This window comes from Scyliorhinus canicula, chromosome 20 (assembly GCF_902713615.1).
Source record: "Scyliorhinus canicula chromosome 20, sScyCan1.1, whole genome shotgun sequence".
Classification (NCBI taxonomy): domain Eukaryota; kingdom Metazoa; phylum Chordata; class Chondrichthyes; order Carcharhiniformes; family Scyliorhinidae; genus Scyliorhinus; species Scyliorhinus canicula.
This window is the reverse complement of record NC_052165.1, coordinates 64,618,497-64,690,585: the sequence shown is the minus strand read 5'-3', so window position 1 is coordinate 64,690,585 and position 72,089 is coordinate 64,618,497. Positions and strand designations below refer to the sequence as shown.

The window sequence follows — 72,089 nt, the reverse complement described above, 5'->3', positions numbered from 1 at the left end:
TGGGAGTACCTGTGGGAGACGTTGGAACGGTTTGGGTTTGGGGAAGGGTTTATTAAGTGGGTGAAGTTGCTCTACTCGGCCCCGACGGCGAGTGTAGTGACAAACGGGAGGAGGTCGGAGTATTTCGGGCTCCACCGAGGGACCAGGCAGGGATGTCCCCTATCCCCCTTACTTTTCGCACTGGCGATTGAACCGTTGGCGATGGCACTGAGGGGTTCAGGGGGGTGGAGAGGACTGACTAGGGGAGGGGAGGAACATCGGGTATCGCTGTATGCGGATGATCTACTGCTGTACGTGGCAGACCCAGAAGGGGGAATGCCGGAGATAATGGAACTATTAGCAGAGTTTGGGGACTTTTCGGGGTACAAACTAAATTTGGGCAAAAGTGAGGTTTTTGTGATACACCCAGGGGACCAGGGAGAGGGAATTGGGGGACTCCCCTTCAAGTGAGCAGGAAAGAGCTTTAGGTACTTAGGGGTGCAGGTGGCAAGGAACTGGGGGACCCTCCACAAGTTGAACTTTTCCAGGCTGGTGGAACAGATGGAGGAGGAATTTAAGAGGTGGGACATGGTACCACTGTCGCTGGCGGGGAGGGTGCAGTCAATCAAAATGACGGTCCTCCCAAGGTTCTTGTTTTTATTTCAGTGCTTGCCCATCTTCCTCCCTAGGGCCTTCTTCAAAAAGGTGACGAGTAGCATCATGAGCTACGTGTGGGCGCGCGGCACCCCAAGGGTGAGGAGGGTCTTTTTGGAGCGGAGTAGGGGCAGTGGAGGGCTGGCACTACCCAATCTCTCGGGGTATTACTGGGCGGCAAATGTGTCAATGGTGCGCAAGTGGATGATGGAAGGGGAGGGGGCAGCTTGGAAACGAATGGAGAGGGCGTCCTGTGGCAACACAAGCCTGGGGGCCCTAGTAACGGCACCATGGCCGCTCCCTCCCCACGAGGTACACCACGAGCCCGGTGGTGGCGGCCACCCTCAAGATATGGGGGTAGTGGAGGCGACACAGGGGGGAAAAGGGAGGTCTGTTGGCGGCGCCAATAAGAGGGAACCATAGATTCATCCCGGGGAACATCGACGGGGGATTTCAGAGCTGGTACAGGGTGGGCATACGGCAGCTGAAGGACCTGTTTATAGAGGGGAGGTTTGCGAGCCTGGGAGGGCTGGAGGAGAAGTTTGAGCTCCCCCCGGGAAACATGTTCAGATATTTGCTAGGCGGCAGGTGGAGGGGTTCCCCCTGCTCCCCAGTAAGGGGGCGAGTGATAGGGTGCTCTCGGGGGTCTGGGTCGGAGGGGGGAGGATATCGGACATCTACAAGATAATGCAGGAGGCGGAGGAAGCATCGGGGGAGGAGCTGAAAGCCAAGTGGGAAGGGGAGCTGGGAGAGCAGATAGAAGACGGGACGTGGGCGGATGCACTGGAGAAGGTCAATTCTTCCTCCTCGTGTGCGAGGCTGAGCCTCATTCAATTTAAGGTGCTGCATAGAGCTCACATGACGGGGACAAGGATGAGCCGGTTCTTTGGGGGTGAGGACAGGTGTGTCAGATGTCGGGGAAGCCCAGCGAACCATGTGCTGGGCATGTCCGGTGCTGGAAGGGTTCTGGAAGGGGGTGGCAAGGACGGTGTCGAAGGTGGTGGGGTCCAGGGTCAAACCAGGATGGGGGCTTGCGATCTTTGGGGTCGGGGTAGAACCGGGGGTACAGGAGGCTAGGGAGGCCGGAATACTGGCCTTTGCGTCCCTAGTGGCTCGACGAAGGATATTAATTCAATGGAAGGACGCGAGGCCTCCAAGCGTTGAAACTTGGATTAACGATATGGCTAGCTATATTCAGCTAGAAAGGATCAAATTTGCCCTGAGAGGGTCGGTACAGGGATTCTCCAGGCGGTGGCAACCTTTCCTTGACTTTTTAGATCAGAGATAGGCATTCGGGGTCGTGGCAGCAGCAACCCGGGGGGGGGGGGGGGGGGGGGGGGGCAGCAATGGTCGTGGGGGGACATGCACGACTGTAACGCGGGCAAGTCTGCTCGCTGCTCATGTCTGAAACTGTAGGCTGCCTTGTTTGTTAAGTTGTTGCTTGGGGGGGGGGGGGGGGGAGGACTGGCGCGCGCGTGAGGGCGGGCGAGGGAGGGATATTTGCCTAGAGGGATTGTGTTGTAAATAATTTAAAAATTAGTAGGGGTAAATGTCTGTATGGAAAAACTCGTTCAATAAAAATTATTTAAAAAAAAAAATAGAAACGATGTTCCCCAATATGCTATACACTACCGACCCAGCCGGTTAGGGGCTGGTTTAGCTCACTCAGCTAAATCGCTGGCTTTTAAAGCAGACCAAGCTGGCCAGCAGCACGGTTCGATTCCCGTACCAGCCTCCCCGGACAGGCGCCGGAATGTGGCGACTAGGGGCTTTTCACAGTAACTTCATTGAAGCCTACTCGTGACAATAAGCGATTTTCATTTTCATATGAATCTTTTAAGTAGCAGCAACTCTCTTGCTGCTCACTCTCCTCTAGCCGGTTTCAAACTGGCCAGCTTTATTTATGCAGGGAAACTGCTAATGATTTCTCCGCCCCCCCCCCCTCATTGGGGAAGCTCATACTCTCAAAGGATTGTGGGATTCCCATTAGTCTCCAGCCAGTGGTAAGCAGGCAGATTATAACACCAACAAAAAAAGATTTATTTCCAAAAAGGAACATATTTACAAGGAACAGTTCCAGCCCGAGTCGGGACTACTCTGCAGTTCAGCTCCTATCTGGGTTGACTTTTACTGAAATTATACTGAATTAACTAGCCTGCTGATGAGCCTCCACCCTTCAGCCGGGGAACTTGTAGTCCACGAGGCTCACAAGGAGTTACACCGAATTCTCCCTGTGGGCATCATGGGGGTTATCACATCCATCCCCTCTGAATCCCATAAGTCCCTCTGGACAGTAGGAGGACATCTGCTCCTCTTTGGCCATGTCTGTACTTCCACTGGTACAGAGTGGCACCCTGGCACTATTGGTGTCACTGGGTACCTTGGCACTGCCAACCTGGCACTGGCCAGCGTAGGTGTGCCGAGCACTGAGAAAGTGCCCAGGTGGCACTGTGAGCTGTCAGGGGTACTGCCAGGGTGTCAGGCTGGCAATGCCAAGGTGCCAGGCTGGCATTGTGCCCATGTCGGGTGACATATCCATGTGAGGTGGGGGGGGGGGGGTCCGGAGGACTCCTTATTGGTGAGTTGGTGCTTTTGGGGGATCCAGGGGTCATGTCGGGAATTCGTGAGATCGGGGTGCCATTTAGAAATGGCGTCCCAATCTCCTCCTGCTCTGAGGAGATGTGGCAAGCGGAGCTCCTCAGTGCGGGAAATGGGACTAAGGGCGGCCTCAGTGCGGTGTTCCCCAAATTGCAACAGAGTCCCGATCAACAATGTGGTCTTTCTTGGTGCTGCAAGCATCAGGAAACACCCAGCTAAACGCACTCGGCTTTGGACGCTGTTCCAACTTGTTTAGATCGCTCCAATATTTATGATTTTTAAAATGAGCCAGATGTGAAGTCCATTTAAATAGCTGGAACCATTTCTTATCCCGACATCCCCCATATATGATTCAATCAGACAGTTCCCATGGTCTTGTGCTGAGCTGGCTGATTGCAGTAGAAATGCTACAATTATTTTCAATGGCTCTGGGTCAGGGAGCAGAAAATTAGTCGGTGTCCCATTCCTTTCTTTTTTTTAATTCAGAGTACCCAATTCATTTTTTTTTCCAATTAAGGGGCAATTTAGTGTGGCCAATCCACCTACCCTGCACATCTTTAGATTGTGGGGGCGAAACCCATGCAAACACGGGGAGAATGTGCAAACTCCACACGGGCAGTGACCCAGAGCCGGGATCGAACCTGGGACCTCGGTGCTGTGAGGTATCAGGGCTAACCCACTGCACTACCATGCTGCCCCCGGAGTCCCACTCCTAATCATCAACTAACAACCTGTGTTGAAAATATACATCTCTGTGTGTTAAGAGAAAACAGGATTGTGAAGTCCTCCATAGCTGGATAACCTAACATCAATCCTCACACTGGAAGAGTGAGTACGTTGGTTATTAATTTACAGGAAGTGTGCATTGCTGGTTAGGCCAGCATTTATTGCCCATCCCTAGTTGCCCTTCAGAAGGTGGTGGTGAGTTGCCTTCTTGAACCGTTGCAGTACCTGAGCTGTAGTTACACCCACTGTGCTGTTGGACAGGGAGTTCCAGGATTTTGACCCAGCGACAGTGAAGGAACGGCTATATATTTCCAAGTTGGGGTGTTGAGTGACTTGGAGGGGAACCTCCAGGTAGTGAGGTTCCCAGGTATCTGCTGCTCTTGTCCTTCTAGATCAGTGGTTCTCAACCGGGGTCCACATGGACCCTGGGGGTCCATGGAACATTACTGGGGGTCCACACAAAAAAATACGGAATTGGGGGTCCACGGTGATATTTTAGTGGTCCATAGAGCAATTCTACTTCAGAACAATTGTTATTACTGAGAATTAAAATTTTACAGTAATCTACGCCATATTAAAATACTAAAAGTAGAAATATTCATGTAGCTATGAATTGTTTATGGCAATCAAGTAGAAGAAAAAAACTTTACATTTGACAGTGTCGTAAATTTAAAGTTACCTAGAACAAACGGATGTGAAAATCACCCATCGTTTCTCCTTGACAAGTTTAATGAATGATTTAACACAGTAATCACTATAAACTGTGTATATTTGATATGAATTGGTTATTTTTAGAGTAATTTAATTCAATTTAGTCAGTAAAAAGTTTTTTTCATTACTTTTCATATTAGAATAAGTTTGGCAACGTACGAAAATACCGCTAATCCGTTTCCAACCCTCACGGTAAGGTAGATGGACTTTAGTCATCGGACAAAATATAAGGATTAGGAATGGCTATGGGGGTCCACAAAAAAAAATAAGAGGAAAAGGGGTCCATGGGTTAAAAAAGGTTGAGAACTCCTGTTCTAGATGGTCGTGATCTTGGGTTTGGAAGGTGCTGCCTTAGCGAGATGCTAAAAGATGCTCGTGCTTAATGAACTGCATTTCAGTCGGGAACAGTAGTAGACCAGCTCCCTGGAAATGTCGCGGGAATGTTCAGGATTTTTGTAAACAAAAAGGGCATTCAGGAGCATTGTGAGGCCATTCATGGGTACACATAGGAAATCTCTTGATTTCCCATATAGCCACTGCACCCCAAGAGTGAATGAACACCTTCAGGAGATAAACAAGCAAAACTGAGAATATCCACGAATAAGGCAAGACAGAACAACACATCAAATAGGTTTTATTTCTTTTTTTTCCAATTAGGGGGCATTTTAGCATGGTCAATCCACCTACCCTGCACACACACACAGTGAGACCCACACAGACACAGGAAGAATGTGCAAACTCCACACGGACAGCGACCTGGGGCCGGGATCGAACCAGGGTCCTCAGCGTCGTCAAGGTTTTATTTCTTAAGAATCAAAACAATTTTATTTTATGTCTCTGTGAAGTGAAGAAGAATTTTAATTTCAGAGTGCCATTAAAAGCATGATTTTTTTAAAAAAGGAAACTAATTGTGTTATTTTCATATTGCAGCAAAATGGACCAAACATGCGCTGAGGTCCCAGGTTCGATCCCGGCTCTGGGTCACTGACCGTGTGGAGTTTGCACATTCTCCCCGTGTTTGCGTGGGTTTTGCCCCCACAACCCAAAGATGTGCAGGGTAGGTGAATTGGCCACGCTAAATTGCCCCTTAATTGGAAAAAATGAATTGAGTACATTAAATTTTTTTTTTAATGGACCAAACGTCAATACATTTCTTGGCATTTCTTCAACCCATAATGTGGTGATAGGATGTTTTTTCTTTCCCCTTTTCATTAAATATTTATACTAATAAACTTGTTTGCATAAATGTTTGGATGATTTTATTCAATTTTCCTTATTCAATACCTCTGAAAATGAGATTCCCATTGATATGTTTTTTTAAAATATAAATTTAGAGTACCCAATTCACCTACATCTTTGGGTTGTGGGGGCTGACACCCAGGCCGACACGGGAAGAATGTGGAAACTCCTCACAGACGGTGACCCAGAATTGAACCCAGGTCCTCAGCGCCATGAGGCAGCAGTGGTAAGCACTGTGCCACCGTGTCACCCACCATTCATCTCAATGATACAGAGTGCTATAAATGTGCCAGCTGATGTGACATGAAGCTTACAGATCAGGGAGATCCTGAGGTTTTTTCATCTGGCCTAAAAACTACAGCATGCATGGCCTCTTGGGCTGGGAATGAGATAAACTTGCAAGAGACCCAGCACCATGTCATTATCCTGCGACTACAGTTGGGAGACATGTGCATGCATGTCAAATCAGGATAGGGTTTCACTTGTCTGTGTTGCTGGATAGCCCTGATCTGTAGAACTCCTATAACCTTTGAAGAGAATCAACATTAACGTCTTCCTGCGGACAACATCATACATCTACACATGTCACAACATATGAGTTCCAATGTCCCAACTGTTTCTGGCTCTAGGTGCCCAGACAGGGACTGCATAACCATCTCCGCATTAATTGTTGATGAGTCTCCACATTCATCGTCTTCTTCAAACTGAAAGGACAATGATCATCACTGTCCCTTATCATTGTCGATGCAAACACTGCATTTAGGAAGTGAATAGTTGGCAGCACGGTGGTGCAGTGGTAGCACTGCAGTCTCATGGCGACGAGGTCCTAGGTTCGATCCCGGCTCTGGGTCACTGTCCGTGTGGAGTTTGCACATTCTCCCCGTGTTTGCGTGGGTTTCTCCCCCACAACCCAAAGATGTGCAAGGTAGGTGGATTGAACACGCTAAATTGCCATTTAATTGGAAAAAAATGAATTGGGTCGTCTAAATTTAAAAATCAAAAAAAGGAAGTGAATAGTTGAAATCAGTTGAAGAGCTCCTCGATTAGGTTAGTGAGTAAATACTACTTGCTCACTGCTGCACAGTAGAGATCATGCCTGCTGTGAATTAGTTATTTCATCTGGTCAATATCCCTAACTGTGGGTGTACCTGCACCATGTCAACTGCAGTGGTTCAAGAAGGCAGCTCACCACCATCTTCTCAAAGGCAATTAGAGATGGGCAATAAATACTGACCTTGCTAGTCATGCCTACTGCTGTGAGTGAATCAGAAAATGAATGGCTTGCCGATCACCACGGAAACAAATACCACACCCGAGAGAAATAAATGACAACAGAAACCAGGCTGTATATTCAAATGCCATTTCAGCATTTACAGAAACACAGAATTGTTACTGTGGAGAAGGAGGCCACTTGGCCCATCATATCTGTACTGGCTCACCAAACGAGCATCACGACTTAGTTCCCCGGCACCCTTCCTTTACCCCTGGACATTATTTCTATTCAAGCAATCATCTCATGACCTCTTAAATTCTTTGATTGAACCTGCCTCCACCTCACTTCCAGGCAGTCCGTTCCATCCCAAACTACTCGTTGTGCAACAATAACAACGGAAACCTACATAGCACCTTTAATAAAGTAAAAACATCCCAAAATGCTCTTCAATGAAGTAAGAAACGAAATATGACATCAAGCAATAAAAGAGGATAGTAAGACAGATGATCAAAGTTTGGTTGAAGAGCTAGGATTTATGAGGCGTCTAAGGAGGAAAGAGAGGTGGACAAATGGAGTGAGGGAATTCCAGAGCTAGTGTCGGGACAACTAAAAGCACGGACACTATTAGTGGAACGATTAGTGGAAAATTGAGAATACTCAATAAGCTAGAACTGGAGTACATACATTGTGGGGCTGAAGGAGATTACAGGGATTGGCAGGAGCAAGGCCCTGCATGGATTTGAAAACCAGGACATTCCTTAACCAGAAATTAACGTAGGTCAGATACCACAGAGGTGATGGGTAAACAAAACCTGGCGCATGTTAGTTTGGATGTCCTCAAGTTTGCAGATGGTAAAACAGAGGAGGCAGGCCAGGAGCGTATTAAATTAGTAGATTAACAAAGGCATGGGCAATGGTTTCAGCAGCAAATTAATTACGGACATGGAAATACGTGTGGTTAGTGATGGCACGAATGGAATTGGACTATCATCGCATGGTCAAATATGACATCAGTATTGTGAATGGTCCGATTTAACCTCAGACAGTTGCCAGGGAGACTGCCGGAGTTGAGGGCTAAGGAAAGAGGTTTGTTGCAGGGACTGAAGATAATGGCCTCAGTCTTCCCAATATTTAAATGCAGGAAATTTCTGCTCATCCCACAATGCATCCATTATGGGTCCTGACCAGAAACCAATCTTTTGTTAAGATCCCAGACTAGAACCCGATTGTTATGGGTCAAAGAACAAAAACCCCAATTTGTTATGGGATTCCGGACAAAATTCCAACTTTTTACTTTGGAAAATGGTGAGGAAATGTTACTGTGCCACAGGAGTGTTTATGCATTTCTCATCTGCCTGAGTGTGTAAAGGTTTCCACTTTCTCATCAATATGTTATTTCTAATTTAATAACACTCTGGTATACGCTCAGATTCTATTTCTGTATAGCCTTTCTGATACAACTGATTTATCTCTGAATCCTTCTGTTGTAACTCTACCAACTTTCCTGAACTAAAGATTTCAGCTTCATCCTCCACCTCCAACAAGTGTGAGGAGCCTATGGAGATTCGTTGTCACTAACATCGAGACAATCCGATTAGCTGCCTATGCTGCTTCCCTCTCTTCCACTAGTGCACCAGACCAAACTGTTCCCCCTTGACCTTCATCAACAATCTGGTCACAGATTGTTCCTGATAACTAAACCTAAGCCTCCTTATCTTTACTCCTTGATTTCTTCTCCTCCTGTCTCAACCTGTAGCTTTGTGATTTTGTTACCACACAATCTGGAAATATGCCGGGAATTGCTTCTTTCTTCACCTCAGTTGTTTGACTTTCCACTGGCTTTTTAACAACAGTAGACATCACTCATTACCTAGGATAAACTGTACCCCTGAAAAAGACAGTTTCTCTGTTACTCCTATCACCATTTCACCACTTTTCACTGGACTCTCTAACCTTACCTTACATACTGGAATGCTACTCGTTCCACCATTAATTCATAGAATCCGCACAGTACAGAAGAATGCCTTTCGGCCCATCGAGTCTGCACTGACCCTTCAAAAGGCCACTCTAGCTAGATCCAATCCCTCGGCCTATCTCTGTAACCCCACTTAACCTTTGGGCACTTAGGTGCAATTTAGCGCGACCAATCCACCTAACCTGCACAACTTTGGACTGTGGGAGGAACCGGGGGCACCCGGAGGAAACCCACGCAGACACGGGGAGATTGTGCAGACTCCGCACAGTCACCCGAAGCCGGAATTGAACCCAGGTCCCTGGAGTTGTGAGGCAGCAGTGCTAATCACTGTGCCACCGTGCCGCCAATATTACCACTTTAATAAAGCCCATGGCTTATCCTGTTTTAAAGAGTCTATCTTCCCAATACATTGTTTAAACTACCAACACTGCAACTTTGTGTGCCCAACTTTATTGCAATGAAAACATCTGAGTTTTCTTCCCTCTCTTAAACTCTCATAAGTTTCCTTTTTAACCTGAGGCAAAATCTCTGTCATATCTCCAGCTATATCTCATTTGCCTTGACCACCTGTAGATTTTTCATTTCCCCAGTTTATATCTTTCGCAGAACAGTGATGCCAAAAAGAAAACCTTGATATGTGAATTAATTCAAAAACGTTTGCTATTTTTGCTGAAAATCTCATCGTCTTAGCCCTTTGCTCTTCCACAGGAGTTCCCACAACTGCAGGTAGTGAATCTTTAAATTCTTCCAGAACAATCATTTCCCTCAGAGTTTCATTTGTTTGCTCCATTGCTCTTATCTACCTATCAAAATTATTTTGTTTGATTCTTTCAAATTCTATACACGTCTGAACTGATTCTTTCCTTAGATTTCTAAACTTCTGTCTGTCGGCTTCTGGCGCTGGTTCATTTTTCTTATGAATTTAGAGTAACCAATTATTTTTTTTCCAATTAAGGGGCAATTTAGTGTGACCAATCCACCTAGCCTGCACATCTTTGGGTTGTGGGAGCGCGACCCACGCAGACACGGGGAGAATGTGCAAACTCCACACGGACAGTGACCTAGGGCCAAGATCAAACCCGGGTCCTCAGCACCATGAGGCAGCAGTGCTACCCACTGCACACCGTGTCACCCCTGGCACTGGTTTATATGCATTTAAAATGGCTGTTCTCACCTCATCATAATCTGATATGATGCAAACACTTCACCAGCTCTATCTACTAATTGTGATTGAACCAACAATACCCACATGTTTTTTGGCCAATTCAATTGTTTAGTTACTTCCTCAAAAGAGATGAAAAATGCTTCTTCGTCTTTCTCATCAAACCTTGGCAGTCTCGACTATATTTAAACATGACCCCACTAAGATTAGGACTGGGAAGGGTTACTCCTCTCTCTTGACTTTCCTCAACTTCTGCCTTTAACGCCAACCTTTAAGTTGAATTTCTCTCTCCTTTTTCCCTTTTTTCCCTTGCTAATCTTTCCATTAGAACATAGAACATAGAACGATACAGCGCAGTACAGGCCCTTCGGCCCACGATGTTGCACTGACATGGGAAGTCAAAAACTAAAGGCCATCTAACCTACACTATGCCCTTATCATCCATATGCTTATCCAATAAACTTTTAAATGCCCTCAATGTTGGCGAGTTCACTACTGTTGCAGGTAGGGCATTCCACGGCCTCACCACTCTTTGCGTAAAAAACCTACCTCTTACGTCTGTCCTATATCTATTACCACTCAATTTAAGGCTATGTCCCCTCGTGCTAGCCACCTCCATCCGCGGGAGAAGGTTCTCACTGTCCACCCTATCTAACCCTCTGATCATTACTACATGAAGTTTCCACATTTCCTTTTGTAAAGCTCTTTCTCTTTGTTTTGCTGTATTTCTAATGGTTTCATTTGTAATTGAATTTCAGCTAATTCCACTGATTCTTGCCATCACCACATTTAAATGCTGAGCAATTGCTTCAATTATTTCTATCTCCCTCATCCCTTCAGATAAATTCAACTGCAACACACCTAGAAATCCCAACGGTTTTGTTTTTAACCACCTTTTGCAACCCATCGGGTTATTTCTTCCACACCCAGGGGACTCTTAGCCTCTGAAAGAACCAGTTACGAGTCACTCCCTATTAAACTGGTAGAGTAGCAGCACCTGAATGCAACAGTTCCCCACACTCACATTCTTTGTACTCAATAATCCCAAGCCAAACCAGGAATTATAAATCCCACAAAAAGAGCCCCCAATTGTTATGGGTCCAGACCAGAACTCCAATCTGTTGTTAAGAGCCTGGCCTGGAACAGGAACAGGATATAAGAGCCAATGAGGGAAGAAGACAGACAACTAGAAGGGGAGGGAGGTCAGGAAGAAAAGGGGAGGAGGAAAGCAGGGGAACCAATTAGAAATAAACGCCTACTGGAGAACATAAAACACAAAGCTGTAACCATTGTAAATAACGAAAGAGAGAGACGTCATGTAGATGAGAAAGAGAAGGAACACAAGGACAAATCATTGAGTGGACATCAGAGGTAGCTGCCCAGGAGCGAGAAGAGAGCCATTGCCAGTGATTTTCTGCCATCAATTTGATAAGGATGGAACAGTCCCACCAGCTGGATGGCGGTGGAGAGGTCTTGGAGGATGATGGTGTGTCAGGACATAAGCAGGGCAATTCAAAAATGAATTCTTGGACTGGATTCTTCCACCCAGCCCGCCGCAAGAATGCCATGGGTGAGACATGGACAATGGACGGACACGACCGGAAAATCCCGCCCCTTATTTCTTTGAGACATTACCTACCTAGTTCACTAATGTCCTTTAGGGAAGGAAATCTATTGTCCTTACCTAGTCTGGCCTACATGTGGCTCCAGACCCACAGTAATGTGGTTGACTCTTAAATGCCCTCTGGAATGGCTGGGCTTGAAGGCATGGTGGCTCAGTGGTTAGCACTGCTGCCTCACGGTGCTGAGGACCCAGGTTCGATCCCTTCCCCGGGTCACTGTCCATGTGGAGTTTGCACATTCTCCTTGTGTTTGCGTGGGTCTCACCCCCACAACCCAAAACTGTGAAGGGCAATTTAGCATGGATTGGCCATGTTAAATTGCCCCTTAATTGGAAAAAAATAATTGTGTACTCTAAATTTATTTAAAAATAAGGAATGGCCGAGCGAACTAGTTGAAGGGCATGGGCAATAAATGATGGCCTAGCCAGCAATGCCCATATCTCATAAATGAATTTTTAAAAACACTTCATGGAATATATTAGGGAGAGATCCATTGTCCCAAACATGGACTCATTTGTTTCACAAAATAATTTGCATAAAAATCTGGGAAGCAGTTTTGAAGTTGGACCCTCGAATAATTCATAACATGCTTGTCACTGAAACCAACATCTGTAAAACAAATGATCAGGTCATTGATGTTTCTCACTCAGAGTTGTGTGCGAATTGGTGGCTGTAATTCATGACTCCTACAGCTGGAGAAACTTCAAAATTCGTCTCCAGGTAGTCCAGTTGCTGCATCTGAGTGAACGCTGTGGCGACGTTTACACGGCAAGATCCCAGAAAAGGCATATGAACTTGAACTCTGCAATACTTAGGGTCAGGGTGCTTTTAACTTATAAACAAGATGCACTCATTTGTTTTGATGTGATGAAATCACACAGGCTAAACAAAAACTCAAAAAATAAACCTACAAAACTATCAAGTTCTTTAGAATAAAGTAACGTTGCAATGCTTGATTTACAACTGGGACTGGTAAAGAACTAATGAACATCATGTTTAAAATGCAGCGAGCACTTGAGCTTCCATTTTGAGCAAATGGTTATCATCTTGTCATTGCCAGGTAATCCTCCCTTCTTTTATGGGATGGCAAAGCCATTATTTGTTGTCCATCCCTAATTGCCCCTGAACTCATTGGCTTGCGAGGCCAATTAAGAGACAACCACATTACTGTGGTTCTGGAGTCACATGTGGGCCAGACCAAGTAAGGGCGGCAGATTTCCTTCCCTAAAGTAGGTTTTTCTGACAATCGATGGTACGTTTCTTCTTCACCATCATTGGGACTAGCTTTAAATTCCAGATTTATCAATTGAATATAAATTCAGTTGCCATGCTGGGATTTGAACCTTTGACCCCATAGCATAGCAGCAGCAATAACCATTGGGCAATTAGGAAGAAGCATATTAAGCCAGCTTGTAAAAAGACCCCACTCTACTAAGATCATCATCAAGAAAGATTGTGATTTACAGAGCTGTTAGTCTGACAATTGGTTCATTTGTTTATTGGTATACTCAAAAGAATATAGGGCGGGATTTACCCGTGCAACTCGCTGTGTGTTTTCCGACGGTGGAGGCAGCCCACCAACCGAGATTTTCTGTTCCCACCATTGTTAAAAGGGATATCCCGTTGACTGCATCCCTCACAGCCGGGAAACCCGTGCGCCGTCGGTGGGGCAGGAATATCCCGTCAGCGTGAACAGCCAGTAAATCCCGTCCATACAGAGAGCCAGCAGTTAATTTGTTCATTTGTTCCTTATTTACGCAAAACAGTATAAAGTGAGACTTGTAAAGCAAAGTTCCGATTCTTTTTTATTTCCAATTAAGGCACAATTTAGCGTGGCCAATTCACCTACCCTGCACATCTTTGGATTGTGAGAGTGAGACCCACACAAATACGGGCAGATTGTGCAAACTCCACACGGATAGTGACCCGGAGCTGGGATTGAAACTGGGTCCTCAGCACTGTGAGGCAGCAGTGCTAACCATGGCGCCACCTTGCCGCCCGAGACTTGTACACTTGAGGCCTTCTGCAACCACTGGGCACCTCAGGGGCTGGAGAGCATTTTCTCCACCCAAAATGGTATTTTAATTTAATTGAAGTTTCCTTTGACCCTTTTTCAGTTTCAGCGCCCCTTTAAGGGGTTGTTCATTTTTTAAAAATAAATGTAAACAACCCAGTTCTTTACTTTTCCAATTAAGGGGCAATTTAGCGTGGCCAATCCACCTACCTTGCACATCTTTTTATATTGTGGGGGGGATGAGATCCACACAGACATGGGGAGAATGTGCAAACTCCACATGGACAGTGGCCCGGAGCCGGGATCGAACCCGGGCCCTCGCCGCCATGCGGTAGCAGTGCTAGCCACTGCACCACCGTGCCGCCCCATGGGGTGGTTGTTCATTAGTTATTTGGTTTATTTGATTATTCGTTTTGCTCAAAATGTTATGTTTGGGATAACTGGATATTGGTTAGGGAGGAGGCAGGTATTTGTACCCAGTTCATTTTTTTTCAATTAAGGACCAATTTAGCATGCCCAATCCACCTATCCTGTACATCTTTGGGTTGTGGTGAGACCCACACAAGCATGGGGAGAATGTGTAAAATGCACACAGACAGTGACCCATGGCCGGGATCGAATCTGGGACCTCAGCGCCATGAAGCAGCAGTGCTAACCACTGCGCCACCGTGCTGCCCTGGAGGCAAATATTTGTAATGTTGCATTAGACGAATAAATTTAGTATGAATTTAAAAAACGGTGTCTTTGGTTTCCTACTTCACCATCTGCCCATCAGAAAAGTAATACATGTTTCCTTCCCTCTTGGTCTCCAATTACCTCTGGGTTCTCCAGTTCTCCAAATTATCAATTGCAAAAAGCACAAAACAAACAAAAAAATGGCATATAGATTCCAAACGTATATACTTGACTTAAAACCCTCTGTATTGATCTTATTATCACTAATGTCAGTTTAAAAATTTCTTCTGAGTTTGATTTTGTCTACACCCACTCCTTTTCATGGAGCCCCTGATCCACGGGTGAACCTTTTAGAGACTAACAACCCACTGGGATACCTGCTATATTGCGGTCATTTGGATTATTTCTAATAGATTAGGTCATTGGCTTTCACGATCTGTCATTTAAATTCACACGTTATCTGCAGACTATTTTTGCCAGTTATCAGTTGGGCCACAAGATGGAGCTATTAATATACCTCATACAGAAGTTAAAACAGCTAGGACCAGTTGATCATTACAAGAAGAACAGCTTGCATTTACATACCGCCTTTGTACATATTAAAATATCCCAAGGTGCTCCATGGGGCGTCTTCAGAAAGGATTTACCATAGGGGCAGCACGGCGACGTAGTGGTTGGCACTGCTGCCTCACAGCATCAAAGACCCGGGTTCGATCCCGACCCCGGTCACTGTCCGTGTGGAGTTTGCTCAATCTCCCCATGTCTGCATTGGTCACACCCCCATAACCGACAAAGATGTGCAGGGTAAGTGCATTGGCCATGCTAAATTGCTCTTAATTGGGAAAAAGTAATTGGATACTCTAAATTTATAAAAAATAAAAGATTTACCATCAAGCTATGTAAATGAGATTTGGGGGACATCATTGATTCCTCACCCTTTACTATTTGCAGTTAAACCAAACTATCCCAAGACACAATTGTTTTGATAGGTTATAACATCACGTTAGAATGGCATATTGCTCTAATACATTCTGCTCACTGGTTCACGCTGTTTCACATTCTCCCTCAGCAAAGAAGCCAATTAGCTCACGGCTACAGTTGTCAATGCCATTCGTTGATTGGAATCACTGGGAATTTGCTAAATTTCATTTATTTCTTTACACATCCACTCCTTTATATTTATGTAACCATTTTGTGTTCCACTATACGTTAAAAAAAATTTGCTGGATTCATTTCATTGGCTTTCATTTATGTTCCTGTAGGTGGAATATTATTTTCTTTCTGGAATAGTCAGGTCATTTAACTTACTTTTCTCTTGAGGGTCTGAGTAATATTCACGTCAAAGACATCTTTCCTGGAGTCAGCTGTAAAAGCCAATTACTTCCTCTGTTCACAAGTTTCACTGTTATCCTTTTCCAGTGTGCATTTTGAATGGTAGACCACTATAAATAATGTAATACAAAATGGTGTTGTACTTAAAACAATGTGGGTTTTCCCATTTCATGCATTCATCTCTGTCAAGCCAGCAGCACGGTTCGATTCCCGTACCAGCATCCCCGGACAGGCGCCGGAATGTGGCGACTAGGGGCTTTTCACAGTAACTTCATTGAAGCCTACTCGTGACAATAAGCGATTTTCATTTTTTCAAACTGTATCCCTCTGGAGTGGAAACAAGTTACTGACATTTCATGTAAAATTATATTATTATGATTGATATTATAGTAGGGATGTAATTTGAAACTGGTTTTAAGTGATGTTAGGCAAACTCCCTCTTCCCCATGCAACGGGCTGGAGAGGTTCAGCCAGGGAAGGGGTTAAAAATTTTAAATTATGGAACATGATCCTCACCTCACCATTTATAAGCGGGTCACCATTCTTAATGTGTTGTGTTGTGTGGTACGCCTGTGTCTTGGAGAGGCGGAAGACGTCATTATTATAATGAATTCAACTTTGCTCGGGAGACTGACCTGGAAGTCGGTGGATCACTGACTCCTGCCCCTGTCTTTGAAAGATGCCCGATAATGCAACTTTCATCCAATTAGCGGACGTCCAGCGGGATGCCAGCCAACAGCAGTGAGGAAGAGTGGGTAGCGCGGCCAATTGACAATGCAAGATAGGATGTCGGGGGGGGCGGGGGTGAGGGCAGGAAGGAAGCCACTGAAAGGTAGTCTATCACAGCTTCCCACTCAAAAGCACCCCTGGCATCGGACTGCGGCGTCAGCAGCACTAATCATACTTTGGAGGCTGAGGCGTTTTGCAGGAAGTCTTCTAAATTCTTTGAAGATTTGCAGCAGATTACAGCTTGATTTTATATATTGGCTTTCGTGCTAATATTGAACCATTCAGGATCCTTGCCAGGGAGGAAGGAATATTTGAATGCAGCTGACCCATACCCCTTATAAATAGCAAGTATTTAGGAAAAGATTCAAATTCAAGCTTTTAACACTCTCCCGACACAGATGGAGGACAACGGAGCCGCCTACCATCAGATGATCCAGACCCAGGATGTTGCTGACTCCACATGAGTCCTCCTCCGGCTTGCTTGTGATAGGTGGGTGGTCCTCACGTTGGAAGCTGAGAAGAGGCGATCTCCCAGCCAGACTAAACCAGCTAGGAAGGAGGTCGCAGCCGAGGTCAGCAGCTGTCCAGAAAACCTGGCTGCTATGCCGGAAAAAGCTCCATGGTCTTTTGAGATCTGTCAGGGTTAGCCTCTAACCATTTCAGAGGTCGACCTAGATAGAGGCATATGAAGGTGTGGTGCTTTGAATGTGGGGTTGCCTGTAGTGTTTTCCAAGTGTAGAAGATGTCATGGCACATACATCCCATTCTGCAAGGCATGGGGTGAGGGGTGGGGATGGAACTGTGGCACCTATTAGCTGGCAATGAGCATTGCGAAATGTTGGCCAAGTACATTTGGCTACACATTTGAAGGTATGATTGCAGCATGAAAGCCCATCAATGGAAGCAATCCACTGGACAAGGTGAGGTGAGATGGGAGCAAAGTTCAAGGGCAGTGAGATTCCAAATGTTCATAGCTCTCTCCTCAAGCTGTGCCTTGTGTGGTGAATTGTGAGGGAAGGAAGCTTGTACAATTCAGGAAGGACAGTCTGTCTGAACATGGAAGGGTCTACGTGTTCAAACATTGCCTACCATCTCCTAATGGTGCCAGTGTGTGCTGTGAGGAAGCTAATCTCTCTGAACTCAAATAATGATGATGGCCCCCAAACGCCAAAACTCCCACCAATTATCTTTGTTTTTGTTTCTCCCACAGGGCAAACATTGGCAGCAGCTTCCACAAACCCTGAGAGATCCCAACTAACCTCTGAGAAGGAGGAAGGAGGTGGATAATGCACCTATTGCTGCATCTCAAGTGCAGAGACAAGAGATCAGATTCTGATATGGGAAAGATCATGGACATGATCTTGAAAGGTAAACCACTGGATAAACAGAAGAGGAATCTGGAATTCAAGCCGTACTGAACAAGGGAACTTGAATTAATGGTATAAAATAGAGGACTTATATGGAGGATCTGAATCATCATTCCGCCATGCTTGCTTATAGTGGATCAACTCCACGAAAGACACCCAGGGATTATACGTATGAAAGAGCTCTTAAGACGTTATTTATGGAGGCCAGGACTAGACGCTCAGATTAAAGAAAGAATAGATCAATGTCAGTCTTGTGCTCGGAAATATTCTATCTTTCCACCACTTCACCCTTGGGATTGGCCAAAGCAACCATGTCAAAGAGTACATATCGATTTTGTGGGACCAATTGAAGGATATATGTTTCTTGCCCTCGTGGATGCACATTCTGAATGGCCCAAAATAATGACAATAAAGTTGATGTCTACGGAAAAGACAATTGAACATCTGGATGAAGTATTTGCACGGTTTGGACAACTAGGCAGCGATAACGAGACTCAGTTCACGCCAATAGAATTTGTAGATTACCTTCGAAACAATAGCATATAACATATAAGAACTGTGCCTTATCATCCATCCATAAACTAATTGGCGGAGAGGCTAGCACAGTCATTGAAGAATGCCATCAAAGGATGAAGGACCATTAGCTAAGAGAGTAAACAAGTTTCTCATTTCCTATAGAAACATTGCTCATGTGACAACCCAAAACTCACCGGCAATATTATTCTTAAAATGGAAGTTGAGGACTAAGTTGGATTTGCACTTACCACCTGACACTTCTACCATTGTAGAACAACAACAATCCCAAGTTACTCACTGCGAACAGACATCGAAACCCAGAGGTTTTGAGCAAGGAGAAAGAGTTTTAACAAGAAACTACTCTTCAGGTGAGAAGTGGCTACCTGCCACAATACCCGTAAAGATGGGGCCTACTGCTTATCCGATGCAAACCAATGACAAGAGGAGTTTGGAGGAGGCACACCGATCAAATCCTGGCTTTGAAAAGAGAATTTGCAGAGTCGGTATCTGAAAGGCCAACATCAGATACTCACGGTTTGGAAATCCCTGGATGTGCGATCACGACTGAGTCAAATTCAGATTCTACACCAGTTGAACCAACAGCATCTGTAGAAGCTGAAGATGAACCAACTTTATTAGATGAGCCAAGTGTGGAACAGACTACCCACAGTGTGAAAACAAAGATTCCTGAATGATGTAGTCTGCCTGAGCAGAACCAATGTCCACCTAAAAGACTCTCGTACTGATGTGTGTGTATGTAATCGTATAACAATACTTGGTTAAATCATCACTGTTCACCATGAGTAAAAATTTTAGTTTATATCTGTTAATATTTGTTGTCACACTACAACAGTAAAGGAGGGGGAGAAATGTTATTGTTATTGTAACCATTATCCTCTCTACCGTATGTCACATGATTATATGGTGACATCATTGACACTTCCATCCTGGACAGTGAGAAATCACACCTCTACAATAAACTCTGACAACTGGTTCAGTAACCTACAGTGTAGGGGTGGCACGGTGGCACAGCGTTTAACACTGCTGCCTACGGCGCTGAAGTCCCGGGTTTGATCCCGGCCCTGGGCCACTGTCCGTGTGGAGTTTGCACATTCTCCCAGTGTCTGCGTGGGTCTCACCCCCACAACCCAAAGATGTACAGGTTCGGTGGATTGGCCACGCTAAATTGCCCCTTAATTGAAAAAAAAAGTAATTTACGGTGAAAACGTGGTTTTTCTTTGTTTATACTGTGAGTAAAGTCAAAACCTGCAAAAGCATAACAGCAACCTTTTTACAACCATGTTTTTAATAGGCCCGCCTCCAACCGTTTTTGGAGACCCACATCTGCTACCCAGTGGTTGACATGATCGGTTATGGGATCGTTGATCATCCCTTTGCCCTGACTAGTCCAAATCATGTACCCAAGACGGTCGGCTGTGAGCCCGCAGATTTATCAGTCAGAAAGTTGCCTTTTGCTTTCTTGCTGTCGCTTTTCCCTGTGATGTCCTCGGCAAATCCTTCCACCTGCCCGTTAACCGAGAGAAGATCCAATGTTCCAATTCAAAGTCAGCAGATCCCACACAGCAATGGGGGTGCCGTTTCACCATCTTTCCCTGCTCACTCGTGCTTTCCAACCAGCTACTCCGGCAAACAATCTGGCTTGAAATTCCAGAGACAAACATATCCACTGTCATCTCAATGGGGCAAATGTACAATGGGGATTTTATTAACCAGGGTAATTCCAGGCCCCACCCTTAGAGGGCAGACTACATTTTAGGAAAGCACTTGGCAACAAATTCCTACTCGGGCTCGGAGCCTAATTCTGGTCTAAATCCTGTGGTGGGAGTGGGAAGCCACAGAGTCCAGTGGGAAATTGCACTGAATTGGGCAATGCTGCAGCCAGGGGTTTCCCAACATTGTACACAGTGGGACCAGCAGGAAGTCCTATCATCATATCTGGCGCCAAAACTGACACTGCTTTACCACGCTCTTGACTATGGATCAGGAAATGGAACGCAGAACCCAAGCAGTACAGGCACTCGGATTCCACGATGCTTCGTTGGAAGTACTGCTGAAGGCAGCGGAGGAGACGAAGGATGTCCTCTACCCGAGGGATGGAAGGATGAACTCGATGCTCAGCTCGCCAACCCTGCATGGGAGCCTATCGCCAAGATAGTGAGTGCCAACTGCATTCACCAGAGGACAGTCCAGAAAGTGCAACAAAAGGCTGAATGACCTCAGCCACGCCACTGGGGTAAATGGACTCGCTATTCCACATACTCATCTCATTGAATGGGAACTAGGACATGGGCTTCACTGGAAAGCTGCACATGCATAAAAATGTGTCCCGATCGTATGTTGCGATGGTTCATAGCTCCACTGCAGTCCTTGCAGTTGGCAGGTAGAGAGGCGAAAGTATGTCTTTGACTGTGATCCAGTGAGTTCTTACAGCGTAGGGGGTTTAGCATAGCAGGCAGCAACATTCACTGCTGATATCATGCCTCTGTCAACCTTATCCTTCCATCTGCATGGGCTCCCCATTCTAGAGGACTCCTCAACTGATACCACAAACCTGTGCCTCTGCACCCCCACCAATAAAACCCCCCTCTCCAACTGCACCACCATGCTCACTGTCGCATTCTTGCCCCCACTACACTCCCTTTGCTCCTGCTACATTTCCCACCACGCCTATTCAGGCCCCTGCAAGATTTCCATCGTTTCTCCCCCCCCCCGGGTCCCTCCCCCCCCGCACTTTGGCATCCAAACCCGCCTCCTCCTACCCCCCTGTGTTTCCCACCCCCATCAGCCACAAACACTTTCGCTGGTGGGAGGGGACGATTCCGCCCTTAGTTTCTGACAATTTGGATTTGCTCTCTGCAAGTACGATTGCCCTTCCAGTTAGTGATTCCCCACCACCTAATCATTTTTTGCAGCTTTTGGTTAGCTGTGTTCCTGCATTCTGATTCACCATTTTCCCTTGATCATTGTTTTTGACTTTTCCCACTCTTCCCTACTTTTTGGTGAACATCTTTGCAGGTCGAAAGAATTGTTGATCAGGGCCAGTAATAAATTTCACGTTAAGTAAAACAAAATTACTAATAGGTATATATTATGAATGTAGATATATATGTTCAGTTGCATTACTAATCTTTATGCAGAAAACATATATATGCTGTGTTACAGGGGCAGTGGAATTCATAAGTCAGGAGGGTGAATCTCGGAAAGAAAATATTTGAAAATCTCCGACATGGAAAACTTTGCCCGAAGAAAATTTTGCAACTTGGCATTGACAGCCAGCGACTTGTGGGGAAGTTGGTTATTTGAACGGATAGCCTCGCCAGCTTGAGAACAGCAAAACCAGGGCTGACTGCTTAAAAAATAGAGCTGGTTGGATCAAAGGGCACATGAGAAAATCAGAGAGAAGGGAGTGGGAAAAAATAAAAAATATGTGCTGAGCAGTGACACCCAGCGTACCAGTAATACCCAAGGTTCAAAGAAAAGAATAACACAAAGTCTATTATCATTGACTCAAATTCACAAGTAATATCCCACAAACAAGTCCTAAGAGCTGACATTTTCAAGGTTTCTGGTGGAAAATACTGCCACTACTTTCATATAATGGGAGAAGCTAATAACGGGAACTCGAGTTTATTGGACTCACTATTGGAGGTCAATCATCTCAGTTCCAGGACATCATTGCAGGAGTTCCTCAGGATGGTGTCCCGGGCCTGACCTTCTTCAGCTGTTTCATCAATGACCTTCCTTCTAACCCAAGGTCAGAAGGATGTTCGCTGATGACTGCACAATTTCCACATCATTTACAATTCCTCAGATACTGAAGCAGTCCACATCCAAATGCAACAAGACCCGGCAATGTCCAGGCTTGGGCTGACAAATGGCAAGTGACATTCACACCATACAAGTGCTAGGCAATGATTATCTCCAATAAGAGAGAATCAAACCATCGCCCCTTGACATTCAATGGCATTACCATCACTGAATCCACCATTATCAACACTCTGAGGATTACCATTGACTAAAAACTGAACTGGACTAGCCATATGAATATCGTGGCTACAAGAGCAATTCAGAGGTTAGGAATCCTACAGCAAGCAACTCACCTCCTGACTCCCCAAATGCTGTCCACCATTTGGAATACACAATCCAGGACTATAATGGAATACTCTCCACTTGCATGGGCGTGTGCAACTTCAACAGCACTCAAATACTGGACACCATCCAGGATAAAGCAGTCCACTTGGTTGGCAACCAATCCATAAACATTCACTTTGTCCATCACCAACGCAGTGTGTACCAGCTACAAGATGCACTGCAGGAACTCACCAAGGCTCCTTAGACAACACCTTCCAAACCCATGACCACTACCATCTAGAACAGGGGTGGGCAAACTTTTCCGTGCAAGGGCCACATTCAGAAATTCACAATTCACAAAGGGCCGCATAGTATATTAAGTAAAATAATTACTTCACCTGGTTATGATTCTGGGCGCCTCATATAGAACATAGAACAGTACAGCACAGAACAGGCCCTTCGGCCCTCGACGTTGTGCCGAGCAATGATCACCCTACTCAAGTCAACGTATCCACCCTATACCAGTAAGTAACCCAACAGCCCCCCCCCCCTATTAACATTTAAAAAAAATTTTTAAAAAAAAATTTAAAAAAAATTTTTTTTTTTTTTTTTTTTTAATGACTTGGTGGGCCGCAGAAATACCTTTGGCGGGCCGCATGCGGCCCGCGGGCCGTAGTTTGCCCACCCCTGATCTAGAAGAACAAGGGCAGCAGATACAAGAGAACACGACCACCTGGAAGTTCCCCTCCAAGTCACTCACCATCCTGACGTGAAAATAAATCGCTATTCCTCCGCTGTTGCTGGGTCAAAATCCTGGAACTCCCTCCCTAATAGCACAGTGGGTGTACCTGCACCTCAAGGACTGCAGTGGTAAGGAGGCAGCTCACCACCTTCTTCTCAAGGCAATTAGGGATGGGCAATGAATGCTGGACTAACCAGCGAAGCCGGCATCCCTTGATAGAATTTTTAGAACCAATGGCTTCCTCAGAGGCTAAGTTGAGAAATGAGAGGCCTCGTGCAACAGGCAGGTTAATGTGATATCTTCCATTGTCTCACACTCCTGGTCACAATCACGCTTGGGGCCATATTTCATTTTCCACATTTAAGGAGCAGAAGGATGCATTGCCCATTCCTTTTGTGGATTCAGTTGAGTGTTGTCCATTGTTTATTGGGAGTTGATAACAACCTGCTTATCACCTTGTGCATGCTATTTCATCAATGCCTTGCATGCCATCAAGAAGGTGGCCGAACATAGGGCAGCACGGTGGCCTAGTGGTTAGCACAACCGCCTCACGGCGCTGAGGTCCCAGGTTCGATTCCGGCTCTGGGTCACTGTCCGTGTGGAGTTTGCACATTCTCCCCGTGTCTGCGTAGGTTTCGCCCCCACAACCCAAAAATGTGCAGAGTAGGTGGATTGGCCACGCTAAATTGCCCCTTAATAGAAAAAATAATTGGGTAATCTAAATTTATAAAAAAGAAAAAAAAAAAGAAGGTGGCCGAACATGACCCCCCAATCTGAAAAGCAGGCAAACATATCAACTAAAGGTGTGGAATTCCTTTTTTTCACATTAGTTCTTGTCAGTGGATTGGACAAATATACTACTAGAGGCATGAAGTGCCTGTGCATCAGTATTTCAAATGTAATCTGAGAAAGAATCCACAAGATGGAGCTAGTGAGGCTATATTTTTAAAGTTATGCCTTACTTATTTTTATGATCATTATTTATTTATAAATTTAGAGTACTCAATTCATTATTTTTTCCAATTAAGGGGAAATTTAGCATGGCCAATCCACCTAGCCTGCCCATCTTTGGGTTGTGGGGGCAAAACCCACGCAAACACGGGGTGAATGTGCAAACTCCACACAGACAGTGACCCAGAGCCGGGATCGAACCTGGGACCTCGGTGCCCTGATGCAACAGGGCTAACCCACTGCGCCACCGTGCTGCCCCATGATTATTATTTTCTTGCCAATTTCCTTCCCTTCACCTCCTCCTTGCTAATTCCTATTGTCAAGGACCATTCCACAGACATCAGGTGGCCAATGGCTAGGTGAGCCTTGACATCAGGCATTAGCAGGCTATTTGACTGCACCGACATCACAGCTGAGCCCACTGCTTGACATTTATTGAAACAAGCGCAGCAGAGGAGTAAGTAGAGGATGAGTCTAGCTGTACCATTCCAAAGAACAAATAAGCATTTTTAGAGATATATATATCACTTGATTGTGCCCGTTCTTGATTTTCAAATAGTGGACAGTTTAGGGAGAGAAAATAATTAAAACAAAACAAAAGTACTAACCAAACTTAAAATTAATTTTCTCTGCATTTGTTTCCCCATAATCTCTCCTTTCCTTCCTCTTTTCCTCATATTGTATGTCTCCCTCATCCTGTCCGACACCACGCAGGTAAAAGTGAAAAACCAAGATCCCACTGTGCTACTCTGAAAGTAGGCTAAGATGCCCTTTCGTAACCAACACCACCAAACCGGCTTTGAGAGATTTCTAAGTGATATAATAACGCAGTAAAAATAGAAATGTCCTTCTCTTGTCTGATGCCAACGTTTTGATCATTCATGATGTGATAGCGGGAGCAGCTGAATGAGTATGACAATTGTGCTCTGTGAACTGTAAAGAATGTAAACTTTTAAATTGTAGGTGTTCAGAAACAATGTTCATGTACCTCTGATCTCTGGCATCATGAAGATCTGACCCAGCGACATCACAACTGCGATTTGCTGGCCCGGCTCACGATCCAAAGTACAGCTTTAAGATTCCACAGAAGGTGGAACTTTGCACAGGGTATCTTTTCCATTCTGTCTGTAGCAACAGCAATGTAGGGGCATATGGATATTATAACTCATAAGAAAGCAGTTGTGAACGAAGGTGAACTTATTTACTTATTTACAATTAGATTTAGATTTTATGGTCACGTGCACCGAGGTACAATCCAGGCAGATGGCTCCATGAAGACATAGAACATGTGATAAATACATGAGGCTACATAATGAAAATACATAAACGTAGACAGCGGGTGAAGTATACGGTATATGGAACATAGAACAGTACAGCACAGTACAGGCCCTTCGTCCCACGATGTTGTGCCAACTGCTTATCCTAATCTAAGATCAAACCAACCGAAAGAACAGACCTCTGACATCTACCCTGTACCTTCCTCCAATCACCTTAAAATTATGTCCCCACGTGACAGCCATTTCCGCCCTGGGGAAAAGTCTCTGGCTATCCATGCCTCTCATCACCTTGTACACCTCAGTCAAGTCACCTCTCTTCCTTATTCGGTCCAGTGAGAAAAATCCTAGCTCCCTCAACCTTTCTTCATAAGACATGCCCTCCAGTCCAGGCAGTATCCCGGTAAATCTCCTCTGCACCCTCTCCAAAGCATCCTCATCCTTCCTATAGTCAGGCGACCAGAACTGGACACAATATTCCAATGTGGCTTTTCATAGTAACTTCATTGAAGCCTACTTGTGCCAATAAGCGATTATTATTATTAACCATGGTTTCATAAAACTGCAGCAAAACCGTGCGTTCTTAAACTCAATTCCCCTGTTAATGAAAGCCAACACAACATATGTATTCTTAAAAACCCTATCAACCTTGGTGGAAACTTTGAGGAATCTTTGTACATGGACCCCCAACTACAACTGCAGAAAAGATGCATAGGAAGATCAGTTCAGTCCATAGGAGGGCCATTCAGGAGTCTGGTAACAGCGGGGAAGAAGCTGTTTTTGAATCTGTTAGTGTGTGTTCTCAGACTTTTGTATCTCCTGCCCGATGGAAGAAGTTAGAAAGAGAATAACCTGGGACCCTGGAGCTGTGAAGTAACAATGCTAACCACCATACTACCGTGCTGCCCTTTTGCAGCTGGGTGATCCCTGGAGAGAAAGCATGCGGTGTCCACGGGCACCATCGAGGCTTCCTTGCTTGGTGGGCCCCAAAGTGTCTGGGGTGCTTTACCGACCCTTTAAATCATTTTTTAGTTTCATGATTTAAGCTTCATTTGTGATTTGTTTATGTTTTAGGCAGTACCATTTTAAGTGGCTGCCCATTTTAATTTGTCCTTGAGTTTTTTAATTTGGATTAATCGATTCAATGAAAACAGTTGGAGCTCTTTTCTAGACCATATAGAAACATTGGCCAAGCTTTTTTTTTAAACTTAGAGTACCCAATTAATTTTTTCCAATTATCTGGAAATTTAGCGTGGCCAATCCACCTAGCCTGCACATCTTTGGGTCGTGGGGGTAAAACCCACGAAACACGGGGAGACTCCACACAGACAGTGACCCAGAGCCGGGATCGAACCTGGGACCTCGGCGCCATGACGCCACAGTGCTAACCCACTGCGCCACCGCGCTGCCCTCCATTGGCCAAGCTTAAGCTCCAGTACCCAAGCTACTGTCTATATTAAACAGATTACACTGTCTTCAAGACAGAGATAGAAAGGTTCTTGATTAATAAGGGGATCAGGGGTTATGGGGAGAAGGTAAGAGAATGGGAATGAGAAAATATCAGCCATGATTGAATGGTGGAGCACTCAATGGGCCAAGTGGCCTAATTCTGCTTCTATGTCTTATGGTCTTACACTAATGTGAAACTGTATTCAAGGCATGATGGCTGGAGGCTGTTTAGCACAGGGCTAATTCGCTGGCTTTGAAAGCAGACTAAGGCAGGCCAGCAGTATGGTTCGATTCCCGTTCCAGCCTCCCCGGACAGGCTCCGGAATGTGGCGACTAGGCACTTTTCACGGTAACTTCATTGAAGCCTACTCATGACAATAAGCGATTTTCATTTCATGATGAAAGTTCTCATCATCCACCATTTCATAGTTATGATGGGGGTCATCATTGATGTCCCTCATGAGGAGTAATTACTAGCTCAATACATGCATTCAACTGAGCTATTGCCTAACTGATCAGTTGGGGAGAGGAGAATGGTCAGGAGTGAGGTGCCACTGAGTGTCTCTAGGGCCATGCAGGTGGAGTAGAGAGGGACAACTGTGGGAAAGTGGCTTTTAAATAAAAGGGAAGAGAGTGAGGCGTAGTGGACAGGTGCTCACGGAGGTGGAAGCATTTGGGTGGGTGTCCTAGAAGCATTGAGAGTCAGGGCACTGTGAGGAATCCTCATCGCTCAGTATGATGTTCTCATCTTTCTGGAGAATCATGGAGCCAGACGAGTTGACTATTCTACTCATTGATATCAACCAACAGCAGCGACATTGATGTGCCGCTGCGTGCGGCCAGGACAAGCGTCCTGCAGATGTAGTGGGAGGGTGAGGAAGAGTAATAAACTATAGGCACCTAGTGGGCGCGGGTGAACCTAGGTACTAGCAGATAAAGGTCACCTTTGTTACAGAGCTCTTGTGTTAAATATCACTTTGCGCACCTACAGAACCTCCACCCTGTCATTTCATGGCATCATGCTCGGCAAACCCCACCCCCCCGTACACTCCAAGCTCATCCCAGTAGAATGGCGGCAGTATGCCTCACCGACTCCCCACACTGCTGACTCAGTAAGGAAGCGCAGTTGTTGGCACAGGCCCATCCCCGCTCTCCCAAACCGCTATCTATGAAAGGTGACCCCCCCTCCCCCACCCCCTTCCCCGCATCAACGCTCAGGGCTCTCATGTCTGCCCCCCCCCCCCCCCCCACCCCCCCAGTGATGAGGAAGCCGATGCTGACAAAGTATTGAGGGGCTGCCCACCCTGTATGTAAGTTGGAGGAAAACACCAGCACCCCTGAACTCAGGAGGGGGCTGCAGCAGATCAGGTAAGTTATCCACCGTTGCTGAACCCCATGATATGCCTGTTCCTTGGCAGGACACTTTCAGTTCTCAGTCAGGCAGGAATGAGACATATCGCTGAGGATGAGAGGAGCATTGCTCTGTCCTCGCCGCAAATCATCTTCATTCTCCTGCAGAGTCCAACCAATGACTTTAACACCCTGTCCATGCAATTGGGCACCATCATGCGGACCTACCCCGGCACAACGTTAGTGATTTGATGTTACACACCATGGTGAGGGAGCCATTCACTCCCTAGTCCTGAGTCATCTCGAAACAAAGAAGCTAGGAGGGTGTCTCTAGCCCTTCGGTCCATGTAGACCCTGGTCATCACCCAAGATTCTATCTTCCTTGTGAGTTTCCCATCACCACCCCCTTCGATCTTCACCTCATCCAAGATGATGTGGCGCTTCTCCATCTCCTCCTGGTGAAACTGATCTCCCCGCTGCAATGCCAGCTTATGGAGAGCATAGCTGACCACTATGATGTGGGACGCCCTCTGGGGGCTGTATTGGAGGGCACTCCCTGACTAGTCCAGGCACTGGAACCGCATCTTGGGCTGTCCAATTGCCTGCTCGCCCTGCACGTGCATTGACCTAGGAGCCTCTTTATAGCAAGTCTCAGCAGGTGTTTGTGGCCTCCGCACGGATGGCATCAACCACCTCCTGAGTGGGTACCCCCTGTTCCTGAGGAGCCATCCCTGCAGCCCCTACTCTCCCTCAAAATGGCTGTGTTCTGCGAGTGCCAAAGATGTAACTGGCATGAACGCTCGCCGGGAATCGGATACACATCTACATTATGTGCATTGTGTGGTCACAATCAGTTGGACATTGAGGGAGTGGTATGTCTTGCGGTTCATGAATGGGGTTTCATGGAGACCGCAAGGCCGCATGAGTACAGTCAATTACACCCTGCACCTGGGGCATGCCTGCTAAGAGGGCGAAGCCTATGGCCCTGGCTCACCTGGTCCCAGTCCAAGTTGATGTACATGTGGACCCTCCTGAATAGCACATCTCTGACCTACCTTATGCACTTGTGTGTGGCTGACTGGGATGTGTTGCACATTTTACCCTGAAACGAGCCAACGAGCCAATGGCATAGATGTTCAGAGTGACAGTAACTTTAAGGACCACAGGCAATGGTTGACCTACCAGACCATGAGGTGGCAGCTCTTGCATCACCTGGCAAAGGTGGTCCCCCTTCTCCCGGGACAAATACAGTCTTCTCCGGCACTGCAGCTCTCATATCTGGAGGTAGGATTTTCGACATTGGAAGACCGTTTGCCGGTAGTGTCTCCTACGAGGCTCCACCATCTGTGGTTCTGCTCTGGAATAGCCATGGGTCCTGCCTCCCAATCCCCAGGATCCACAACTAAGGTTGAGGTGGCCTGCTGCCTTCCACGCCCTGTTGACTGTGATGACTTTGGCAGCAAACCCTGGTGGGCCTGCACCTGGAGGGTCCCAGCCTGCTTCCAGGCTGCAAGGGTGAAGCAGTGCTCCCCGCCTCGGTGTGCGGAATTGGAGGTGTGTTGCTCACCAGGCGAAGGGTTTTCAGATGATCTGGACACCCCCAGGATCTCATGGGTGGAATACCCGGGGTTGTGCTCCTGCCGATTCTCTTCCCTTCAGCTGACCGGGGGCCCGTGCTCCTCCATAGGATAAAGGGGCAGGTGGAGTGAGATCCAGATGCTGACACTCGTGGATTCCCATTAGTGCCTGCAACTTGTTGTTGAAGCCCTGCACCAATGAGCTCATGTCCTCAGCTATGGAGGTCATAAACTGAACGTGCGGACGTCCCCCACCATGGAGTTCAGGGCCTGCACCAAAATCTCCACCGCAGACACCACCCACGCAGAGTTGGCCTCATTGTGTTGGAGTAACGGCACCATCTCCTCGGACAGAAGGCGATGGGACTCCTCCAGTTAGCCTTGCAGTCAGAGGATGGATGCTGTCATCCCCTCCTAATGCTTGTGATTCTGTCTTTGCAGCTCTAACAGCTCAGGGATGACTGAACCCAGGGCCACATTATTGGCCAAGGGCTCAACAGAGTCCTGGCTTCAGGCATCCCTCCGAATGCCGGATACCTGCACCTTTGCTTGCTGAGGAAATTCAATTTTAAAGTGCTCATCAGTGAGAGGCCCAGAAGCCTGCCTACTGTGTAATCCCACCCGGGTGTGCATATCTGCACTGGTGAAGAGTGCTGGTGACAGATGTGATGCCTCTTCTATGCTGGTCTCCAAAATATCTCCCTCGGAGCTGCTTGAGCCTGTGGTATCCGGGGGGAGTGTGAGGATGGTCGACTAGTTGCCTTGCATTAATATATTACGGGGAAACTGATAGGAGAATGGTTCCTAACATGAGGCTTGAACTATGACTGTGTCTTGAGTCAGCTAACCATCGGGTAAGCGTTCTCCAAGGCGGCCTTCAGGACGTGCGACAAAATCGCCAAGCAGAAACTTATAGCCAAGTGCCGCACACATGGGTACAGCCTCAACCAGGACCTTGGATTCATGTCACATTACATTCATCCCCCACCATCTGGCCTGGGCTTGCGAAATCCTACCAATTGTCCTGGCTTGAGACAATTCACACCTCTTTAACCTGGGGTTACCCCTATCTCTTGATCTGTAAAGACTTAATTACCTGCAAATGCTCGCATTCAAAGCATTGTCTTGCATCTTTAACTTTGTCTATATATATATGTTTCTGGAACATACCTCTTCATTCACCTGAGGAAGGAGCAGTGCTCCGAAAGCTAGTGTTTGAAACAAACCTGTTGGACTTGAACCTGGCGTTGTAAGACTTCTTACTGTGTCTTGAGGGTTCTCACTGTTGTCTGCTGCCCTCACTTTGTCCTTTGCACATGTGCGGTCTTGCCAACTCAAGGGCTCTTTCCTCAAAGGGAATGTGGCATCTGATCTCAGGCATGACGTCGGCAGGCTGTGCCTGCTCATGTTGGTTATAATCGAGATTCTCCTGCAAAGAGACTGATGGTGAGAATTGAGGCGTGACTCCAGAAATCGAAAATTAGAATTTAATAAAAAATATCTGGAATTAAAAGTCTAAAGGTGGCCATGAAAACATTGCCGATTTGTCATAAAAACCCATCTGGTTCACTAATTTGGGCGGCACGGTACCACAGTGGTTAGCACAGTTGCTTCACAGCACCATTGTCCCAGGTTCGATTCCCGGCTTGGGCCACTGTCTGTGTGGAGTCTGCACGTTCTCCCCGTGTCTGCGTGGGTTTCCTCAGAGTGCTCCGGTTTGCTCCCACAAGCCCCGAAAGACGTGATGTTAGATAATTTGGGCACTCTGAATTCTCCCTCAGTGTACCTGAACAGGCACTGGAATGTGGCGGCTAGGGGATTTTCACAGTAGCTTCATTGCAGTGTTAATGTAAGACTATTTGTGATAACAAAGATTATTATTATAATGTCCTTTAGGGAGGAAATCTGACACCCTTACCTGGTCTGGCCTACATGTGACTCCAGATCCATAGCAATGTGGTTGACTCTTAAATGTTCTCAGGGATGGGCAATAAATGCTGACCCAGCCAGTGAAGTCCACGAATAAAAAAAGAACTGCCAGCTCAGGTGGTGATGAAGTCTGGCATGCGTGGGACTTTACTGGGGCATGAGGAGCAGATGGGCTACTAGGGGGGGACGATGGAAGTGTGAACGAGGGCCAAATGAAAGGTGTTGGGAACCCGTGAGGTGGCTGGGTGAGAGATCACCTTGGAGGCGTGAGGGGTATATGAAGTGTTATGCAGGAGACTAGAGGAGGCAGACCTACCCTGGCCACACAAAGAAGGTCATTGTGCAGCACTATTGCCCCATCCTCTTCTGAAGCGAGTTGGCACTCACTAAGGCTGCCATTGCCTCCCAGACAAGGGTGCTGTCCTTAGTGGAAGGACATGACCACTAGCAGCTTTTCACAGTAACTTCATTGCAGTATTAATGTAAGCCTACTTGTGAGAATAAAGATTATTGAATTGAATTCACACCAGTTTTCTCACTGGAACCAACACATGGCGAAAATATGTAAGATTTTGGCAATGATACGGCTCAGGAGAGTCAACTTGGGCTGTACAGACAAATATACAGACAAATATCAGCCTCAGATTTACAAAGAATGGCAGCACGGTAGCATTGTGGATAGCACAATTGCTTCACAGCTCCAGGGTCCCAGGTTCGATTCTGGCTTGGGTCACTGTCTGTGCAGAGTCTGCACATCCTCCCCGTGTGTGCATGAGTTTCCTCCGGGTGCTCCGGTTTCCTCCCACAGTCCAAAGATGTGCAGGTTGGGTGGATTGGCCATGATAAATTGTCCTTAGTGTCCAAAATTGTCCTTAGTGTTGGGTGGGGTTACTGGGTTATGGGGATAGGGTGGAGGTGTTGACCTTGGGTAGGGTGCTCTTTTCAGGAGCCGGTGCAGACTTGATGGGCTGAATGGCCTCCTTCTGCACTGTAAATTCTATGTAATTCTGATTCAAAAGTGATAGAGGTGCAAACTGAATCAAGTCACGGGGAACTTTATTCGGTAAATCCACAACTTAAAGTGGATTCCAATTTTTTGAGGATGATTGCTGTTGGAGAAAGCTGGTTTTCAACCTACCGTTCCTGCTGAATTTCACCTAAAATCCAAGATGTGACGCACATAACCCACATCCTTCCCCTGCCACAGTCTTCAGTCCCTGATAAAACATTACCTGAGCTTCAATGGGAGGGAATGGTTATTATACATGTAACAGGTTAGTTTGGTAACTGACGGCACTATCTGAAGAAATGAAAATGATAAATGGTGTTTTAAAAATGTGCCAATAAATATCATTCAGCTGGAGGGTGATCATTACAATCTTCCTCTGTAAATCTGGCCCTTTGTTTTTTCAGCCACTACACAAAGTAGTCATAACTCAAAAAGCTTTCCTGTGGAATGTAGTCTTGCAGTTGGCTCATTGCACACTGCTGCACACCATTAATCTTTCAGAGGCTTGATGTTCTTTACTGTGTCTCCAAGTCGTGCCATCGTTTAAGGATGCAGAAATCATTACTGCCTACTGGTAGAATCATAGAATCATAGAATTCCTACAGGGGCTTTTCACAGTAACTTCATTTGAAGCCTACTCGTGACAATAAGCGATTTTCATTTCAGTGCAGAAGGAGGCCATTCAGCCCTCGAGTCTGCACCGACCTTCTGAAAGAGCACCCTATCAAGGCCCATTACACCACCCTATTCCCATAACCTAATCCGTACATCCGAAGAACACTAAGTGGCAATCCACCTAACCTGCACATCTTTGGACTGTGGGAGCAAACCCGGAGCACCCGGAGGGAACCCACACAGACACGGGGAGACCATGCAAACTCTACACAGATAGTTAACAAAGGCTGGAATTAAGCCTGGGTCCCTGGCGCTAACCACTCTGCCGCCCCATGGGTATCACACGTCATCAACAAGAACTTGCATTTATATACCACCTTTAATATTCAAATCAGATTTATAGACACAAATTGGCACCGGGTTACATAAAGAAATATTAGAATAGGTGATCAAAAACGTAGTCAAAGAAGTAGGTTTTTGGAAACAGCATGAGAGAAGAGAAGAGAAGAGAGAATAGAGAGAATAGAGAGGAGAGAAGAGAGAGAGAAGAGAGAAGGAGAAAGAGAAAAAGAGAGAACAAAGGCATGGCTCTGAACCTCTGAACCTCCTCCAGCCCTAACCAACACTCTTTGATAGTCAGAGGCATTACCATCATTGAATCCCCCACCAACAATGGCTTGGGGTTACCATTGACCAGAAACTGAACTTGGCTGGCCATATAAACATTGTATGTACCAGGAGGTCCCAGGTTCGATCCCGGCTCTGGGTCACTGTCCGTGTGGAGTTTGCACGTTCTCCCCGTGTCTGCGTGGGTTTCGCCCCCACAACCCAAAAATGTGCAGAGTAGGTGGATTGGCCACGCTAAATTGCCCCTTAATTGGAAAAAATAATTGGGTAATCTAAATTTAAAAAAAAAACATTGTATGTACCAGAACAAGTCAGAGATTGACAATTCTCGACGCCATGAGGCAGCAGTGCTAACCACTGTGCCACCATGCTGCCCTGCAGCATGCATCTCTAATCCTAACTCACCAAATCCTTTTTGCTATCCATAAGGTATAAGTCAGGTGTTGTTAGAATACTCTCCCTATGCCTAGATAAGTACACCGTCAACAACACTCAGGAAGGTTGGCACCATCCAGGACAAAGTAACCCAACTGACTGGCACTCTCCCCACCACCTTAAGCATTCACTTCCTCTACTATAGGCACATCATGACTGCAAACCATGTGCAAGATCCATTGCAGTGACTTGCCAAAATTATAACTTCTGTGCACCAGGAGAACAATGCAAACGCATGGGAATATCACCACCTGCAATTTCCCTGTCCAAACCACTCACCATCCTTACTTGGAACTATATTGCTGTTCTTTCCCTCTCATTCAGACTAAAACCTGGACCTCCGTCCCTGATAGGCACAATGGGTGTGAATACATCACATGGACAGCAGCAGTTCATGAAGCTGGCTCACCGCCACCTTTTCAAGCGCAATTAAGGACGAGCAAAAATTCTGGCTTTGCCTCAAACACCCACATCCCATGAGCGAATGAAAAACATTTTTTTGAAGCTTGCAACTTTAATCTTATCCCAATCACAATCAAAAGTATCTCTACAGTGCAGAAGGAGACCATTTGGCCAACTGAATCTGCACCAACCCTCCAAAAGAGCACCTTACTGAGACCCACACCCCAGTCCCCAGCGCCGGCCCTAGGGTTGCTGGCGCCCCGGGCAAGCTGAACGGGGGGGGGCGAGGCGGGGGGGGGGCGAGGCGGGGGGGGGGGGCCGAGGCGGGGGGGCCGAGGCGGGGGGGGGGGGCGAGGCGGCGGTGGGGGGGTGGGGGGGCGGGCCCGAGGTGGCAGGGGGGGCGGGCCTGAGGCGGCGGGGGGGCGGGCCCGAGGTGGGGGGGGGCAGGCCCGAGGCGGGGGGGCTGAGGGGCGGGGCCGAGGGGGGGGCGGGCAGAGGGGACCGCCCTGGGGAGGGCGGCCACCGCGCATGCGCTGGTTGGCACCGGCCCAACTGCGCATGCGCGGGACCCAAGTCTCTGGCGCCCCCTAGCACATGGCGCCCCGGGCGACTGCCCGAGTTGCCGGTGCCTTGGGCCGGCCCTGCCAGTCCCATCCCTGCCGCACCATAACCTACCCCACACATCTTTGGATATTAAGGGGCAATTTTAGCATGACCAATCCACCTAATCTGCACATCTTTGGACATCTTCATAATTTATATTTTTATCTGAAATATTTAAATTTCAAGTAAAGGGATTCTCTGATTATTTTGCTTCTGCTTCACTTAAGTGTGAACTTTGATGTAATTGGCTGCTTAGCCTGTTTGATGATATCATTGCTGCAGGAAATGTAGAGATCCTTTTGGATCCTGTCAGATTCAGACTGATGTCAGGAATGGGGAATTCTTTGCTCTGGAGAGAGAGGGATCGCTAAGTCTTTTTGGGCACCTTTCTTCGAGTTCAGCAGTGGGCAATGTTGCTTTGCCGCTGATCACGAAATCAAGCCCAATGTTTAAGGACACAGAACAAACTGAAGGCATTTTACTCTCCATCTGGGATGTGGAACTATTCAACCACCTCAGCACTCTTCCCTCCATTTCTATTCCCACTTTTGGCATCATTTTCCACTCAATAGAAACAAAGGCAGAAAAGATATCCTTGAGCCTAATTTTTAAAAAATTATCAATACCTCTTGAAAAATAATATTAAAATATTTGTCACAAGTAAGCTTACATTAACACTGTAATGAAGTTACTGTGAAAAGCCCCTAGTCACCACATTCCAGAGCCTGTTCGGGTACACGGAGTAAGAATTCAGAACGTTCAAATTGCCCACAGCACGTCTTTCAGGACTTGTAGCAGGAAATTGGAGCACCTGGAGGAAACCCACGCAGACACTGGGAGAACGTGCAGACTCCACACAGACAGTGACCCAAGCAAGGAATCGAACCTGTGACCATGGAGCTGTGAAGCAATAGTGCGAGCCAGCTTTTGATTCCTTAAAAGCCAGCAGGCAGGGTGACACAGTGGCACAGTGGTTAACACTGCTGCCTCAGGACACTGAGTATCTGGGTTCGATCCTGGCCCTGCATCACTGTCCGTGTGGAGTTTGCACATTCTCCCCGTGTCTGCGTGGGTCTCATCCCACATCCCAAAGATTAGGTGGATTGGCCATGCTAACTTGCTCCTCGATTGAAAAAAAAAATAATTGGGGACTTAAAATTTTTAAAATATAGCCAGGAGGCAAATATTACCCAACTGGAGATCTCCCTCACTATCAAAGGCATCCACGTGAGTGGATGATATGATATTGGTTTTGCATCTGGAAATGGTCAAGTATATATCAGAGGCTCGGTGGAGAGGTTCTAACAGAGATGCCGGCCATTCATTTCTTTCTTTAAAGATCTGGACACATTCGAGGGTAAGGGTGGTTGAGTTAGGAGGGGCTTAGTTTAGTAATAGGGGTTCATTGTTCCATTGGGTAATATATATTATGTGTATATCTTTACCCATATGTATATTACTGTTTATATTTGATAATTTAATAAAAATATTGATTTAAAAAACAGTATGGCATTTAGTTTTAGGAATTAAAAATATTAAATGCAACGTCTGGTTAAGAAACAGGCAAGCATCTCAAGTGACTGCAATTCAAAGAAACCTAGAGTTAATTACAGTTCAAAGGTACCGTGCGCTTTATATTACAGGGTCAGGGGGAGAAGCGTAAATGAATGGTCAATCTCCAGCCTTGTAATGAAGCCAGAAAGTCAACTCTCATCTCAACAAAAGACTGAAATGGTTTATGTAGTGCCCAGATGAAAAGAAGGCGTAGGGTCGTCGGAGGGGTGGGGTGGGGGTGGGGGCAGCAAGAAGAATACAACCCCTGGAAAATGGAGCAGAAATTGGTTAAAGATAAATCAGGAAAATAAGTCTGAAAAGCATGATGATTTTCACTTGAAAGAAATGGTGGTCTATAGTTCTTATAAAATTTGAACAAATAATGCTATAGAAATAGATCTGCCGTGCTCTCTCGATCTGTCTTTCTGGTTAAAAATTCCCCAGCAGTCTGCTTCTGCTGACATAGAACAATGATAATAACGATGAATAAGGCTTCTTCATCACAGTTATCATTATCTAGTCAAGGATGTTACATAGAAACAGGCTTTTGGGAAAGAGATCATAACCCATGTATCTAAACACGTTATCTGAATGAAGTGGTTAGCACTGTTGCTTCATAGCTGCAGGGTCCCAGCTCTGCTGGTTTAGCAGAGGGCTAAATCGCTGGCTTTGAAAGCAGACCAAGGCAGGCCAGCAGCACGGTTCAATTCCTGTACCAGCCTCCCCGAACAGGCAACTAGGGGCTTTTTACAGTAACTTGTGACAATAAGCAATTTTCATTTCATTCATTCATTCATTCCTGGCTTGGGCACTGTCTGTGCAGTGTCTGCACGTTCTTCCCATGTCTGCGTGGGTTTCCTCCGGATGCTCTGGTTTCCTCCCACAGTCCAAAGATGTGCAGGTTTGGTGGATTGGCCATGCTAAATTACCCTTAATGATCAAAAACTTAGGTGGGGTTACTGGGTTACGAGAATAGGGTGAAGGTGTGGGCTTAAGTAGGGTGCTCTTTCCAAGGGCCGGTGCAGATTCGATGGGCTGAATGGCCTCCTTCTGGACTGTAAATTCTATGTGTCTATGAAGGGAATAAGATGTCCTCACGAGAAAAGTGACGATGATATTCCTTGCAGTAGAAACCTAAATTAGGACACCTATTCCCTGACAATTGGACAATTGAATGAGTAAACAAATATGATTGACATAAGTTGTCCACTGGTTCCTGAAAATAAGGAACAAACATGTGCAACAAAAGAAGGAAAATCTCATCCGATGGGGGATAGTCCCCGAATATGTGCCCATGCTAGCTCCAGATCCATACCTTAGCCAGCAAGGGAGAGAACCAGATGTTGTTGCCAAGAGGGCAAAACCCACATCAGCTCAACTGTCCCACCCAAGACGAATAAACTGATCTCGTCTGCTTTATATCTATTCAATCATGAGTTACATTTGAACTGTCACTTCTCAATAAATTGTTTGTGATGCCCCAACTCTTTTGAATCATCTGTGACCCTTGACCAAATCTCAATTAATTGAAAGTGAAACATGGAAGCCATTTATTCATTCGAACCAGAATAATTAACCTTGCATATTGTCATTCATGTAAACGCTGAGGTTCCAGTGTGATTATAGATACATTCTATAATAATCATGTCCTATCATTTTATGTGCAACATTAATGTTGCTGATGTTATACCCTGTAGCCATCTCAGATGGCCACCTGCAAAGGACCATGGGAATTATGGCCAACCCAGGACTCAGACAGACTCAGGCCTTGTGTGCAGATAGCTAGACGCGATCGAAACCCCCGCTCGGCATTCTAATGGCCCATTTCCCCAGAACAAAAGAACTGTACTCAGGTAACCGATACAGATACAGATACAGACTAATCGGCGCCACTCCCTTTACTCAGGGAGCCCAAACAGCCAAGGTCAATGACCGCTAAGAACACGCCCAGCCATCAAGGCACCCGCCCCTTTATTTGCCAAAATCGAAGGCAGTGATCGAATTATTGGTCCAAGTCAAGGACCGCCCCAAAGAGTGCGAAATCCCAGAGGGATAAGAAGAGACACAGCTATGTGCTCGGTCTCTCTTGGATCCGGCCTAGGCCAACCCAAGTGTAGCCTAACGACCAGACAGACAAGTTCAAGACCAACGATCGCTACCAGACGGATGAGCCCAGCAGAAACAGAGCCACTTCTTCCACCCAGCCACGCAAGATCGGACAAAGGCCTTGTCCATCTGCATAGAGTCGGTTGCCCTGAGGTTAAGTACATGTTATTGTAGTTGTTAGGTGTAGTTTAACTTGTAGTGTTATGTGTTGCATTTTGAAGTAAACCTTGTGTGTAAATAAACCACCTTTAAACTTGAACTAGTTGTGTGGTCCTTTGATCAATATCCGGTAAAGCCTTGTGGTGGTATCATTTGATACCCGGTGACTCTAAAGAGCATCATTATTAATTGGCAACATTATTGGTGACTCTGATTGGCAACAGCTCCGAGATCCCAGAAATCATCTGAATGATATTAAAAGGACTATTTTAACATCTGTTGCCATTCACTGACTATTTGTTTCCAAATAGGCATAAACTGTTAACTATTAAAGCAAAGGGCAGCACAATGATGCAGTGGTTAGCACTGCTGCCTCACAGTGCCGAAGTCCCAGGTTTGATCCCGGCTCTGGGTCACTGTCCATGTGGATTTTGCACATTTGCTCCGTATTTGCTTAGGTTTCGCCCCCGCAAACCAAAGATGTGCAGAGTAGAGGGCAGCACAGTGGCCTAGTGGTTAGCACAGCTGCCTCACGGCGCTGAGGTCCCAGGTTCGAATCCTGGCTCTGGGTCACTGCCCGTGTGGAGTTTGCACATTCTCCCCGTGTTTGCGTGGGTTTCGCCCCCACAACCCAAAAAAATGTGCAGAGTAGGTGGATTGGCTACGCTAAATTGCCCCTTAATTGGAAAAATAATTGGGTAATCTAAATTTTAAAAAAAAGAAAAAAAAAGATGTGCAGAGTAGGTAGGTTGACCACACTAAATTGTCTCTTAATTTAAAAAAATGAATTGGGCACTCTAAATTTATTAAAAAGAAAAAAAACTATTAAAGCAAAACATTGTTCACAATACCAGAGTTATGTTCAAATAGAAATATTTGCAGTGAAACAGAGAAGGGCCTGATAGAAAGTTAAATGTTGAACTGACTGTTCCCTCAGCCGTGACAGGAAACATGGAATTCAATTATTTTGCCCATAGAGGGGGTACAGATCAACATTTACAGATGGCAACATAGTTTTCCAGAGGGCAAGCTGGTAGAACGGGCAAACATGTGGGAAATTACATTCACAGGAGAAAAGTGTGAGGTGCTGCATTGTGCAGTGAAGAATAAGGGAGAGACAACACAAATTAAATTGAAAGGGAGCGCAAGGAAAGAGAGACCCAGGTATGTTCATGCCCAAATCTTTGAAAATAGCTGACTAGGTTAACAAAGCAGTTAATAAAGCATTGGCGATCTGATATTTTAGAAATCGGCATAGAGTAGAAAGGGCAAGAAGTAACACTTTAACCATTGACTCTCTCCCCCACAAGGGAACCGTATGTGCTGTGCGCACCATCTACAAAATGCACTGCAGTAACCTACCAAGGCCTCTTCAACAATGCCTCCCAAAACTGTGACTTGTCCCATTTAAAAGGACAAGGGTAGCAAGCTTGTGGGAAAGTCACCACCTCCAGGTGACACACCATCCTGATTTAGAAATGTCCTGCCATTCTCTGCCACGCATCTGCATTGGGATCGTGGAAGTCTCGGCCTAGTAGCGGAGGTACCTTCACCACACCGACTGGAGCAATTTGGGAAAACAGCTCATCACCGAGTTCTTAATATCTAAATCACATGAATGAAAAAGTCATGCTAAACCTATATTTAAAATAAAAGTAGTTCAGCCCCAGCTGGAATATTGCATCCGATTCTTGTCACCACACTTCAGGAAGTGAAGGTTTTGGAGCGAATAAAGGAGAGATTTACCAGACCGGATCCCACGTTCAATTGTGAATTTAACACAGGTAAGAATTCAGTACAGAATGGGGGAGGAGGTGCTGATTTTTTGTTTAGATTCCAGTAGTGGTGACTGTTCAAAGGCATTCATTAGGTGAGCTGGTAGGCGATTAGTTAGTGAGTTCAAGATATTGGGCAGAACCTTATCATCTTTTTTCAAAGTGTCGGTTCTGGTGAGAAAACCTGTGAGAATCTCACTGACACCGGGATGGCATGGTGGTGCAATGGTTAGCACTGCTGCCTCACGGCGCCGAGGATCCGGGTTCCATCATAGCCCCGGGTCGCTGTCTGTGTGACGTTTGCACATTCTCCCCCCACAACCGAAGATATGCAGGGTAGGTAGATTGGCCATGCTAAATTGCCCCTTAATTGGAAAAAAAGAATTGGGTACTCTAAATTTACTTTTTTTTTAAAAGAGATTCCCGCTGGTGCCTACGGTGGGAAAAGTCACCGAATATTCAGCCTCCTTAACAAATTTATTTTTCCCACTTGATTCACACAACACTCATGCCGGTTTGCTTCTGTAATGGGAAAATAAGTGGGGCACTCGTTGTAAATGCTTCCCCAACACTTGTCCCAGCCAGTCGGGGGATAGCTGCCAGGAAGACAGCACCATGATTCATGGAGGGAGCCCTTACCAAACTCCTGGGTGGTGTGGAGCAGAGATGTGACATCGTCTACCTGCGATCGTGCAGACGGCCATCAACTAAGGTCACCAGCCCCACCTGGGAGGCTGTGGACACAATAGTGAATGCCAACTCGTTCCATAAGAGCACAGGCTGAGAGAAGACGAATAACCTTCTTTGTTAAGGGTAAGTCTGCCTCCTGTTGTGTACCGCTGCACTCCTACATGCACCCTTAACACCTCCACCGTGATCTCTCTCCCAGCCACATCTCTGATTCACAATACTTCCCATGGCACCCTTGACCCCACCGCCCATGACCCCCACGCCACATGTTTTCCACAGGATATATTCTGTTCCTTACATCCCCGCTCCCACTCACGTACCACGCATGCCAGACTTCATCACCATCTGACCCAGCAGGACTCACGCATACACTTTGCCCGTCTGTCTCAATCTAGGACAAACTTGAGAGCCACGGGCATGAGTGAGCACAGCCTGCCAGAGTCCATGCACGAGTTGAGGTGCCTAACGCCCTATGAGGAGAGAGCCCTGGAGCCGACAAGCAAGGCGCTGGACCGCACCTGTGCAGAGGGAAAAGAGGGGGCAGCAGAGAAAAGTGAGAATCCTCAACACATGCAGCCATGGTGCAAGCCTCACGTGAGTTAATTTTCTCCCATCAGTCTGCACCTGTGATACACCAATGCCATCTCGCTTCCCTTGCAAGTCAATCAGTGAACCAGCCCCGACCATCTTCGCAACTTCTGGACACCACAGACCAGAGCAGCTCCGAGGGAGACATCTCGGAGAAGCATCAAGGAGGCATCACAGCTGTCACTCACACCCTCCACCAGCACAGATACTCACACCCGCAACTAATAGGCAGGTTTCTGGGTCACTCACATGAGCACTTCACAGTTGAAGATCCACCGCAGGTGGAGGAAGGAACATCTCAGAGATCCAGCACTCGGAGGGATGTTATGGTCCAGGACCCTGGCCGACGATGTGCCCCAGAGACCGGTCATCCCAGAGCTGCTGAAGCTACAAAGGAAGAGTATCAGGAAGGGATGACAGCATCCTCCTTGGTCTGCAAGGAGAGGTCCTATTGCCTACTGCTTGAGGAGATAGTGCAGTCACTCCAACACAACGAGGCCACCACTGCGAGGGTGACACCCGCAATGGAGAATTTGGACTTGCACATCATGGCAGGGAATCCACTAGTGTCAGCGCCAGAGGACGATGAGGTTTCTGAATCTCACTCTAGATGCCCCTCTATCCCATGAAAGAGCAGACAGGCCCCAATGGGAAGAGGATCGGTAAGAGCACAGCCCAAGGCCTTCCATCCAGGAGACCCTGGGATGTCCAAACCATCTGACAACCCCCTCCCTGTGAACGACATACCTCTAGCTCTGCACATGGAGGAGAGCAAAACTGCTCAAGGTACAGGCCCCTCAGGAGACGACTGCAAAGGTCATAACATAAAAGATATAAGAACTAGGAGCAGGTAGGAAATTCAGCCCTTCGAGCCTGCTACGTCTTTTAATATGATCATGGCTGGTCTCCTCTCGACCTCAACTCCACTTTCCTGCCCATTCTCCATCACCCTTCAACCCATTACTAATTAAACTCTGTCTATCTCCTCTTTAAATTTACTCAAAGTCCCGGCATCCACTGCACTTTGGGGTAATGAATTCCACAGTTACACGCCCTTTTGAGAGAAGTAATTTCTCCTCATCTCTGTTTTAAATCTACTACCACCTATCCAAAAACTATGACCTTTCATTCTAAATCCCCACAAGAGAAAGCATCCCTTCTGCATCTACTTTGTCAAGATTTTAATAATCAATTAGATCTCCTCTCATTCTTCTAAACTCGAGAGAGTATAGGCCTAAATTGCTCTATCCCATTTCAGGAGACAGATCCCTCGGCCGGGATTCTCCGAAATCCCGGAGAAGTGTTGACGCCAGCGTCAAAACCGGCACGAGCGACGCTGGCGTCGACGGGCCTCCAGGCCCAGCCATTCTCCCCTTCCTCGGGGGTTAGAACGGCTGCTCCAGCACCGAAAGCAGGCCCTACACGGCCGGTGGGGGTCCGCGCATGCGTGCCACGGCCGGCCCCCGGGCAACATGGTCCACCCTACTGGGGCCCGGTGGGGAGGAACATGAGCCCCCCCGGAATGAGCACGCCTGCCAATCGGTAGCCCCTGATCGTGGGCCTTGCAACCGCGGAGGCCCCCCCGCAGAGTCGGCCCACCAGGGCGGCCCCCGCAGCCTGAACGTCAAGGTCCCGCCGGTAGGACCATACGCGAACGACACCGGCGGGACTCGGCGGAACTCAGAGAGCACTCGGCCCGTCGAGCACAGAGAATTGCTGCGGGGGCCGCTTTCAACAGTCTGCGACCGGCCCGGCATGATTGGCACCGATTTTCCAGTCGCCGAGAATCAGCAGCCTACCGTCGGAGCGGCGTGGCGGGATTCGCGCGCTCCTCCAGTGATTCTCCGACCCGATGGGAGATCAGAGAATCCCGCCCCTAATCTCTGGAATCAAAACTTCAGTCATATCGGAAGTAGCTTATCCTTATTTATTGTACCTAAATCCTCCATGATTTTAAACACCCCCCCTCCCCTCCTCCCTCTGAACTGCCTCTAATGCAATGACATCCCTCCTAAAATAAGGGGATGAAAACTGTACACAATACTCAAGGTGTGGTCTCACTAATGCCTTGTACAGTTGCAGCAACACTTCCCTACTTATATACTCTCAGACAACAGGGAGTGGAAGGCAGCAGTTCACCTCAACCTCAGCTGTAGACCCTGGGGATATACTTAAACACAGCAGGAGAGTGAGGAAGAGGAAGAAACTGGAGGCATCTAGTGGGCACAGTCACCATTGTAACATAGCTCCATGTGTTGACCCTCGTTGCCGTCCTTGACTTTGTCGCATCCGAGGAGATGTGGTGCTCTTGAGAGAATGTGCAAACTCCATACGGACAGTGAGCCAGAGCTGGAATTAACCCAGGTCCGCAGTGCCATGAGACAGAAGTGCTAACCACTGCACCATGTGCCGCAGTGTGTCACCTCTATGTTATGTAGACGTGAATATGAGCCTTGGGTGCAATGCTTCTAAAGGGTTAGCATTGGGTCCCAATCAGTGGCACATTCTTACATTCCAATGCTGACTTAATTGGCACAATTGGCTCATCAAGGAAGGATCAGGGAGCTGATCTGGAAACTTGCTTCCCTTGTGGTAGGCGAGGCACCTCTGGTTTGTATGAAGACTGCAATTAGCATGTCAACTTCATTCTTAGAGAGCACCCACATTGAAGCTCCCTTGGGCTGTGGATTAAGTAAGCCTTCCAACACCCATACACTAATCCCGGACAGCCTGGCCTCCATAAACAGTGGTCTTGAACTTCCATACAGCTCATGCCCTCTGGCTTCACAGTGCTGCGTGAGTGTGGGGGTTTATTTTCACTGTAGTCATCCTCCCCACTGTATGAGGCTCTTCAGGCCTCATGAGACTCTAAAACACCCGTCAGAGTCCCCCACTCGGCCCATTCAGCCTGGCCTCTCATGGGGCCTTTACAGTAGCCCGCACAGCCGTTCTGACTGACGGCTCAAAATCACCCCCATTACAGGCAGCACGGTGGTGCAGTGGATAGCACTGCTGCCTCACGGCGCTGAGGTCCCAGGTTCAATCCCGGCACTGGGTCACTGTCTGTGTGGAGTTTGCACATTCTCCCCGTGTTTGCGTGGGTTTTTCCCCCTTAACCCAAAGATGTGCAGGGAAGGTGGATTGGCCACAGTAAATTGCCCTTGATTGGAAAAACTGAATTGGACACTCTAAAATTAAATAAAATTAAAAAATCACCCCCATTAACTCTCTAAATGAGGGCAGTAGTTTAAACTGGGATTGGGGAGATAGCATTAAATTCATGGCTTAATGAGTTAAATTACTTAATAGATAACAGTTGAGTGATATTTCCAAACTTGAAACCTAATTAGTGAAATAAGACTATTATTTCAGTAATAATAATAAAATAAAGTTGGCATGGTAGGTGGTGTGTTGGAGATGTAATATGTGGGTTTTGGTGGACACCTGTGCATTTGTGTTTACAGTAAGTGTCTACTCTGCAAGGAACCTTAACTCGGAGTTGACACACTGAAGCCTGAGCTTTGATCACAGCAATATATTAGGGGTGGAGAAGTTACCTGCACACTTGGTTCCAGGGGGCAGTCACACCCCTTAGGTTAAGTACTTCTTATTCTGGCCATGGTCAAGAACAGGAATGTGTGACTGTGAGTAAGGCAGGTAAGGGAACCCAAAAGGCTTGAAAATTGTCAATGCTGATATTCAAAGAGACTTGGAAAGATTTGTTCAAGGAACAGAAAGTTAGAATGCAGGTACAGCAGGCAATTGGGAAAGCTGGTCTTTATTGCAAGGGGATTGGAGAACAAGAATACAGACCACTTTCTACAAGTGTATTGGGCTTTGGTGAGAGCATATGATGTATTCATCTTTGTTCTTAGTTGGAACAAGGTCACTTTAAGGCAGACAAGTTTTTTTTCAAACAAAGTCACTTTAAGATGGACAGATTTTTGTTATCTTGGGGGCGGGGGGTTGGAATCATGGAGGATTTAGGTACAGTGAATAAGGATAAGCTACTTCCAATATAACTGAAGTTTTGATTCCAAAGATTGAAGCACAGGTTTAAGATGATTGTCAAAATAATCAGAAGGTAAAATGAAGGCAAATGTCCAAGTGGTTTTGATTTGGAAAGCAGTGCCTGATAGGATGATGATTCTGTCCTCGCTTTCACAATGGAAATGGATAAATGCTTAAAGGAGGAAGAGATTTGCCTGCATGTGGGGAAAGACCCAGGGAGCGTGACTAACCGTATTCTTCTTTAAAAGAGCTGGAGTGGAAAAGGGCTGAATAGATGCGCTAGTCATAGAAACATAGAAAATAGGGGAGGCCATTCGGCCCTTCGAGCCTGCTCCATCATTCATTATGATCATGGCTGATTATCAAGTTCAGTACCCTGATCCTGCAATTCCCCCCAGATCCCTTGATCTCTTTAGCCCCGAGAGCTATATCTAATCTGATGGTTTTATAAATGCAAAAATCAAGATGCTGGTCTATAATTATGGGTTGAGATCTGATCCCATTAGCAGGCCCAGGAAGAAAGAATGGATGTGGAAACCATTTTCTTTGTAACTGGAGACAAGAGACAAAACCACCTCACCGATTGCATTCCCTCTCTCCAAAAGCAAGTTTGCGAGCTCCGGCAGACAATGAACATGGAATTCATCCCAGCTTGGCTCAAGGAACCATGGCTTTACTCCTATTTTCCTTGTGCAAACAACCATTTTAGTCGAAAGTACAAGATCATTTCATATAGCAAACAAATTGCACCACATCCAATGGTGCTTCTGCATGGCCCGACTGAAAATGGCGAGAAAACAGCAACTGGAATTTATAAAACCGCTTTAACAACGGGAAACAGCCCCAGGAATCAAACAGAATTTGATGAGCCAGAAAGAGAGGTGTTAGAGCAGATGACCAAAAAACTTGGTCAAAGAAGTAAGTTTTCGTCAGTGTCTTAATCCAGGAGAGAGGTGTAGAGAAATTAGGAAGGGAATTCCAAAGTCTAGGTCCAAGGCAGATGAAGGAGCAGCTTCCAGTGTATTGGAGGGATGTGCACGAATTGGAGCAGTGCAAATATCTCCAGGGTTATTGGACTCTGATGACAAATCTGGGGAGGAGCAAAAGATAGATGGATTTGGAAAAGCAGTGAATAATCTTAGAAATTGAGGCATTGATAGATCAAGTTCCAGTAAATACAGATGAATACAGTGAATACGATTGAGCAGGGCCTGATGTGAATTAGGCTATTGACTACAGATTTTGAATAAGTTCTGGAGAATGGCAGGAAACAATGCATTTTTTACATTACAACAGTGACTTAAAGTATTTAATCACCTGCAAAGTGCTTTGAGATGTTTGGTGGTCATGAAAAGTGTTATTTACAAGGTGTCTGTAATGAACTCCAATTGGCTTTATTGGTTGGCCAATTGGAGTATGAGCTTCCTCAATGATAGCTCATTGAGGGGGCCCATATAATCACCTGTGTAGGCTTTGTGAGCAGTCTTAAGTTGACTGGACTACTAGCAGCACTGTTTGTAGCTGCTCCTGTAATATCGTTCTTGTAAATAAATATTGGTGTGGTGACGGAACTCCTGCCTCCTGTGGATTACTACAGTGTCTTTAAATGCGAGCATGAAAAATGTTTGGAATATTAACCAGACTATGCTGGACAAAGGGTGAGGGTTAGTCATTCCATCCTCTCCAATGTGTTGAATTATCAACTGGATGTCTGTACCTTTTGGGCGTGTGCATATTGTGAGCTATGAGTAAACATTTAAAATGTATCCTCTCCATGTGCTGCCAGATCATGTTATATTGTTACGTTATTTGAAAAGTTAGGACCTATGTTATGATTTTGAATACATGTATAATCCAGAATGCTATATCATTCACTTGCACAAGTGTACCAAAGTGACAATGGATCATTCCGCAGCACATGGTATGATGTTCTGCAGTACATTGGGCAGCACGGTAGCATGGTGGTTAGCATAAATGCTTCACAGCTCCAGGATCCCAGGTTCGATTCCCGGCTGGGTCACTGTCTGTGTGGAGTCTGCACGTCCTCCCCGTGTGTGCGTGGGTTTCCTCCGGGTGCTCCGGTTTCCTCCCACAGTCCAAAGATGTGCGGGTTAGGTGGATTGGCCATGCTAAATTGCCCGTAGTGTCCTAAAAAGTAAGGTTAAGGTGGGGGGGGGGGGGTTTGGGTTACGGGTATAGGGTGGATACGTGGGTTTGAGTAGGGTGATAATTGCTCGGCACAACATCGAGGGCCAAAGGGCCTGTTCTGTACTGTACTGTTCTATGGTGATCTGAGAAATACATTTATCATCAACTCTAATATCTGTGTAAAGCAGTACTGGGACCGCAAATCATATAAATTTAAATGTACACAAAGCATTTATTTAAATGTTGAACCCCAAAGCCAATCCAACAAACTCACAAATCTAGCATTTCAGTTTTCCCGTAAACCAACTTAAAAATAAGGTGGTACAGTGGTTAGCACTGCTGCCTCACGGCACCAAGGACCCAGGTTCGATCCCGACCCTGGGTCACTGTCTGTGTGGAGTTTGCACATTCTCCCCGTGTCTGCGTGGGTTTCACCCCCACAACCCGAAGACGTGCAGGATAGGTGGATTGGCCACTCTAAATTGCCCCTTAATTGGAAAAAATAATTGGGTACTCTTTAAAAAAAAAAAAAAAAAATTTTTTAAATAGCCAAAGACGTTTTGAATCTGTCTGGCTACTTTGATTCTGTGGAAAGTTATATAAGTAAATTAATTTGGAAGAAGTAAACAGACTGCATTTTGTGTTTTCACAAACTGATAGTTCAGGGTCCTTTCCTTGTTTCTGCTTAGTTGATTTCAATAATGTTGCCTCTTAAATATGCATGTGCCTCAACTTTAATTTGACACATCACCTGTATTTAATATCATCCTAATGTTAAATACAAAATATGACTTGTGAGAATGTATTTGATTTTCCTGTTGAATGTGCCATGCCTGCTGCAGGAGAACAACGTTCCCTCTTCCCAGGAGGGAAAATGTTAATCACCTATTCTTTCCTCCTTCCCTCCCCCTACCCCCATAGCTATTGTGTGACTTTGTTGAGGATGTAACCTGAGGTGCTAAACTATACTGGTTTGTCTCCTTCCAGGATAAATGATCAACTACGTAACTGCACAGACAAGGAACCTCATTGTGAATAGGTCAGTCATGTCAGCTTTGTTCAGTCAGGTGATGTTTTAAGAGCTGTATTGATTTTAAGGGGCACTCTTTGCACCTTGGGGGCAAGAATCACAAGGGGCCCATATGTTGACACTACATTAAACAAGGTGTTCAGGAATGTTGTGGTTTATTGAGGCAGAAAGACCCTGAATTACTTTTGTCACACACACTTTTCTGGATCTGTCCCAGCGTCACTGCTGCAATTCCATTCACCTCTGTTTAAAGTCACCCTCGGTTAACTTGCTAAAGTACCTTAAGATCGCAGTGGGACCTTATTGGCTGAACTGAGAGTTAAGCGGAAGCTCAGGCCCTAAAGAAAGAAGCACCCATCGAAAGGAGATTGCATCCTGTAAACAAGAGCCTGCTGAGTTAGCCATCAAGAATGTAAGTGATTCCAGGAAAGTGATATTGAAAGACTAACCTGTAATTACAGATACTGTTCCCGGTAAAACAAGAATGTTCATAAAAGCTCTGAGAAGCGATCGCTTTCTACCTTGCTACAAATAAGGCTCTCCTTTTCATGGGTGAAATTCAACAATGAACTGTAATGTTATTTGAGGTCTTTTAAATTTAAATCGGTGGAAAGTGTTCCTATTTTAAAGGTAAAGTTTTTATTTAACCTTTCTAAAAATAGCGAATCAGCTCTAAAACATTTGTCCAAATGTTATAATCGAAAACATTTTATTTCAATATTCTTGAAATATATTTTTAAGTTGCAAAGTTCTATTTAATTTTTGGTACTGAAATAGTCTTCACTCCTAATGCTGTGATAAAGTCATAGAATTTTACAGTAAAGTCAATGGGGCAATTGCAACACATGTGCAGTGTCAGTTTCTAACACTCTAATAGTAGGAGAGACATGTACAAGTTCAGAGGCCATAATTTTTTGGGGCAGCACGGTAGCATTGTGGATAGCACAATCGCTTCACAGCTCCAGGGTCCCAGGTTCGATTCCCAGCTTGGGTCACTGTCTGTGCGGAGTCTGCACATCTGCTCCGTGTGTGTGTGGGTTTCCTCCTGGTACTCTGGTTTCCTCCCACAGTCCAAAGATGTGCAGGTTAGGTGGCTTGGCCACGCTAAATTGCCCTTAGTGTCCAAAATTGCCCTTAGTGTTGGGTGGGGTTACTGGGCTATGGGGATAGGTTGGATGTGTTGACCTTGGGTAGGATGCTCTTTCCAAGAGCCGGTGCAGACTCGATGAGCCGAATGGCCTCCTTCTGCACTGTAAATTCTATGTAAAAATAATACTTTTCAAGTATAAATGTAAAATTGAAAATCATTGGAGAAGAATCGTGTTAGAATTTTCCAAACCTAGTTTAAATCCCTCACTACATTATAACGAGCCAATAATTTGCTGATAGTCATCCTAATATGCTTCAATTTACATAGCTGTGTTGTATAACTATCAATAATATATATCCTCAGCAATGAGTTCTCCAGAGCAGCATGATGGCACAGTGGATAGCACTGCTGTCTCACAGCGCCGAGGTCCCAGGTTCAGTCCCGGCTCTGGGTCACTGTCCGTGTGAAGTTTGCACATTCTCCCCGTATTTATGCGGGTTTCGCCCCCAGAACCCAAAGATGTGCAGGCTAGGTGGATTGGCCACGCCAAATTGTCCCTTAATTGGAAAAAATGAATTGGGTACTCTAAATTTATATTATTTTTTTAAATACATAAATTCTCCAATACTGTCACTGCACAATGTTAACCACCATTGATTTAAAATCCTGATATGAAACTGAATTTAAATACACTTTCAATTTCAACATTCTTCTGTGATTGTAGTTCTAAATCCCTCTGGATTAGACACTGCATAACCTGTTTGTTTAGATTGAAGGTTTCCAGCATGTTCCAAGTATCTGGGGCTGGATTCAGGGACAGAAAAACTGGCGTCAAAAGGCCACAGATTCACAGCCTTGTAGGGGGCTAGCAGGCAGCTGTCGTGGAGCTCACAGCTCCAGCTGCCGATACGGCCCCTCGCACTTCTGGGTCAGAGGCTGCGCATGCGCACAGCGGTGGCCTCCAGCGGCCGCACTGTACTCCATGGCAGACTCGGACCGCAGAAATAGTGCCCCCAATCGGCTGCATGGCTGACACGGACCGCCCGCACAATAAAAGCCCAGTCCGGACTGAGGCCCCCCACCCCCGCCTCCGATCGACCCACCCCCAACTGTTGCGGCCCCGGACTGAGTCTGCAGCTACCTCGCAAGTATCCCGAATGGTGGGGCCATGAGTGGTCCATGCTGTCGGGAATTCAGCTGGTTGGGGGCAGAGATTAACGGAGCAGGCCTCAGGCAATGGCCTCAAGTGGTGGATAATCGGCACAGTGTACCCCCCCGAGTATGCCGCTTTTGGGGGGGGCGCGGAGAATTTCTGAACTGGCGTCGGTCCCAATTCCGTGCGGGAAACTGGATCGTCCGCCTCATCGCTGAACGTGATTTCAGCGCCATGATGCGGAGAGTCCAGCCCCAGATACGCCGTATTGCTAAAACGCAGCCAAACACTATGGGCACGATTCTCTGGAAATATTTCCCAAGTGTGGAAGCAAGCAGGAACTGCCGCGAGCTTTCCGCCACCCGACCCAGCGAGGCCGGCACGCTATTCAATGTTAATTGGTTCACTTACCGAAGACCAAGGGCTGACGCCGCAAATGAAGGCATGCTAGCCGATTCGCTGGGACTGTGCTCGAAAGCCCCACCCCTTCCGAGCTCCCGGGTTCGAATCCCGGCCCTGGGCCACTGTCCGTGTGGAGTTTGCACATTCTCCCCATGTCTGCGTGTGTTTCACCCCCACAACCCAAAGATATGCAGGGTAGGTGGATTGGCCACGCTAAATTGCCCCTTAATTGGAAAACAACAATTGGATACTCTAAATTTATTTAAAAAAATAAGGCCAAGCAGCATTTAAACAGGACTTGTACAGCCAACCCTACTCGGCCTGCAGCCATGGCACCGAGATGACCGGTCCCACGCTTCAAGGATGCAGACCAAGCGAAGCTCCTCAATGCAGCGGAGGCCAGGAGGGATGTCCTGTTCCCCCGATGGTCTCAGAGGGTGAATCACAGGGCAGCCAGTGCTAACTGGGATGAAGTGGCAGTGGCCGTAAGCTCAGGCAGCATGACGAGGAGGACTGGCCTCCAGTGCTGCAAGAAGGTCAACGTCATACCGGGCAGCATGGGTGAGTTGACACCCCAGCTCTGGAACAGGTATACCCGGAGCTGATGGAGACGTTAGAGAGCAGCAGGGGCATTCGGAGACAAATGTCAGCAACACTCCAGCAGGTCCATAGCCAAATGGAGGAGTCCCAGAGGCTATGGGATGTCACCAGCAATGTGTGGCACCATGGTCAACACTGCTAGGGTGGCAAAGGCAATGGAGAGCCTGGGGCATGACGCGGCAGCATGAGTGAAGGTGTCCAAGGCGTGGCGTAGCCAGTGATGATCATTGCTGAGGGCCTCGGCAGAATGTCCGACTCACTGGGGGATGTCACCCAGTACCAGGCTGACTTTGATGAGGTGCTGCCGGACATGTCCTGCTCTCAGACCGGAATGGCCAAGGTGTTGCAGAGCCTCTTCCAGTCACAGATGGGCAATGTCTAGGTGCTGCAGAGCATAGCCCAGTCACTGAGGGGCATCGACTGAGGGGTGTTGACAGTGGTGTAGACATCGGGAGCCGCCAGGGTGGGATGGCTGGATGACGCAGGGGCAGCCGGGCTCCGTCCAGCTGCCCCTCCATCCTGAGGTGAACCCCAGGGCCCATGGGCACCGACCGGGAGGAGGGGGCGCATGGTAGCAACCCGGACCCATCCTATGGACTAGCGACGGTGGCCACCAGCTCTCCCGTGTTTCACCCATCTGATGAGGCCTGTGCCCCCCGCCTCCCCGTTTTCCCTTATCGAATTCAACAACTTCAGATGATCAGCCCCACCTCGACCCATTTGTTTTCATTTTATTTTCACTGTCTTTTACCATTTCTTTCTTTCCTGCACCGTTCTCCTCTTTGCTGCCCCCTTCCCCTCCCCCCACACCTACAGTTCATCCTCTGATGTTAGTTTCTCTGCTGTTTGACCTTTCACATCTTTTGTCCTCTCTGGGGACTGCCATTAGCACTCTTTCCCCTTGGTATCTGGGCCATTAGCACCGTTTTCTTGGGTTTCTGTGGCTATGACTCATCTTTCATTCCTACTCCACAGTATAAATATTTCCCACTCTCTCTGTCTGCTAGCTTTGACAAAGAGTCATCGGGCTCGAAACGTTAGCTCTTTTCTCTCCCTACAGATGCTGCCAGACTTGCTGAGATTTTCCAGCATTTTCCCTTTTGTTTCAGATTCTAGCATCCGCAGTAATTTGCTTTTATCCCTCATTCCCCCCCCCCCCGAGCACAGGGGCATTATGCCATTTTCAAAAGGAGCCAATGAATCACAGCTGGTCGATTGATATGGGTTGGCTCTCATTAATTGTATGGAAATAGGGCTTAACTGATGATAATTGGTTTCTTACAACATAGAACATAGAACAGTACAGCACAGAACAGGCCCTTCGGCCCTCAATGTTGTGCCGAGCCATGATCACCCTACTCAAGCCCACGTATCCACCCTATACCCGTAACCCAACAACCCCCCCCTTAACCTTACTTTTATTAGGACACTACGGGCAATTTAGCATGGCCAATCCACCTAACCCACACATCTTTGGACTGTGGGAGGAAACCGGAGCACCCGGAGGAAACCCACGCACACAGGGGGAGGACGTGCAGACTCCACACAGACAGTGACCCAGCCGGGAATCGAACCTGGGACCCTGGAGCTGTGAAGCATTTATGCTAACCACCATGCTACCCTGCTGCCCCTGCCGCTATGGCGAGATCCCGATTTGCCTATGGGAGTGGGCCAGTTGTATCACAAATGGTTTGGCGCTTGGTGCGGTTCTAATTTTCCGCCTCTCCCACTATTCACCGGCCTTGTCCCGCTCAAGCGAGAGCACAATGAGGCTGGAGAATAGCGCCCTACGCTTTGGCATCTTCATCAATACTTTGATCAAAACAAATTACTGCAAGTATGATCCCAATTGTGCTGGCCGAAATGGGTCGGGAGCATCACGATTGGGAATAGCAGGATGGCGCAACATGGGACAGAAAATCAAGCTCCTCATTTTACATTCCCACATAATCATAGAAGTAGGGGATTTGGTTCATAATACTAAGGTGGCCTTTTGAAAGAAGTACCCAATTAGTCCCACTCTGAAGTTCGAGTCAGTTAAGTTAGACATTTTGAAACCGTGATATCACATTTGACTCCAAAACGATCTTCCAACAAAATGTTTGCATTATTATGAAATGCTGCCTATTGCAGCCACCTTTACTTTTCCCAAGTTCACCTTGTCTCTTCCCAAGTTCACCCTGTCTCTTCCCAAGTTCACCCTGTCTCTTCCCAAGTTCACCCTCTCAGCTCAACTTCTGCTGAAATGCTGGTTCATGACTTTATTACCACAAGACTTGTCTATTCCAATGCATTCCCCACTGACCTCCCACATTCTACCCTCCAAAACCTGAGGCCATCCCAAGCGCAGCTGCCTCTGTCTCCTCACATCAAATCGCATTCACCTCTGACCTCCGTACTCGCTAACCTAGGCTGGCTTCCAGTCAAGTAATGTCTTGATTTTAAAATTCTCATCCTTGTTTTTAAATCCTTCTGTGGCTTTGTGACTCCCTATCTCTGCTATCTCGACAACCTTCTGAGGTATCTGAAATCTTCTAATTCTGGCCTTTTGAGCTGGTGACCAGACTTTCTGCTGCCTGGGCCCTGGGCTCAAATCTCCTCCCTGCTCCTGTCTGTCTCTTTAACTCACTTCCTTCCTTTACAACACTCCTTCAAACATGCCTAATAGTGCTAGCTTTTGATCTTTTTAAAAAATAAATTTAAAATACCCAATTCTTCTTTTTCTAATTAAAGGGCAACTTTGCTCGGCCAATCCACCTACCCTGCGCATATTTGGGTTGTGGGGGCCAGACCCACGCAGACATGGGTCCTCCTGCCGAGAGGCAGCAGTTCTAACCATTGCACCACCGTGCCGCCCCCAACTTTTGATAATCTGACTTCATGGCCGGAATCTTCCATGTCCCTCTGACACTGCAGGGTGTATGGAACGGAAAACCTTGTCGGCCATGACAGGATCTCCTGATTCTCCGCCTCCACAAAACATGCTGTAGGGGATGCGGGAAGCCAAGGCCAATATCTCTCTATGCGACTCGGTGCCGTACTTTGTTCTACATACAAACATGCAAATTAGGAGCAGAATCAGGCCCCTTGAGCCTGCTCCGCCATTTGTAAGATTGTGGCTGATTTGTTTGTGTTTCAAGTTCCACATTCCTATCTACCCCGGTTAACTTTGATTTCCTTACCCAACAAAAAATCAATCTACAACTGCCTTTAAAAATATTCAACAATTCTGCCTTCTAGGCAGAAAGTTCTAAAGTTGCATAATCCTTTGGCAAGAAAAAGTTTATCTATAATGCTCCTGTGCTGCACCAATTGGGACCTCTTATTACATTAGAGGTGCAATATAATTGTAAGCTGTTCTAGTAAATCTGTCTCTATGGCAATTACCCAGTTTGCCTCTGTCCTAGCAAAACAGGCAACTGCCCCGCTTGTGTTTCCTGTGGCCTGATACAACGTATGTAGACTTTCAACATTGTGCTGACAAATCCCTGTGTAGCAGATGTGTGGTGCACACATGCCGAGGATTGCGCAACCCCTAATGCAGTGGTTCCGAACCTTTTCAGAAACACGGCACGCTTCAGTGAGACAATTCCATGGCACAGCAACCTTCGTCAGCTGAATCGATTGCTCATAAACGTCACGTTGACAAATAAGGATCAAATGTATTCGTGCTTCAAGTCCACCACAGAAAGCACGGCCTCCGACAGCGAATGCAGGCACATTTTCAAAATCTGCTCAACTGGACTATTTCTAACTTTTTGTGACCCTAAAGCTGTTTGCCAACTTCTCTCTGCAGATGGGATATTCCGGTAAGGGGCAAATGGCATCACCTGTCCATGACAATCCAAAGGCCAGAGAGGCCTCATTGTACTGTCTCTGAACGTTTCTTACATTTTTTCTCTTGGCGTTCAGATGTTGCATCAAGGATTGAATAAGTGCGGGGTGGCACCGTGGCACAGTGGTTAGCACTGCTACATCATGCCACTGAGGACCCGGGTCACAGTCCATGTGGAGTTTGCAAATTCTCCCAGTGTCTGCGTGGGTCTCACCCCCACATCCCAAAGATGTGCACAGGGTAGGTGGATTGACCACGCTAAATTGCCCCTTAATTGGAAACATTTTAATATAGGATTGAATAAGTGGAAGAATCAAACTGATCCATTTCGTCTTAGATCAGGGGATATAAAATAGATCCGGCAAAGAAATCTGGATACAATCAAGTTTGCTGCGTCTGCCAGCTTGTGTTGACTTGTTTTGCTATCAATAAACAAAACGCGTGAACGCCATTGCTTGGTTTCTATGGTGATTATCACATCATCTCAATTTCACCCTTCAGCCACCTGCGTTTAGAATGTTCACGTTTTGGAATCGAAAATTCGACATTTAAAGTATTTGATGATTAATTTTCATGACTTTTAGGAGTTGTAATTTTGGTGGGAGGGAATATTGTTTAAGATGAAGCAGCACGTTTGTTTTAAATTGATTTTCATTACCTTTTGTACAAAATTTCGAGGCACACTTGGGGCAGTTCTCACTGCGCGGCACACTGGTTGAAAATCACTGCTCTAATGCACCAAATTGCATATAGCGCCATGGACAGACTGCCTACACATTTTACATTAAAACGGAATTTGGAGTAGTGAAATTGAAAGGAACGCAGCCTGCATCCCTGACCGATTTATCTTCCAAATAAAAGCCTTACAAAACTAGTGTTCTATCACAGCGCATTTCTTTAAATTTGACATGTTATGCCCTCGTCAGGTTAACAAGACTTTTCTTTTCATTTTTTAGCATTGAAGACGGATGGAACAGTTTTCTTCTACAGTCACGAAACATTGAAAACCTTTTTGTTCTCTCAGGTAACGGATGCTATAGGGCGATAATGAGACTCCATGGCTGCATCAGCAACCCGGTCTCCATGGCAATTATCCAGCTTGCCCTACTTATTTCAACTGGCTTTAATCAAGCGCAACATCAAACTGTGGATCCGCTGATGGGGAACTCCCCATTCAGCGCTATGTGGAATGCACCCATTGAACTGTGTGATAACAAATTTGGAATTATTGTCGACTTGAACCTTTTTGAGATCATTGGCAGCCCGTTAGAAACTGCTACAGGACAGCCCATTACGATATTCTATCACAACAGGCTTGGCTACTATCCATATTACGATGAGTTAACCAAAGAGTCGTTTAATGGTGGTATCCCCCAGCTGGCACCCTTGGACCTTCACTACACGAAGCTAGCAAAAGACTTTCGATACTACATTCCTTCAAAAGCCGGTCCTGGACTTGCGATCATAAACTGGGAAAACTGGAGACCTCAGTGGATACGAAACTGGGACCAAAAAGATATTTACAGAATAAAATCTGTCGAGCTGGTTATGCAACGGAACCAGTCGTTAGATATGAACCGTGCAACTCTGATTGCCAAGAGTGAATTCGAAGAGCAGGCAAAAGACTTGATGTTAAAAACGTTAAAATTAGGGAAGTCACTGAGACCCAATCACCTCTGGGGATATTACTTATACCCGGAGTGTTACAATTACCACTACAAAGATAAAATTATTAACTACACGGGGAGTTGTCCTGACATTGAAATCACAAGGAACAATGAGCTTCTCTGGCTGTGGGATGAAAGCACGGCCCTGTTTCCCTCTATCTACCTGCAGACAACACTGCGGGATTCTGTTGCTGCCGCTAAGTTTGTGCGTCACCGTGTTCAGGAAGCAAAGCGGGTGGCATTACTCTCCAGCCAGGAATATACACCACCTCTGTACGTTTACACCAGGCCAGTATTCACAAATGCTCAGGATAAATTCCTATCTGAGGTAAGCTAACTCGGGCACACCGGAAGAAAAACAAACCTTTAGCTATTTGCCAAAGTAGGTCAAAAGCGTGATAATTTCCTGTAGTTTTGGGCTGCTACAAATAAAAACACAAAAACAGGGCAACATGGCGGCGCAGTGGGTTTGGCCCTGCAGCCTCAAGGCGCCGAGGTCCCAGGTTCGAATCCCGGCTCTGGGTCACTGTCCATGTGGAGTTTGCACATTCTCCCCGTGTTTGCGTGGGTTTCGCCCCCACAACCCAAAGATGTGCAGGGTAGGTGGATTGGCCATGCTAAATTGCCCCTTAATTGGAAAAAATGAATTGGGTACACTAAATTTATAAAGAAAAAAAAACTTTTGGTGGGGGGAGGGGGGGGGGTATCTTGCAATGCAACATCAAATGTATTGTGGTGAGGTGGAATTATTTTCCTCAGATAAAATTTAGAATGTATTGTTCTTTTCATTTTTGCAGACTGATCTTGTTCACACAATTGGAGAAAGTGCTGCTCTGGGAACAGCTGGATTTGTTATTTGGGGTAGTTTAAGTATGACTGAAACAAAGGTAAATATGATTGACATTTACCCATTTATGTGATGGATGCATCGTTGGCATTGCAGTTGTTTGGGATTGTCAAAACCTGTTCTCTCTAATTCGTCAGTGAATTAGTGCATTAGCTGTGGTGAAACCAGGGTACACAGGCCTCGATAGTCCGAAGTTTGACCACCCGTTCACAATTTCTTTCACGGTTCACGTGAACCATCAAATGGGCAAGCTACAGCTGCTGGCGTCTGTGTGACTGGGATCCATTATAACCATTAACTTTAAGTCTGGAGGGATTAAAATAGATTAAAAACAAATGTACACGTTATCTTTTATTCCTTCCATTTGAAACCAGGATGGAGGGAGGGGTGTTTTGTAACGTCTGAGGAACATTGCCTGTTATTCTTCTTCTTGGCCAGTCGCTCAGAATCTAGGATAACTTGTTATCCTCGAGTTCTTGGGTCTTCCACACTAAAGTGCTTGGGTGACTGAGAGTCCAAATGTATGACCTACATCTTCTGTCACAGGTGGGGCAACATCCCCACCGACACCTGGGAACCCGTGGCCCAAGACCGCCTGAAATGCGGGGAAAGCATTTTCCGGGCTCGGGTTGCTGCGTGTTCCTTTCGCTTGAACTCGAGGTATTCAGTTCCTTCCCAGGTGCTTTTAACCCATTTCAGGCGGTCTTGGGCCACGGGTTCCCAGGTATCGGGGGGGATGTTGCACTTCCTCAAAGACGCTTTGAGGGTGTCCCGGAAGCATTTTCCATGCCCCCGCCAGATAGTGCAAGGGGTGGGTCTCGTAACCTATCACTGGCAGGGCAGCCTCTGATTCCCCGCCAGCGACCTAGTAATGAGAGGATTGAGGCGCCATCTTTAAAATCTGCCCCAGCACAGAGGAGTTCACCATTACCTGCTCCCCGTGGCTCCCCCCCCCCCCCCCCCCCCCCCCCCCTCCCCCCCTCACAACCCGGCAGTGTCAGGGAAGTGTTCGGACCCTCTCAATATGTAATATCCCACGGCATGATTTTTGTAGAAGATCAGGAAGTTATCCCTGGTGTCCTAGCCAATGTTTATGCCTCAATCAACATCCTAAAATCAATTCTTCAGTTATTATCTTTGTGGGAGATTTTTGTGTAAGTTGAAAATGGTTTTAATGCATTGTAAAGTTCTCCCTTTTACAGGAAAAACAAGTTTGAAGTTATTTAGCCAATATAGACACATCAATATCCCTTTAACATTTGACTACCTGTATACGATTAAGCAAACTATTTTGATGGGTTCATATTCCTCGCTGTTTTATTTATGATCTTTGTGAACAAATCTTTCACCATGAATGACTTGTAGGCATGAAACTAGCCACAAAAAAAGCAAGAAACTGCGAAGCCTGCAGTGCTAACCACTGTGCCACTGTGCAATACTTTGGATCAAATTTCATCATTCTGTGCATATTTGAATGGCAGCTGCAAGTCAGTGGCCTATGTTTGTTGAAGTATGTGGATAATGATGGATGAGTGCCCATGAAATACGGAAGAAATTTGAAGTTCTTCTTCTTGCACCATGAGGGCATATAGAGTGCGATAGAACTGCCTCAAGTACCCGACGCGGAGACCCAATGAGGCCGTTAAATCTCATGAGAGGCCTCTGGCGAGATTTGCGATGCTGGGAAAATCTTGAGAGATATAAGAAGATTTTGCAAGATGTTGCGATCTGGATCTTATCCTTGCTGGTTGAGATCCAGATTAAATGAGGCTCATTTAAATATGTCGGCGCCCAGTTCTCTCAAAGGACTCTGATTTTTTTTGGCCTCGGTGAGTATAATGACCCAGAAGAGGCTGACAGTAAACATAATAGAGATTTATTATGAGAGTTTGCGTAATGCAGTATCTCTCTCCCAGTGCAATTGTAGCTGGGAGGGCTTATCTCTCCAGGCGCTGAGCAGGGCCTGCTTTTAATCTTGGCTCAGAATGACCTCCAAAGAGGTTGGCCTCTGCCCTTGCATGGGAGCTCGTGCTCCACAAGCTTCCGGGGGAGATCAATGATTGTTTCCCTGTGTTATGACACCCCTCCTCCCCAAAAGCTCCCCTTCAGCCGCTCCCCTTCAGCTGCCAGTGGAGGGAGTCTTCTGTGCCACTTTGCCCACTACTGCGGAGGGGGTCAGGTGGAGTGTATTGAGCAGCTGCTTTCTGATCAACCACAGAACAGCAATAACCGGGATTTGGAGCCGGGCACGCTGTAGCCTGCTGGTGTGGACATGTCTGGGTCCATGTCGGAACCCGAATCATGATCCTCATGCTGGATCGGGTGCGGTGTCCCAAACGGGCTGGCACACCAGGCATCTTTTCACAACTCTCTCGATATCCCCGTCGATTCCTGCCCACCAAACATAACTCCGGGCCAACATTTTCATCTTCAACGCTCCCGAGTGGCCACAGTGTATCCTGAAGCAGGGCCTCCCAACACTGTGGGGGGGATGACCTCCCGAGCACCCCACAATATAACACCATCCCCCAAACTAAGCACAGAGAACTTCTGAGCGAAAGGCCAAAGAGGCGCTGGGAGGTCTCCCTCTGCACCATCCCTCAGCAGCATGAACCGCAGCTCTGTCAACTCCTAAGTCTTGCTGCGTCCACGCAGACACTCGAGTAGCCATCAATGGCAAGATGTGCTGCAGATGGGGAAAGGCATTCATTGTTAATGGCTGAGGGCATCGGCATGGGCAATCGTGGTTCCCAAGCAGTGCTGAAAAGAGTATTCTTACACAGCCAGGAGGAGCGTCCAATGCTGGATCCTGGCCAATATGATTGGCGGGATACCCTTATCCTGAAAAGGCCAAGCAACGGCTTGTGGTACATGATGATGAAGAAATGGCGCACATACATGTATTTCTTAAACTTTTTAACACCGAAAATCACAGCCAAACCTTCTTTCCTTATTTGATTGTAACGCGTTCGGTGTCCGCCAGGATCCTAAAGATGAAGGCGATTGGGCGTTCATTGCCATCGTACGACCCATGGGCCAGCACTGACCCGATACTGCAAGGACAACGTGGTGGCATAGTGGTTAGCACTGCAGCCTCACGACGCCGAGGGCCCTAGTTCAATCCTGGCTCTGGGTCACTGTCCGTGTGGAGTTTGTACATTCTCCCGGTGTTTGTATGCGTTCGGCCAGACAACCCATAAAATGTGCAGGATAGGTGGATTGGCCACGCTAAATTGCCCGTTAATTGGAAAAATTAATTGGGTACTCTAAATTTATTATTTTTTTAAAGTAAGGGGAACATCACATGTTAGAATGAGAGGTTTAGTCGGATCATAGTGCATCAGAAGTTGTTTCAATCTGTTGTTCGTTATCCTTTCCTTAATTTGCTCTGTTTTAATTACCTTTGCTCAAGAATCGCCAGGTAGCTTTGTGATATCACCACAAGGTTCAAAACCAAATACTGATCAATGACTCGATACACCAGTTAATGGGCGCGATTCCCCGCAAAGGCGGAAAGTCGTGAAGGCTGCCACAAAACCGGCCGTGTTTCACGGCAGCCTCCGCGCCCCCTCCCGGGACCCGATTCTGCTCCCCGGTCGGGGCTAGCATCGTGGCCCCGTGAACTCCGGCATCGCGGGCTTAACGAATTTTGCTAAGCCTGCGCGCCAAAGTTAGCGATGGCTGATGCATATGATGACGTCAGCCGCGCATGCGCGGATTGGACGACTCCAACCCGCGCATGCGCGGATGACCCCATCCGCCCATATGTGTCAGACCCGCGCATGCGCGGTCCGTAATGCCCCTCAGCCGCCCCGCGGACTTATCCTGCGGGGCGGCGGAGGGAGAAAGAGTGCGCGGGAATCGGACCCGCTGCCCGCGATCGGTGGGCACCGATCGCGGGCCCATGCCACCCTTGCGTGCGGCCGTGCCAATCGGTGGCATGGTTGTGCAGAACGGCACTTTGCGGCCGTTTTCACGAACTGGTATAGCAGGTGTATTAAAAATCGTGAAAACGGCCGTAAAGGCCTTGGAAATCGGCCCATCGGCCAGGGGAGAATCGCTGATCGCCGTAAAAAAACGGCGAGCAGCGATTCGTGTCGGGGGGGGCGGGCGTGGGGGGGGGGGGGAGAATAGCGGGAGGGCGTCGGACCAGCGTCGCCGTAAAAATTTGCGCCGCCTGCTATTCTCTGCCCCGTCGTGAGTGCGGAGAATCACGCCCAATAAATTTGAAATCAATGCACGTTTATTTACACAGACAGTCAATTATTACTCATGCACAAACTCTACTCGCTATACTACAACTACTACTTAAAGCCTATAGTTAGCTGCGGGCGACCACTCAGTCAGAGGAACAATGGCCGTTGTCCGGTTCTGATACTGCTGGCTTCGAACTGTTATAGAATAGTAGCTAGGAGCGCCTATCTCGTAGCGTGCATTGACTTTAGACTTACTTGGCTCGTGTTTGGTGGGCCTCTCGTCACTGACAGCCAAAGGCCAAGGTGAAGGTGAAGAAGAAGAGAGCGCTCTGTCTTTGGGGACTCCTCTTTATACCCCCAAGGGTTTCGCGCCCTTATGGTTCCCAATTATTTGTATTGATTCTCTCCAATAAAGGGGTCGTTCCTCGATCACTGGGCGGGCCCTAGGTAACCGTTGGCCTGCCTTTGTTTTAGTTTCCACTGGCGCCGGGGTGTCTGCCCTGGTACTGATTGCTTAAATGTTTTTCTTTTGTCCCCGGAGATAGCTCATTACTATGCTAATGGCTTGTAGTATCGGTCTGTCTGGGATCTGCAAGTTCCAATCCACAGGCAAATCTTGCACCTGCTTGTTTTCCTAGCACTGTCCAATTTTCCCTGTACTCTTTGCGAAAGTCCATTTTGGAATCGGGACGTGGCCACCCCAGGTGGCTACAGATCCTCACGGCGCCAAAGTCCCACGTTTGATCCCAGCTCTGGGTCACTGTCCGTGTGGAGTTAGCACATTCACCCCGTGTTTGCGTGGGTTTTGCCTCCACGACCCAAGGATGTGCAGGCTGGGTGGAATGGCCACGCTAAATTGCCCCTGAATTAGAAAAATGAATTGGGCACTATAAATTTATATATATATTTTTTAAAAAGTTGTTTCGAAGAGAGGTGCCTCGTGAGAGCAACGAATGCCTCATTCTGATAAGTGGCCCAGCCTCACTCCCAGTACTTACTCAACAGTTCACGGAGTGGAGCCAGTAGAGTGGCCAGGTTGGCAATAAAACTTCCCATAATAAATGACTAGACCCAAAAAAGACGTGAGATCAGCGGTGTTCCACAGGTTCAGATTCCCTTTATGGCACAAACTTTATCCTCTACCAGGTGCGGACTGTTACTGCCCACCCAGTAACCCAAATAGGTCACTGCCTTAGCACAGAAACACACTTACTGTGCTTAAGTCTGGCATCCAAAACGACGGAGCAGTTCCTGGAGATTTGCTATATTCACTCCTTGGACCCGGTAACCAGTACATCGTCCAAAGAGATGACTACTTTTCACAGGCCCTCTGATGTTTTCTATCACTCACTGAAAAATTGCAGGGTCCGATCAAACCCTGAATGGAAGGCGGGCGTATTCAAACCAATGGGTATTAATGGTGCTGGATTCCTGGTTGAATTCCCCCTGCAAATACTCGTGGCTCATGTCCAGCTTCGCGAATGAGCAGCCTCCAGCAAACCTGGCATATAAATTTTCGACCTGGGACATCAGGTAGCAGTCCAGCCGTGAGGCTCCGTTCATGGTAAGCAAACTGTTTTGGCTTTGTGGGGTTTATTGGGCTTCATCACCGGCACGACAAGTGCGGACCATTCTGTGAACTGAACAGACTGGATAACCCCTAGATCCTGCAGGTGGTGCATCTCCGTGTAACATTTGGGAGCAGTGCGTATGAGACAGACCCAGCATGTCATAGAGACTCCCGCTGCCCATCCAAAAGACCGCTTGGCAATCAAATTTGAGGACTCTTAGCCAGTCTCTACCTAACAAGTTGGGATCTGAACTTTGCATCACCACTAAAGGAACTCCAGACCGACTGTTGCTCTTATATCACCAGCATCACGGTGGGCCCCACGATCTTCAATGATTCCCCCTTGTAGGTAGCCAACCTCGCTCGATTGCAGCGGTATGATCCCTGTGAAATTCTGTCAAAATGTGCAGAGACCTACAATGGACAGAGCAGCCCCAGTGTCCATTTCCATTGGCACTGGGTTCCCATTTACCGGCAAAGTGACCTGAGTCAGAGCAACTCTTGTGTCGAGACAACGTTCAGTTGCATCAAACAGTCATCCTCCACTGGGGGGTCCACGTGCAAGGCCCTAGTCTGGGGTGACCTTGGCAGCTGTTGTGGACGGCACACCCTGTGCCACACTTTGCTACCCTGACCGTCTTGACTACCACGACCAGAACGTTGGCAATGCGGTTGATCCTCACTCTCGGGTGAAATATCCCATCGGGCAGTGGCAGCGCCCAAGATCTCAACTCTGCCGCCTACCTGCCTGGGGGGGTTGCTCTGTCAGAGAAAGCCTGGCTGGCCCTGCTCCATGCCCTGACCAATAGGAGTCCAAAAGGAATGGCAGCCCAAACTATGGATGCCAGTCCATGGATCCCTGCAGCTACTGCACACTTTTCTCTGCGTGCTCCCAAGGGAGGGCAAGCGCAATGGCGCGCTTCAAATCCAATATAGTTTCTGCCAACCACTTTTTCTGCATGACCATATTGTTAATACCACACACAATCCGGTCCCTCAACATCTCGGAGAGACGGCCTGAATTCTCACAGGTGCCACGGATGGGTCAAAAAGTCTGTGACTGATTGACCAGGAGATCGCACGCCGTTTTTTTTTTTAAATTTAGAATATCCAATTCATTTTTTCCAATTAAGGGGCAATTTAACATGGCCAATCCACCTAACCTGCACATCTTTGGGTTGTGGGGGTGAAACCCACGCAGACATGGGGAGAATGTGCAAACTCCTCACAGACAGTGACCCAGGGCCGGGATTCGAACCCGAGTCCTCAGCGCCGTAGGCAGCAATGCTAATTTGGATAAATGTGAGGTGATGCATTTTGGTAGATCAAATCGGGGCAGGACCTATTCAGTTAATGTTAGTGTGTTGGGGAGAGTTAAAGAACAAAGAGATCTAGGGATACAGGTTCAGAGCCCCTTGAAGGTGGAGTCGCAGGTGGACAGGGTGGTGAAGAAGGCATACAGCATGCTAGGTTTCATTGGTCAGAACATTGAATACAGAAGTTGGGATGTTTTGCTGAAGTTGTACAAGGCATTGGTAAGACCACACATGGAATATTGTGTTCAGTTCTGGTCACCCTATTATAGGAAGGATATTGTTAAACTAGAAAGAGTGCAGAAGAGATTTACGAGGATGCTACCAGGACTTAATAGTTCATGTTCTAAGGAGAGGCTGGGTTAGCTGGCACCTTTTCCCTGGAGTCTGGAGGAGTCTTTTCCCAAAGGTAAAGGAGTTTACAACTAGATGGCATAGGTTTAAGGTGAAAGGGGAGCGATACAAAAGAGGCCAGAGGGGAGAAATTCTTCAGAGGGTGGTGAGTATCTGGAACAGGCTACCAGAGGCCGTGGTAGAGGCAGGCACATTTCTTTTCCTTTTAAAAAGCATTTAGATAGTTACATGGGCAGGGTGGACATAGAGGGATATGGGCCAAATGCAGACAAGTGGGACTAGCTTAGTGATAGCACTGGGCGGCATGGGCAAGCTGGGCCGAAGGGTCTGTTTCCATGCTGTAAATATCTATGACGCTATGAATCCGGTGCAGCAGTGTACGAAAACTTTTTATGATCCTAAACGTCGGGACCCCACAGTTGGTCAGGAGAAGAACCTTCTATTGGGTCTTCCCCCAATTTGCCTGGAAGAAGTATCGCAGGTATTCCACATATTGATTCCAATCCTCCAGACGTGTATACTGCCCCCAGATTCCCAAATAATGGCATTGTTATCGATGACGTAACATTCTCCACACCGAACTTCCGGCATCTAGGCAAACCATTGGGCGAGCCCGGAATTTCCATTAATCCTTGTTGCCAGTATACTGATGCAGTGAAGGCTAACAGTAAACGTAATGTAGATTTAATTACAAGCATTTACAAGGATCTGCATAATGCAGCATCTCCGTACCAGTGCAATCCAAGCTGGGAGGACTTATCACACCTGGGCCTGCTTTCACCCTTTTCTCATGACGAGCTCCAAGTGGTAGGCCTCTGCCTCCTACCTGGGGAGCTCATACTCCCGAGTCCCACGGGGAGATCAATGATCATTTCCCTGTGGTCCTCATGGGGAGGTTATGACAATGAAGAACACCCCGTCAAGGCCACAGTTACCTTATTTCCCGCACTGATGAGTTCAGCTTGTCAGTACAGGAAGAGATCGGGAATGCCATTTTTTTTTTTAAAATTTAGAATATCAATTCATTTTTTCCAATTAAGGGGAAGTTTAACGTGGCCAATCCACCTAACCTGCACATCTTTGGGTTGTGGGGGTGAAACCCACGCAGACACGGGGAGAATGTCCAAACTCCTCACAGACAGTGACCCAGGGCCGGGATTCGAACCCGGGTCCTCAGCGCCGTAGGCAGCAATGCTAGGGGATGCCATTTTTAAATGCTGCTCTGTGTTCCCCACCTCCGGAGCCCCCCAATGTGACCTCCAGACCCGCTGTTCCCCCCCCCCATGCCGCAATGCATCTCTTAGGAGGTCCTCGAGCCCCCCCCCCACACTCCAGCTTCCTTCCCCCCCCCGCATCCTTAAGGGCAGGGCACCCCAAGACCCAACCCCTGGCAGTGCTAACCTGGCACCTTGGCACTGGCACCCTGGTAGTGCCTCTGCCAGACTGCCAGTGGCACACTGGCACTGCCAGGATGCCCAGGTGCCAACAGGAGAGCCAGAGTACCACCCTGCCACGGGCCTGACCATCCGGGGGTCTCCAATGGCCTGGAAGACCCCCACAGGTGCCCTTAGACCTGGTCCACATTTGGGTGGACCAGTATTAAACGGTGCATGGCGGGGTCGGTCAGGCGTATGCAATTAGATCCGGACATTGTGAGAATCCAGCGCAGACATATTTATGTGAGCCTAACTGCTCACTTAAACATGCAAATATGGATGCCACCCAGTGAGGGCGAGATCCAGGTCGCGTCTGGCAAGGTCTCATTAGATTTTGCGAGGCGCCCCAAGAGTTGCAACTCTTGCTGGAGGCCCCGAGTTGGGCGTGACAAGGTCATTTGATTGCGCCCATCTAGTTTTCATGCTTAAATGTGCTGAAACGTGAATTGGTCTTTGCAGCCTGAGGGTCAAAGTGAACAATTAAAAAAATAAAATAAAACATTTTGCACAATTGATTAAATCACTGTTTTCTAAATATAATGAATGTATTTGGAGATCAACCCATCAAAATAAATTTTCATTGTGCTGGAACACTTTTGAATAAGAGCCAAAATAAAATAGATGATATGAAACTGGGGTGTAATTAGAAATTTAACCAAGCCATTTATTAGATAAACTATTTTCATATTATTGACAAAAGTGTCCAGACATCTCGCTTAGTTGCAGAGACAAAGCAATCTTTTTAAAAAGACAAAGAAACCCTAACCTGGAGGTTAAAATTTGCAAACAATTTAATAATTTTTAATTCAACTGTAGAGTTTTAAATAAAAATTTGAAGTACCCAATTCTTTTTTTTTTTCCCAATTAAGGGACAATTTAGCATGGCCAGTTGTGGGGGTAAAACCCACGCAGACTCGGGGAGAATGTGCAAACCCCACACGGGTAGTGACTCGGGGCCGGGATTGAACCCCGGTCCTTGGCACCGTGAGGTAGCAATGCCAAACACTGCGTCACCGTTCAGCCCATCATCTGAGGAATCAATGAATCTGAGGAATTAACCCCAATTAACAGCAAAATACTGCAGATGCTGGGGGTTTGAAATAAAATCAGAAAGTGCTGAAAGAATGGAGCCGATCTGGCAGAACTCAGAAGAGGTGTGAAGAGTTCTGAAGAAGAATCATATTGGACATGGCTCACTCTTCGCAGATGCTCAGTATTTCTATTATAAATTAACCGTGATTCTTGCACCTTTGAGTACCTTAAAGGGGCAGGTCATGTTAACAGATGAGCATCATAACTGTGCAGTATCACTAGAATATGTCTGTATTTTTTACTAAATGTTAAATTGTATATCAATAATTTATCAATGTTAAATCTGGGAGAAGCTACTTCTGATTCTGTGTTGTGTTTTACAGAGCGCGTGTTTGGCTATTGCTGACTATGTTAAGGAAATCCTGAATCCTTATATTGTTAACGTGACATCTGCAGCAAGGCTCTGCAGTAAAATACTGTGTCAGAAGAAAGGGCGGTGTGTGCGCAAGAGCTGGGACTCCACCCATTACCTGCATTTGAACCCTGCAAGCTTCAGAATAAGACGATCAGACGATGGATACACAGTCATAGGACGAGCTTCCTTTGAAGACATTGTCTTCATGGCAGAAAAGTTCACTTGCCAGTGCTACACAGGTCAGAACTGTGAGCCTGCCGATGACGTAGTAAACTATGTCACCGAACTGGATGCTTGTATTGAGCCTTACAATTGTGTCAACTTAAATCCCAATACAGAATCGTCCACTAAATCAAACATAATTGATCCAACTAATTCAACTTCAGCTAACTCAACCTTAGCTACTCCTTCCCCAAATCATGCTTGCTTTGTGCATGGTCACCTTTCCTCCAGTTCGAGCCTGATGTTTAGTGTACTTTATATAATGTATCAAATGTGATTTTTTTTTTGTAAATGTACTCTATTCCTTTCTGACTAAATATGTTTTATCTTCCTTCATGATAAGCTAGAATTTAACTTGGATTCTCACAGGGAACACTGAAAGAGTGACCTGCTGGCATAGTTAAATTAATGTACAAATGTGAATGTTTTGTCCTTGGATATATCAGAATGTCCTGTGCTTCAAATGGTTGGTCAGTCTGGTAATTCAGCCTTTTGAGTGCTTGACCCCGAATTTACATGTTGCATGTTTGATTTATATGAATCATGTCACTCGAGCCTCATTTGTTTTAGATGGGTGAGTTTTGTCAGTGTGCAGATATATACTGAATAAAATTGCCAATGAACTGATTATGGATTATTCAAAAATGTTATCAATCTCTATGGGTAACTGTACAATAATACGTGTTCCTGTCACAGAGTAGTGATTCTGTTGCACTTTGAGTGCACATTTATAGCTTGAGGACCTGCGTAACAGAATCTTTTATGGATGCTGAGAATGTTTGTATTATCAGAGGATCATAAGAAAATAAACACTAGTAGACCATTGAGCCTCCTCCGCCATTCAGTATGATCATAGCTGATCTGATTGTGGCCTTCACTCCACTTTCCTTCTTGCCCTGACTCCCTCGTGGATCCCAAACCTTTCCAAGTCACGCCTTAAATACACAAGTCCCGAAAGACGTGCTTGTGAGGTGAATTGGACATTCTGAATTCTCCCTCGGTGTACCCGAACAGTGTTGCAATTAGGGGATTTTCACAGTAACTTCATTGCAGTGTAAATGTAAGCCTAATTATGACACTAATAAAGATTATTATTATTATTCACTGATCCAGCTCCACTGCTCTCTCAGGAATAGAATTCCAAAGATCAACCAGCCTCTGGGGGAAGAAATTCCCCCTCATCACCATCTTAAATGGGAGATTGCTGGTGTGCCCCCATTTCTAGATTACCCACAAGGGGAAACATGCTCTCAGCATCTACCTTTTGTCATAGATGTTTCAGTAAGATCACCTCATTCTTCTGAACTCCATTGAGTATAGGCCCAATCTTTACCAAAAGGCAATCTTTTCATTCCAGGAATCAGCATAATGAACATAGAACATAGAATGTCCAGTGCAGATGGAAACCATTTGGCCCATGCAGTGTGCACTGGCCCTCGGAAAGACCACCCACACTTCCACCCTATCCCCGTAACCCCTCCTAACCTTTTTGGACACTAAGGACAATTTAGCATGGCCAATCCACCTAACCTGCACATCTTTGGACTGTGGGTGGAAGGAAGGAAACCCATGCAGACACGGGGAGAATATGCAGACTAGGCACAGACAGTGACCCAAGCCGGGAATCGAAGCTGGGACCCTGTGGCTGCGAAGCCGCAGTGCTAACCATTGTGCTGCCATGTCACCCGCTGAACCTTCTCTGAACTGCTTCCAATGCAAATATATCCCTCCTTAGGTAAGGAGACCAAAATTGCACAGTACTCTGGGTACAGTCTCACCAATGCTCTGTACAGTTGTACATATTCCTCCGTGTGCTCTTTCAGCCAGGGACAAGCCTGTATATGTCTATGTTAAGGGTTTGTGCCTGAGCTTCGCCGATCAGGTTAAGTGCTGTACTTCATCCCAAAAGCTTTCGGACATTGATAAAGTATGTATGAAACTAATGGAAGACATATAATTTGGCCCAAGCTTGTAATTTGACCGAGAGATGCGACAGAAAATGGAAACTTTCATGCTGGTACAGGAGTGGCTCTGCATCTAGAGCTCAGAGGAGATCTAGTATTCATGGACAAGATGGGTTGAATGGCCCCCTTCTGTTCTGTATCATCTCTATGGATTGTTCCAGAGCTAGCAAAACGTGCCCAGAAAACACTTTTAATGTCAGCTATAACTTGGGAAGCCAATTGTGATCAGTGGAGACGGCTTTATTAGGTTGTCAAAATCAAAGAGTTGTCACCATTCCAGAACAGTTCTGGAGTTTCCAGGAATTCACCATTTATCTCCAGACCAATGCAACCCAAGGGGAAGAATTACAGCATCATTAAATAAA

General features: G+C 46.7%; 1 protein-coding gene across 10 annotated transcripts; it reads left to right on the top strand.

Annotated features, from left to right (window-relative positions):
• The first annotated feature begins 46,014 nt into the window (after positions 1–46,014).
• Positions 46,015–70,388, top strand: LOC119955255 (hyaluronidase PH-20-like). 10 transcript variants are annotated; one of them, XM_038781298.1, is made up of 7 exons: positions 46,063–46,096; positions 49,586–49,637; positions 49,846–50,040; positions 56,437–56,682; positions 57,665–58,703; positions 59,173–59,262; positions 69,507–70,388. In XM_038781298.1, the coding sequence occupies exons 4-7, from the start codon at positions 56,534–56,536 to the stop codon at positions 70,035–70,037; spliced, it is 1,809 nt and encodes a 602-aa protein (XP_038637226.1). In that variant the 5' UTR covers positions 46,063–46,096; positions 49,586–49,637; positions 49,846–50,040; positions 56,437–56,533; the 3' UTR covers positions 70,038–70,388. The 10 variants fall into 10 exon arrangements, with proteins under 10 accessions (XP_038637224.1, XP_038637227.1, XP_038637226.1 ...); XM_038781296.1 differs by lacking the exon at positions 49,846–50,040 and having other exon boundaries at positions 46,015–46,096; XM_038781303.1 differs by lacking the exon at positions 56,437–56,682 and having other exon boundaries at positions 57,733–58,703.
• Positions 70,389–72,089: the final 1,701 nt, after the last annotated feature.

Excerpts from the sequence above, each read along its gene's own strand:
- LOC119955255 (XM_038781296.1), top strand. The coding sequence starts at position 49,591 with ATGATCAACTACGTAACTGCACAGACAAGGAACCTCATTGTGAATAG. Across the intron at positions 49,638-56,436 it reads AGGAACCTCATTGTGAATAG|AAACACGGCACGCTTCAGTG; the intron begins GTCAGTCATGTC and ends GAACCTTTTCAG. Across the intron at positions 59,263-69,506 it reads TAAGTATGACTGAAACAAAG|AGCGCGTGTTTGGCTATTGC; the intron begins GTAAATATGATT and ends TGTGTTTTACAG.